Below are 72,089 nucleotides of genomic sequence, written 5' to 3' on the forward strand. Positions count from 1 at the left end.
TGTTTGATCGTTTCTGCAGCTAGCTGGTCAGCCTGCTACCATATTGTCTGTATGTATCCCACATTGTGACTGTGCTGTGACAACCGATGGTAGACTTATCTATTGTCACGCCATGCTTTGCAGAACAGGCACAGACTTATAAACTGAGGAAGAGAGCCTGAATGACTCATAATAAAGATAAAGAGACACAGAGAGGCTATTATGTGGCCCTCAGAAACTGCTTTAGATAATGACTTCCAAAAGTGCAAGGCATTTTTTTTTAATGTAAATATTAATAAGATTTTTCTAAATTATTATTATTGTTATTTTTTTTTGGTCCCAAAGAGATGGAAGAAAGTCTGTGCAATGACCCTTAGTCATTAATGTTTACTAAGTTTGATACATTAAAGTCTTTGAATTTTAATTTCTAATTATTTAGTTTAGTTTAGTGTAGTTATTCATTTGCACATTATAAAACAGATAAGAACATTTACAAGACAATTAAAGAAAGCATCGTGCAGGGGAGGTTAGAAGCCAAAAAAGGCTTGTCAAGAAACATCCCCCTGATATAACAAAAGTTAATCTAAGCAGCAATGCTAGTAAGCTAAAGAAAAAACAAACAATAACAAAGAAGTATACAATAACATGATATAATTTTTTGTTGTCTTTATAGGCCCATAACTTTCTTAAAACTCAAGTGACTTTCCTGCAGAACACATATTCTTAAAGCACACATTCTACTGACAAAAGGGATGTTCAGATCTTGACTGTCCACCTCAAGGTTGATGTTTTTTAAGACAAAACATCCAGGTGAGACACATCAGTTAACAAAATAGCTCAGGGCTCAAAGAGTGAAGAGTATTCTTGCAATGTATCTTCCATGTAACTCAATATTTAATAGGTCATTATTCAGTGTTTACTTATTTGGCTCATAGATCAGCTTCTTCTTAAGCATATAACCACTTCGTTGTCAATGGTATAACAAAAGATTTTGGCACAACTTGAAAATCATGAAATATCCAATTTTATTTGCTTTATTCAATCAAATCTAGGTAGAAAAGGACCCACAGACCACCCCACTATGCTCCCTTTTTTGCATCAAAAAGCACCCCAACCTTTTCTTGCAATTTGATTTAATTTAAAAGGGTCCATGTACAAAATCCAACAAACTGAACCGCGACTGCGCATTGCTTTTTACTTTTTTACAAACCTGCATGATGTTATTTCTGTAAGCCTAATTCTCAAACACGGACTAATGCAACACAAAAAAATCTTTTCTATGGCGTCATGCAGCTAAAGTAGACTCAAGACATGAAACAGAGGCTCTCTGAAACCATGAAGTTGTAGCATTTACTATAGTAGCATGAATACAGCGCACAAAAGGAGATTCTTCCTTGGAGTGGTTTAATGCCAACAACAAGCTTCACTGGAATTCATGGAGAACTCATCTTCCTTTCCCAGGAGTACTTCACATCCATCAGACGGTGATAGATGATGACTGCTAATGGATTTAAAGAGTGCAGTAGTAGCTGCTTGAATACTCATATCAGTCTTATTTATTTATATAGTTCCTTGCATAGAGAAATCACAAAATGTGTGAATTTATGCCTATTTTTCTTGCGCTTATATTCTGCTTAAGAGTAACTACAATGCCCAGCTGTCCTCCTGGATATGCAGACAGCAGGTGCAGAGTATTTATTATGCACTACTTTGCTGTGGTGAAATGTTAGCAGGCTTTTTTTGTCATGTCCTTCATGTAAAGTAACACCAGACACATATAACTCTTCACTGCATCACCTCTGTCACCCATCAGATCAATGATCAGGTTTTTCCTGACTGGAGTTCTATTGAAGCACGTCCTCCTACCAGCCTATTGACAGACTGAAGAACCGCAGGGGCTCAGAGTGAAAATAATGATTATCCTTTAGAGCTCTTGTACCGTAAAGTCACGTTTCAAGAGGTCCTAAAAAATGGTTGTCATAAGCTTGGCAAGTGAAATTAATTTGTGTAGCAAAATTGAATTCAGATTCAGTTTTCATGAGGCAGAGGATGGGCGAAATATCAAAAAACTATTAGAACGTTGAAAAAATTAAAATCCAATGAAACACAATTGAATAATTCAAAGAGGCAAATGGATATTAGTTAAAGAATAAAACTCAGTGTAGTGTCAGGGAAATGATTAACAGATGAATAGCCTCCGATTTAAAACAAAAAAAAAGGGAAAAAAGAGTTCAGCAGAGAAAATTAATCAGCACAGAAACAAGAACAAACTTTTTAATCACTGTTTGAAAAAAATCAAATTAAACGCCGATAAAATGATGAGAAAATAAATTTTGTCATACATCAGCCTTACAGCAGAAACAGCAAAAAGTCAAAAGAGCACATGTTTCCAATAAAGCAGCTCTTTTTCCTCCTTTTTCCTTTACGTCGCCCCCAGTCAGGAGCGAATGCTACAGTGCAGCCACCTCCAAACTACTTCAATGACTCTATTTCGATGCGGGTCACTGCCGCTGTTTCCTACTTGTGTACCTAACAGCCGTCCCTGAATCATTGATTACTCGTTTGCTGTATAAATTGGTTTCGTTCTCTGAGCCTTTGATGATGTTGTCGCGGGTGAAATGTCCATGCCCGGCAGCTTTCATATTCTCTCACAAATATTTGCTCATTTTCAATTTGCCAAGGGATTTTCTGCGAGCCGTGGCCCAGAGCAAACCTTTTGACATTTGCCAGGTTTGCCAGATGGCCTTGGCGTGTGTGTGTGGGTATGTGGTATTAGTGCTTGGGCGAGTGTGACACCTTGCATGCACACAAAATTAATGGAATTTTATTAAAGGACATTAATTAAAAACTCTTGGAAGGTGTAAAATGTCATTAGTGGAAATGACATTTAACATGTGATGTGATGATCCTTTACAAAGAGACGTTAATCCATGTGAGGGAAGAGATATTTTGTCATGGTAAAACAGCTAATTATATGCACAAGTGTTGATCCAAGGGAGGGGAAGGAGGTGTGGAGTTCTTCATCTTTTGCCTGCTTCAGTCAACCCAGGAGAGCAGACAATTAAAACATAGCTGAATGCATTTTATCTGAACTTTCAGAGCACTTTCTAAAGATGAAAACTTCTCTATGTGGTGAGTTAGGATTGAACTCTTGACATTTGAGCACTAAGTGTCTAAATTCTACAATTTGTGTTAAAAATAAGCATTGTGACTGGCCTTCAAAGGTTAAAACCACACACAGTACGGACAAAAGTATTTGACTACACCTTTTAATTGTTGAATTCAGGTGTTTTAATCAGACCTGTTGCCACAGGTGTATAAAATCAAAGACCTAGCCATGCAGTCTATATTTACTAAATGGGTCGTTCTGAAGAGCTCAGTGACTTTGAGCTTGGTGCTGTGATGGATGCCACCGCTTGTGAAACCCTATCCCTGCTGGATATCCTACAGTCAGCTGTAAGTGACATCATTAGAAAGTGGAAGCATTTAGGAACAGCAGAAACAAAGCCATGAAGCCCATTACCACATAAAATCACACAGCAAGGTCAACAAGGGACTGCAGATGTAAATTATCTTTAAGCTAACTCAGGTATGATGCATAAAATGGCAACATTTATGTTTATTATTGTACATGGTTCCTTTACAAATAAATCAAATGAGATAAATAACTACTAAGACACAAAGTGTGTACAAGTTGCCAACACTCTAATGATTCCATAGCTGAAGGATTCTGAGTTTCCACTGGCATTAATGTAAACACAAAAACTGTCCAGCAGGAGCTTAATGGAACGAGTTTCCATGGCCGAGCAGCAGCATGCAAGTCTTACATCACCAAGTCCAATGCCGAGGGTGGGATGGGGTGGTGTAAAGTGCCCTGACACTGGACTATGGAGCAGTGGAAACATGCTTTCTGGACTAGCGAGTCATGCTTCTCTGTTTGGCAGTCAGGTGGTCAAATCTGGGTTTGTCAGATGCCAGGAGAATGTAACCTTCCTGAGTGCACTGTGTCAACCGTGAAGTTTGGTGGAGGAGGATTAATGGCATGGGGCTGTTTTTCAGGGTTTGGGCTAGGCCCATCATCTCCAGTGAAGGCCAGTCTTAATGCTTCAGCATACCAAGACATTTTGGACAGTGCTATGTTTCCAACTTTCTGGCAACAGTTTGTTAAAAGCCTTTTGCTATTCCACCATGACTGAGCCTCAGTGCACAAAGAAAGAACTAACAGAGAAATGATTGACATCCCCTTTAAACTTTAGTTTTCTTTTTACAAAATTAGAAAAAAAGCTTTTTAAATTTACATTACCGCGGGTCGCCCTCACGGAGGCTGACATAACGAACCGCTATGTTGTCTACGGCAACGTTTTGGGGACAGAAAGAGCGAAATGCGATTTTTAAATAAGAACCTGCCCGCCGGTCCTGAAAGCTACCTGGAATGCAGGTGGAGAAGAAGACTGACCTATAATCTATAAAAATAATGGTTACAAAAATGAATGACTTACACCCTCACCTCGTCACTGCTGTAAATGATGTCCAGCTCACGATCCTTTTTGGTCTTCACAGGCTCTCGTCGCTTAGTGATGTGATGTTTTGGTAACAGATCGGCTCATTCTAAAATCTGAACGCTAGATGACGTTAAAATGCCAAATTCTACACACTGTACCTTTAAAAAACTCCTTAATCCAGACGGTGATCCAGTTCTAACCATTTCTGATATTTCCTGAAAATTTCATCAAAATTCGTCCATGACTTTTTTGAGTTATGTTGCTAACAAACAAACGAACCGATCACATAACCTCCTTGGCGGAGGTAATGAAGATTGTAAGTGAGGCCTTCTCGTCCAACATCAGTGCCTGACCTCAAAAAAACGTCTACTGGGAATGAATGGGCACAAATTCCCACAAAAACACCCCAAAATATTGTGGACAGCCTTCCAAGAAGTGTGGAGGCTGTTACAGCTGCAAAAAGGGGAACCAACTCTGTAATAAAGTGCATGTGTTTGAATACAATGTTATCACTTTCCCTGTTAGTGTAGCTTAATACTTTTGTCCAGATAGTTTACAAAAGGTCTGATATTAATCACAGGTTCCTGAATCAAATCAATTTGAAATCGTGTCCTGGCAGTTTTTGTGATACTATAAAATATTCTCTGTCCAAAGAATCAATATCATATTTCATTATGATGAAACTGGTGATTAACAGGCCCATAGTAAGTCCTGGCTTGATCTTATCTACATATTTGCATCTTCCTTAGGCATACTGCCCCTATTTTATTGACAGCTAGCACTACCTCATATTTAATTTATAATTTTCTCATAATTTCAGGCAATCTACAATTGCCCTGTGAGAATCAAAGTGGCCTCTCTGCCACAATGGTGCACACTTTACTGCTTAACCACAATGGTTGCTGCACTTCTGTGGTTTTGACACGCCATGGGACATGCATTAAGGTGCAAAAGCCCATGCATTGCCACTTTTAGCTCTGTTGATACTTTAATGTTTTTAAATCATGCAAAAATTAAAGCTCATCTAAATTTTTTTGTTACTGTTTGCACCTTTCTTACTTTTCCTGGTATTAGGTAGTGATTACCACTGAAAGATAAAACACATTTTTCTAAAGTTGGGCCTGACCTCAGTGAAATACTGCATTTCTTTAACCTGGCATCAGCCCTTGAACTGCTCTAAACTACAATATTTGTAGCCACTAAGATGAGATCTCAGCCAAGTCAAGGTGCATTTATTTATATGACACCTTTCTGAGGTAAATCACCCCATTGCGTGCCATACCTGCTGAGAAAGATGTAGCTGTTTGGCCCTGTTGTGAATTCTCTGTTAATAATTTAAAGGGAAAGGTCAACTCTCCAAACACTCAACTGATACAGTGCCTCAAACAAAACAGAGAAGATAACAATCAGCAGCTGTGTCACATTTGATTGCTCCTTCTGTATTCCTGGTATACAGCTGAGCAGCTTCCGCAGGATTGTTTTATTTTATCGCTGACTTTATTATATTGTCTACATTATGAGATTGATGAGAATATGCACTTTGCCTGACAGATTTCATTTGATTATATTTGATTCGTACAGGTTCTGCGCTCCTTTTTGCCCCTGCCACATCCTTTCAGGTGGCTGACAGATCCTGTCTGATAAAAGACTGCTGCTGGAGATTTTCCTCCTGACATGTGCCCATATCTCATGGGCGAGTCTTGGCTGTGCACTTTATCGAAAATTGCCATGAGCTGATCTTCAATGATGTGTTGAGGACCAGAAAGCTACACAAAGGTAAATGCTAGACCAGATATTTTCCTAAGGTGCACATTTTTCACAAAGGGATTCACACTTACATACTGTGATTCAGACTCAAAAACCACTGGAAACCCAAATCCACAGTAGCTTTCTATGTAATTGGATGTGCTATGAAAAAGCATTTGCCCTTTTCATTTTTCTTCTTTTTTTAGCATAGTTCTCTCCCTTAAATGTTTCATTTCATTAATCAAATTTGAGTTATAGACAAGGATAACCAGAGTAAGCAAACCAGGTTTTTCAAATGATGATTTAATTCATTAAGGGAGAAAAAGCCATCCAAACCTACCTGGCTCACTTAAATAGAACCTGTCTGACAAAGTCAAGTAGGCTAAAGAAATTCAAGAACAGGTGAGAGACAATGTAATTGAGATCTATCAGTCTGGAAAGGGTTACAAAGCCATTTCCAAGGCTTTGGGACTCCAGCCAGCCACAGTGAAAGCCATTATCCACAAATGGAGAAAATTTTAAACAGAGGTGAACCTTCCTAAGAGTGGCCGGCCTACCAAAATTCCTCAAAGAGTGCATCAATGACTCATCTAGGAGGTCACAAAAGAAGTAGAACAACATCTAAACACCTACAGGCCTCACTTGACTCAGTTATGGTTGGTGTTCATGATTCTACAGTAAGAAAGACACTGAGCAAAAACAGCATCATGGGAGAGTTCTAGGGCCAAAACCACTGCTAACCAAAAAGAACACAAAGACTTGTCTCACATTTGACTAAAAATATCTTGATGATGCACAAGACTTCTGGGAAAATATTCTGTGGACTGACGGAGACAAAGTTGAACTTTCCCATTACATCTGGCATAAAAATAACATAGCATTTCATAAAAAGAACTTCATGACAACAGTCAAACATGGTGGTGGCATTGTGATGGTCTGGGGCTGCTTTGCTGCTTCAGGACCTGGACTACAACATGAATTCTGCTCTCTACCAGAAAATCCTGAAGGAGAATGTCCAGCTGTTAGTTTGTGACCTCATGCTCAAGCACACTTGGGTTGTGCCGCAGGCAATTATCAAAAACACACCTGCAAGTCCTCCTCTGAATGGCTTAAAAAGAACAAAAATAAAGTTTTGGTGTGACGTTGTCAGAATCTGGACTGAGATGCTTTGATATGAATTAAAGGTCACATACTATGCAAACTGCTGTATACTTTTTCAGTCTTTTCTAACAAAAATATGCCCCCTTGGCCTCTCCACAATCACCCCAAGAACCAAAAAAATCCATCCCCATCCACCACCCTCCCCCCTCTCTTTCTCCACTTTTCAGTAAAAATGTGTGCTGTTCTCAATTTTCACCTCATGATGCCGTGAGGAGTTAGCACCACCTCCAGGTTTGGTTGGCCCTCCCCACTTGGAAAAAAGTTCTGCCCTCCTTTCCTGATCCTCGCAGCTAAGAGGAGGATCAGGTGAGCCACATCCATTAAGCCACGCCAATCTTCTGAGAGGGGCGGAGTCAGACAGCTACAGTAACATGTAAAGCTACAAGCACAGACATAGCTCGTCCTGCGCCGGGCTGAAACAGAGGGTTTTTTAGACATGCAAAAATCCAATACTGGGGTGATTTTCTTTAGCTACAAACTTCACAGGCATGTTTTGGGGACCTGTGAGACCGACATAAACTTGTCTTAAAGTAGAGTACATTATGTGACCTTTAAAACAATTTTACATAGAAGAGTGGCATGACATCATGACATCATGAGCCCACATATTGGCCCTGCCCACATGAAACCAAGCCAGAAAAGAGATTAAAAAACTTTCTAACAGTCTACAACCAGAATTCAGTCACATGTAGATCTCAGTGTTTTCACATGTTTACAGTAAACATATTCCAACATTTCTGGTGTGTTACAACAAAATCTTTGGATTTCACTTTACAGGATCTTTAATGACAATGCCTACTGAATACAATAAAATGACTTCAAAGGCAATTAATACAATAGTAGCCTGAATCTCAATATGAAGATGAAGCAAGCTGAGGCTGGGGTGGAGGAGGTTAAGCTTGGCCAATAACAGCAGCAGCAGCGCGGTACATCAGCATTAGGCAATCAAGGATCAGTAAGAAGTACATCATATTTGAATACGCCCCTGTGCTGAGAGAAAGAGCTGTGTTTGGCTGTGGAGGCTGGGAAGCGACAATTGGGATCAACTGATCACAGCTTTGAATATGACTACCATGTCCTGCATGGATTAGTGCTGTCAGCTCAATAAAAGCTCATTATTTTGCATTGATATACAAGAACACACAGTCAATTTCCTGATTTTCCCATCTTTCACTCATTTGTTATATTTTAATTGTCTTTGACCTTTATTTAACCAGTAAGACCTTGTTGAAATTGAAAATCTCTTTTTGAAAACCTCGAAAGGCAGCAGCATATTCTTTTTAACGAAGCGCTGAGACCTACATGTCAGCTCGGGGGAGGACACACAACAAAACGCTCACACACTTTTGGATGTTTGGCAACAATACTGGCTGCCGATACAAACCTTGCTTCAGATATACGCTGCCTTCAACGAGGAAGCAAATTGCAGGATGCCAATTGTTGTTTTTTTTCCCTCTGTGCTGCAGAAATAATTACACATTCATACAAAACTGATTTGGGATGGTTTTAAGGGGGAGAGACAGAGGGATTGGGAGCTCGTGGCTCAGCATGATTGCACATTATTTGGCGTAATTACGCTTTCACTTGAGGATCTGTGTGTTCGCCCCGCTGCAACATTGTGTTTTCAGTTGCATTTTTCTCTTTCAGGGAAATGGATTTGTCACCTCTTTGTGAAAATAAACACACACACATTCATTCTTGAATGAAAGCTGCACATTATCACACGTCACTCTTTAAAAAGCAGTGTCCTTTCATTGTTTCGCTCCCTGCTAACAAGGCTAATGGAATAATTTTTATTTTTAAAGTCAACAGCAGGGTTTGCTGATTGCTGATTAGGTTGTTGAGCTTTTACCAACACACATGGAAAAAATCAACCATGTTGGGAAATCAAAATAGCAATGTTTTCTTTTCTTCTTCCCTTCATCTCTCCACTGAAAGCAAACAATTTCACCACTAACAGGGTTCCCACACTTTTTTGGAAATCATTTTCCAGGACTTTTTCAATGACAAACAGCTGGCATGAAAGGAGAACACACACAAATATGTTCCTTTCTGTCTGACAAATGTGAAGCCCATGCCTTTAACCATGCCCGACATTTAGCCTTCCTTTATGTGGAAAACACTGAATTAATAATTTTACTAAAATAAAAGCAAAATGTCTGGTTAACTTCTCTCACATAAATGGTCTCACTATTCAGCGCCACTTACAGTGTACAAAGGCAATTGCAAAAACCACAGAGTAACGTTTTATTCTTCTTTCTCTGACACAATGGGGGATTCATCCCAATTTTTTATGCTTTTCAACAGAACTGTGAAAATGGGAAGATGTTATTTTAGCACAGTTGGAAATATTTCTTTGTCACTTGGTCCAGTGTAGAATTATGACAATTTATGCACTCAGTACTTGTTTGGAGCTCCTTTAGCACAAATTGCTACATCTATGCAACATGGAATAAAGGAAATCAGTCCGTGGCACTGCTGGGGTGTTTAGAAGCCCAGGTTGCTCTGATAGCAGCCTTCAGCTCATCTGTTTTGTTGAGTCTGGTGTCTCTCATCATCCTCTTGGCATTTCCCAGAGATTATCTACAGGGTTCAGGTCAGACCAGTTGGCTGGCCAGTCAAACACAGTAATACCATGGTCAGCAAACCAGTTTCTGGTTGTTTCGGCTTCACTGTGGGCAGGTGCCAAGTCCTGCTGGCAAAGGAAATCAGTATCTCCATGAAGCTGCTCAGCCAAAGTGTTCTGAAATCCCCTGGTAGATGGCTGTCAGTGTCCACTCTGGACTTGATAAAGACCAGTGGACCAACACCGGCAGATGACATGGCACCCCAAACCATCACTGGAAACTGAAAACACTGGACTTCAAGCACCATGGATTCTGTGCCTCTCTGATCTTCAGACACTGGAACTCTGATTTCCAAATGAAATTCTACATTTACCTTCATCTGAAAATAAGACTTTGGACCCCTTAGCAACTGTATAATTCTTTATCTCCTTAGCCCAGGTGAGATGCTGATGTTTCCTGTTCAGGAGTGGCTCAACACTAAGAACACCACACTTGTAGTTCATTTCCTGGACCTGTTTGACTTTCTAATCTCAAAATCATTTATCATCAGTGCTAAGGTTTTTTCCCCCCATAATTCATTGCTGGTGAAAATGAGGTTGACAGTTTATGGTTAAATTTGGACCCTGCTCGGCCCTCAGGTTGGACCCAAATTCAGAATTCAGCCCCTGCTGTGATTAAGTTTGACATCCCTGCCGTGGCACATTAAGGATAGCGTTATATATCAGGACATGCCAAAGGTTTAGCCTAGGACTGGTCAAAGAAGGCCACCCTAGGAGGATTGGGTATTGTTTGTTTTTTTTTTTTCTACCAGTGCTAAATCAATACTTTTTATATGGTGCCAGTGCCTAAATGGTGCCAGTATTGATACTTTGAGAGAAAACAGTGTGTTGGCAATCAGCGGGAGAACAAAACCTGCCTGGGTATCATAAATGATTTGTAGAGATAACTTTGTGAGGTACCAGTCAGACATGGGATAAGAAAAGAAACTTGGTGTAACTTAACACACTAATCACACAAATTCTCTTGCCTTTCATTGAGGTGGCAGAGTGTTGAAATGAGGTATTGATATCTGTGTTGTACTCCGGTATGGTAGGTACTGGATATATTGGTACCGGTACCATGTCGGTACCGGTTTTCGATACTCACCCATACGCCCTACTTAGTCATACAGTTTACAATGTTGACTTTAGGACTTAATGAACCATTGGTAAGTGCCCCATAGTAAATGATGTCCAAAGATTTAGACAATGAGAAGATGCATGCATATATAAAACACCATAATCAACATGGGGCATAAAAGTGGCAGAATCACATTTTTTCTTAGCAGTAAACAAAAAAAACTGCTTAATATGGCATTGAAATCAGAGAATCATCAATCAAGAATCCAAGGTATTTATAAGAAGACAGACTTAGTCATATCACCCTGAGACGCAGTAACAGAGGAAGGTTCAGAGGTTTCAGATTGAGCTTGAAACCGGCTATAGAAGTAAACGTTCCATGTTGATAGCAGCAAAGGGGCAGAACTTTATCCAGACTGATGATAAACCATCTCCCATCTATGGTATTCTTATTTATTTCACATTTTGCCTTTTCAGATGACAGTATCATCTGTTTTTGGGAACTCTGACATTAAAGTATGAAAAATTTAGATTGTGCAGATTGTTTTTACAGGACATTTTGCTTTCTCTTTCATTTTTGATGCCCCATGACCGTAAAATTGGTCAACTGTTTTCAGGTTTTGGCGTGGGAACCATTACAAAGCCGCACCTTTTTTTTCTCCCTGTGCCCGCTGCTGGAAGAGTAGTTCGCCTTTGTCACGACCGGGATGTCAAATCAAATGACCCCCTTTTTTGGCTCCGCAGAGAGCTTGTTAAGTCCCCACCTTTCAGCTGAGAAAATCACAGTGGGAGAGGTGTCCAGCAGAGAAGGGTCATGGGTAATGCACAGTGAAGGGGACATTGCTGTGAGAGAATGGATTGTTTCCTCAGCATTAAAAGCTTAATGGACACAGAAAAAGCACCTTTGATGCTACAGCTGTGAAATGAAGATGAAAAATAGGTCCGGGCAGGGAGAGTGGATTGGAAATTCAGCCGGCTGAGAGGCAAGCAAAGAAACTGCAGAGGACAAGCAGAGAATGTAAAGGACGGCAATTTATGCTTTCAGCAAACTATCTGTGACAATTTATCTTATTTCTGGAAGAGTGACCTTCGTGTTTGTGCTAAAGGTACATCATCATCAGTCAGTGAAGAAAATCATCATCTAATAGCAGCGCGTCCATGTATTTATACTCTAAATGCATCGCTTTTTACTTCATTTGATGTTGCTTTTAAGAAAACTGTTAAAACACGGTGATTAAAATTCATGTGACTCAATCGCTCAGTCCAACATGGAACAGATTTAATTTTATGTTTATTTAGAGATGTGAATATAAAAAATGGTGATTTCAGAAGCAATTTTGTGTTTCAGCTGTCGGAGTAAACACTCAGCCTGCGGTGTTGTTTTCATGCATGTTTGGACCAGAGTGGGCAGAAAGAAGCAACAGAATGGCATTTCAGATTTTTTTTTCCTGCCCATTAGCTTTTAAAATAACCAGACAGGTGTTCAGACAAACTCTCTTACACGTACGCTGACATTTAAAAGGTAGAAAGTCAAGGACACTTAATAGATTCTTATCACAATAAAACTCTGACTGAATGTAAGGTTCACAGATGTAAGCTGAAGGTCTGTGATTTAACAAATATTGGAGGAATACTTTACAATAAGGTAAACAAACGCATAGCCACTTGGTTATGAATGGGTCACAGACTGCTTTTCTACTGTTATGTCAAAAAAATAAGAACAGTTAAAACCATTCCAAACTGGCATAGTTATGAGGTAACACATTATTAATTACCAGTGAACCAGGAACCAGTCAACTTTAAGGGGGGCTGTATCGGGCACATCTTCCCAGTCGAGAGCTCCAGGCTGAGATGCTCAAGTGGTGAAACCTCCCTTCTGTGGTTGCATGCTCTCATCTGCTCCATATGGAAAACAGGCATCATCCTACTGACTAGAAAAGGGGTTGTTCCTGTCTGGAAGGGAATCAAAAGGTTACTTCACACATCTATTTCTCAGGACAGGTGCGTCGGAGGGCAGGGTATCCAGCAAACAGTTAAAAGGTAACACCCGCACACTGTCCAACTTGCAAAAAAGGATGTATTTATTTACAACGCTTCGGTACTAGACCTTCATCAGGCAGGTTTGCCTGATTCGAGGCACAACAGTATCGACAGACATCTGTGTTTTTTTTTTTTTTTCTGAAGTCACGTGATCACACTAGGTTGTAGGCAGGTCGGCAGGTGTGTGGTCTTCAGTGATCTGACAGTCTGGCTGAGTCGCCTAGTGTGTGCGAAGATGAAAAATCTTTGGAAATTGTCCTGAAGTCTGTGGTCTCCCACAGTTTTAAAATTGTTTCAGATTAAAAATTGCCTGGAGTGGCCGGCCTAACAGAATAACACACTTCTGCTACGCCTTCTCGCGCTGCACTCTCACATGAGGAAAACCAGCAAGGGACGATGCTTCAGCCAATGAGGAGGCTAGTACTCACAGCAAATCAAGGCTCAGATCAGAGGGAGCGTTCCTGTTGGCCGCTGTAGTAGGTGGGCTCCCGCCTCTCAGCTCAGTGAGAAGTTGATACAATGGCGGACTTACGGTGGTGTTCGGTCCTATGTAGAATTTGTTCATGCTGAGATGAAGTGTTTCCTTGCCTGTGATTTGGCCATAGATTTCAGTGGAAAAGCACAGCAAAATAACTCCACAAGAGCTTTGCCATCATCAGTATTCGATTCAGCAGACATGCACATTTGCAAGGAGGTATGTGAGAAGAGGGGCGGAGCTACAGAGCTCAAACAGGGAGAAGAAAAAGAAGGGAGGGGGAGATACTTCACTTTATCTTAAATCAGAGAGAACACAGTGCATATCGACTTCATGTGAACATCGGGGATCCAGTTTGAAGAGCTTATGTGGGTTTTTCAAACAACAAACAAGACCAAAAAAAAGCGATTACATGTACAGTTTTATACATTTGGACTTTAACCTTGCTGCATTTCATTCATTTCCAGCATAATCATCATTGATATATTCAAATATTTCTCTTAATTAAAAATGAAACTATTGACATCTGGCTCTGGTGAAGGCTTCTGCTTGCCAAGTTCACATCTAGATATGTATTGGTAATGTCCGCATTTTTGCATCAAATTATCAATGTCTGTGGTCGAAACATTATTTAAAGCCTTTGGGATTTTAAGGAGAAAATATGCGAAGATTTTTAAAATATGTTTAAAGTGATAAGTGCCTGTAAAATATGCTGCAAAACCTCTGCATCACCCTTCATTCATTTATCCCTATGGTATAATTATGGACTTTTTTTCATCACGATATTTTAAAAACCGTGCATGTGCCTTTTTTCCTTGATACAATTCAGAATTCTGATTCTTTAGTTTTTCCTTTGGTCTTTAATACGCTGTGCACAAATGTATGTTGTTGACCAGGGGACTGAGCACTCAGAATGCTGGACTACATTGGTTTTGAAGTAAAATAAGGGCTGCCAGTGCTAAAAAGCTGGCTATGGACAAAGGCCCTAAGTCTTTGGGACCGTGACAAGAAGAGAAACAGGTAACTAAATACAACTTTTGAGCCATAGATCATAGCTGTTGTGCCGTTCTGATGCCTTTGTAGCCCTTACGGTCATTTCAGGCCAGCCTGGAACTCCAATATTGAACATCATTTTGACAATTTTTTGTTCCTTTCTGCCACTAGCTTAGCATTATCCACTGTATTGTTTTCCTACATTGGTTGTCACATGGGCTGTGTCAACCAATGGAAGGCTGTTCTGTTGTCACATCATGCTTCACCAAGCTGTGCATGCCTTAAGAGTGGCGACAGCCTGAATAGCTCATAATGGAGAGAAAGAGAGACAGAGAGTCTGTGATGTGGCCCTCTGTGTCTCTGCAGACAGGAGCTGCTTTAAGTCAATTTTTTAAAAAGTGAGATTATTTATTTATTTATTTTTGTCTGTGTAAAATGTCAATATTTTAAAGACGTTTTCATTTTTTTGGTTCCTAAGAGATGGAAGAAAATAAGAGCAAAAACACGTTATTGTTTCCGTTTGTGACACATAAAAATAATTATGTTTAAATTAGGGCTGTCAAAATTGACGCATTAATGCAGATAAATCCATCATCAAGATTAGTCTGATTAAAAATTTAAACGCAATAAACCCATTTACAGTGCAGAATGACTCAAAATCTGAAACGTCTCTGGCGACATATTTCGGGCAGTTTGTCCTAGTAGGGTTATCACGAGCATGCCACCGCGCATGCGCAAATGGGCCATTGATCCGGTAGTGACTAACCAACTCAATATGGAAGACATTAAACAGCACGTTGGCCCTCTCAATGGGAAATTTGAGTAAAAAAAAAAAGCACAAGACAGAACAATCGACTGACATAAAGTATTATGCACATTCTGCAGGAAGGAGTTTTCTTTCCAGCTTAAAATACCACATAAATGTGAAGCATACATTCGTCGGAGATTGAGTCTGTTTGCTCATGCAAAATGAAACCCGATTAATATAAATTAAAATGAATACTTAATCATGATTAATTGAAATTAATCCACAGCAACCCTGTGATTAATCTGATTAAATATTTTAATAGTTTAATTGGCAGCACTATTTTAAATATCTGTTTAATTTTTCTTTTGTCTTTATAGTCCAATAACTTTTTAAAGAAAATCAAATGACATCACTGCAACATACATGTTCTTCAAGCTCAGGCTGCCCTGAAGAAAAGGATGTTTAGAACTTGACTGTGCACCACAGGGTTGATGTTTTACTAGCTTTTTAAGAGAACACATCAAGGACAGACAAAATGATCAAAAAAAAAAAAAATAGCTTAGAGCTCGGGGGGTTAGGGAGCAGTGGTGGAGTTATTTAGCATCGCTGTGGCTGCAGGGATGGTTAAAGTGACTTAACGAAGGTGTGCTGAAAGTGATGATAAAGGATGCAATTAATGCAATTGAAAACAATCTGCTAATTATAAATGTTAATTGCATTGTGATTAATGTACTACAGCTGACAACACTATTTACTGATTGGCCTTGTCATAGAATATTTCTGTTTAGCTTAGATTTGACTTTAAACTCTAGAAGTATGTGTGATCTTTACTGGTGCTGGTGTCAAGTTCGTTGTTAAAGATTCAGTATAAAATATGTTTCCAGAATGTTTTAGGACATTTTAGGTCTTAATGGCTGAAACATTGAAGACTGAAGTGATAATGCCAGTTTCTCAGATAAACAAATGTCGGACTGATGATCACTGATGCCTCTCTGAAGCATCTTGAAGATTCATTTGCCGTACTTGTATTGGTTTTGTGTCATTCATTGTTTCACATGGCTTCACAAACATCGCAACTTGTTTCTCATGAGCGCAGGACTGTAAGTGGTGCAAAGAAGTCTAATTTATTGAGCAGACTTTCTTGCACACTGTGAAAAACAAAGAGTGCTGTGAAGGTGGAATCGTAACTTACTCATTTTAGTGAAACAGCGTGCATTACTCTTTCCCAACACCTCCTCTGATTCCAGGCCTCTGTGTTTATAATCAGCGAGGCAGATGCAGCGCTCATGACCACCTGCATTCATTAAAAGTTTTTGAAACTGTAAACTCCTGATGCAGAGGGGAGAAAACTGGACTGACCCTCGATCTGAGAATAAATCACTTGTGCTGATGCAAAACACAGAAAACCCCAGAGGAGCAAGCTCAATGACGCTTAGTCTCAACAATGTGCTTATTTGTGCTGACAAAGGCCTGCTGCAGTTTTCATCTCAAGGATTTTATGGAAAATATGTTTTCAAATTAAGAAACAATGAAGGCATTATTCATCCATATTTAAAGAGTTTGTATTTGCCTCTTGTCTCCGGAGATATAGTTCATATTTATGGATATTTGATTTTACAACAGAGTGATGGTTTTATAACACAAGGATGACACAACAGACAAAACATGATGGAAATTACCACCAGAGCAGAAGAAAAAAGGCATCACAGCGTCCATTCTCAAACATAATAACAATACAAATGCAAACTTTTCCTTTCAGAAATGATATCAAGAAGCACTTGAAAATCATACAATTTTCTCTTACCCTTCAGGGAAATTTAAAGAGCAGTCTGAAACATAATGACAACAGAATTTTCTCTTCCATCAAACTGTCTTCAACAGAGAATATTTACCTTGAGGCCATAAATTATATGTTTTTTCATGAATACAAAGCGTACCCATGTTTTCAAAATTTGATGCAAAAGGACCTTAAATGGCTCAAAGCGGGCCCCAAAGAAGGTAAAAGATAACACAGGATTACAGACGATGGGTGAAAATGGAGACAGGAACTGGTGCATTCATGGAAAGAGCCAGAACGCCTTTTCCACCCTTTTTACTTGGAGCAGGGATATCAGGGGTAAGTATGCTGTAGCCAACTAGCCGACAAGCAGACCACTGGTCCAAATGGGACTAAAGTAGGCCTGCCAACTGACAAGCAGAAATTTTCAGTTTGAAATTGCAATAATTCAATGCAACAATACACATAATCTTGCTGTGGTGCTTCCGGTGAGTCTTTCCCTTTCTCTCATATGTGTGTGGAGAAGGGGGACTTGCATTGTATTGCAAAAATGTATTGCAATCTTTTACTGAAAATATGTTTGGCTTGTAGCAAACAGTAACAGGATTTTCAAGGGCTGCAGCATTTTCCATCCACTGTTTTGAGAGACAATAAAAGGATCTAGACATAGCTAAATATATCACACTAGTTATAGTGGTACTTATAGTAGCAATAGTAAGGATAAAAATATAATGACAGAGGTGACAGGCAAAAAATGTAGAAGGAAGACTCAGAGGCATTCTTGAAGTCTTTGACTCTTTTGTCATCTTAGTCATTGACCTGGAAGATCCCCAGCCTTCTCTGAGTTGTTGACACATTGTCTTTAGATGTGAGAGGGTGCCAGACTTACTTTTTTTCTTTCTCTTTCTAAAAGTTTTTCAAAAGGTCTTGTGAAGTCCTCAGTGCTTTCCAAAGTGGGGTCTTGACCCATGTGGGGCTGTGAAACACCAAGTGATGCCTTCCAAGAAACAGTTAAATGTAGAATGATTTCACATGGTATACTTCACCCATTACTGTAAAAATATGAACATAAAAGTAGTTCAACTTGAAAAAAAACCCCACTAGTTTTTAAGTTAAATTTCTGCTGAAATTCAGACATTAGCTGCGTTTACACGGACACTCGGGTGAAACCCTCAACCTGATTAGAAATGCTGCATGTAAACACCTAAATCAACCTGATCAAGCCCCATCCGATTAAAAATCTAATCGGTGGCAGAGGGGTGGTCTACACCTTTTCACGACCCGATCAGAGGGAAAATTCCTCCATGTAAACACCTTCACCCGCCTGATCTGACACATTCTTTCTGCGCATGCTCTTCGTCTTGACATAACTGCGTGGTGACGTATTGTCGGGAGCCGTTCTCGCCAGCAGAAATGGGTCACTAGACTCAATCGCCGGTAGTGGAGAAGCCAAGACTCAGGGGATGTCGGCCTCAATGGGGGACGGAGAAATATCGGAGCAGCGGGACTACATACCACTGGAAACCACCAGCAACCATAAATCGTGACACACAGGTCACATGATTTATGGTTGCTAGTGGTGACCGTTGACGCGGTGGCCGCTATTCGGATTAAACACCTGATTGCATAGATCACACACAATGTAAACGCTTGACCCAAAACTTTTAATTGGGTTGGTTTCAATCAGATTGGAATAAAAGTGCCCATGTAAACGTGACTAATGTCTCAAAGAAAATTCCTGAAATGTAAGTTTTTCCATTACAGTAATAATGCAGTGGTCTCCTGCTCTTTAAAGATGCACACAGAAATCATTTTATATAATAATACAAAATAAATAATAATAATGATAAAATGATAAAAAATAATAATATATATTACTTATAAGCACCTTTCTGGGGACTCAAGGACACTTTACAGAGATGAAACAATTACAATAAAACAACAGATAAAAGCTTAACACAGGATAAAATGGGACAAAGTAAATACAATGAGTATGCCATCCTGAACAGGTGAGTTTTGAGTCTGGATTTGAAAAGAGGAAGAGAGTCAATTTCTTTTTCTCTCACTATGCCCACTCAGTGCTGCTGTCTATATACAGAGAGTAAAGGGACAGTGTATTCTTCTTCTGGGTTTTCTTCCAATAAACACCAGCCAATGTAAGATAATCCTGTGGTTCTTAGACTGCTGTGTTCATTTCTGTTGTGTTGTCGTCTGTGTTTGAAATGACCTGTAGGTTCTCTGCAGAGAACGACATGCCACAGCAGAGAACCCCACATGGGGGGCATAGATGGCATCAAAATACCAAAGTTTTGTGATGTTTACAACTGTGCCAACCATTCAAAGAGAGAAAATCAATTTATTTTCCTAAAAGCAGGAGTTTTCAAAGCTCAAAGAGGAATGGCAGCAGGCATGGATGAAAACCTGTGTCTAAAGTCAAGCTGAGTAATGTCAAACACCATGTGTGTGTGGTGCATTTCCACAAAGCGATGGGTTTTTTTTTCAGCAAAGTTTGTGACATTTGAAGACATTAAACTGTGATCTTGCTTGTGTGTCTTTCCAGCTTCGCTCGTTGTGAAGGGAACTACATCTCATTTTCAAGATGTGGATCATTTGCCTCAGCTCTGCAAAGCTGGTGGCTCCCAAATGGTTCTTTTTCCAGTTGGCTTTTTAAATGTGGATTAAATATAAACAATAAATGGAGGAAAGAAAACCGGCACTCAAATGGGAGCTAGCTACCATGGTTCCCATCAAAGAGCCACTAAGCAGAACTGCCTCATCCGTGACCAACACAGCTGTAACATCTATGTATTTCTTTTGCTGTTTTATTTTGAAATTTAAAATCCTCTGTCATTTCAGTGCCTGCCCTCAGGTGTGTGTGCTGCTCTCAGTACTCTCCTGCCTTTAATCATCTTGTTAGCAAGTCACCACAAATACTCTTTAGTTGGCCCTCCTCAGCTAAATTTCCTCTTTAACCCTAGCATGTATGTCTAGTTTTTGGATTCTCTTAGATTTACCTTTGCCTCTGTCTTTAGGATTTAGATTTATGCCTGTTCACCCTTGGACTTCTTTGCCAGTTAAAACAGCTTTTCTGTTTGGCCAGATATTATTGCTAAAGACCAAGAGTATTTTTGAACCTCAAACGGTTTCAATTCAATTCTGCATTTGGGCCTTTGGTACCTAGGGCCTCTTCAGCAGCATTACTCTGTTGCTTACGGTTTATGTAGGTTTATGTAGTTAATAATATACCACAATTAAAACAATGTTTATGACACAACAATGGTGAAAAACAGTTAAAGATGCATAGCCAGCCTCAGCTCAGTACAGGACTCGTCAAGACTCATGTCTTCTTTCATCCAGCTAGATATGTAGTAGGAGGTCTGCAGCACAGAGTAATCTGAGATATTGATCACCTCTAGACAGGTAAATCAGTAAACTCATAGAGAAAATCACTTCTTGTAAAGTGTGAGGATCATACTCGATGTATGTAGACTTCTTCTGTTGATAATTGCAGCATGAAGGTCTATTTAGTACTACTAAATTCCCTCTGTTCTAATTTTTTTCTGACTGAAATTCTTCACTTCCTGCCCCGTCTGGCACTGATAATTTTGGAGGTTGTGAAAGGATCAAGCATCTTATTTAGATACTATCAAGATCATTAACTAATATGTAGACTTTACATTTAGGCTGCAGCTTGTAGAGCCATAACATGAAGGGGAAGGTGCACGCAGTAAACTTAAATTTTGCATCATGATTTATTCAAAACAAAGCAACTATCAAACCAAACAGCAGAAGGTAGATGGTTGACCGTCCAGGGAAAGAAGAAAAGGAACAACCTGAGGAAACTTGATTTATGAGCTTCCACCAGGTGCAATCCCAAGTTGGCAAAGCCTCCAAGCCACCAACAGTCACACTGGCAAAAGATGCGGCCAAACCTGGACAACGGAAAGACAAAATGACCAGTACCAACCGAGGAACAACACAATATGGCAATGTGGCCAGGGCCATCACACTGATCACACCTGGTATCTTAAGATGCCAAAAAACTGGAAGGCAAAGTGTTCAGTTTACTGGTCTATTGTCATTCCAACCCTCAGCTGCACTCATGAGCTGCGTGAAGTGGTGGAAAGACTAACATGGGTGCAAGCAGTCATGTTGGGATTCCTCATGAGGGTGTCAGGGCTCAGCCGTACAGACGAGTGATTCGGGCATCTGATCAAGGTGGAGGTCTTCTGGGCATATCCACTGGGAAGTAACCTTAAGGTAGACCCATGACTTGCTGGAGGGATTATATATCCCACCTGACCTGGGAATGCCCCAGTATCCCCCAGAGGGAGCTTGAAAACATTGCTGGAAAGAGGAATGTCTGGGATATTAGCAAAAGAATGGATAGATGAAGGTGTCAGAAAGTTGACTTTTTAAACAGCTTATCTTTATGGGTCTGAGTGTTACTTTTATATTTTGCAGTTTCAAGTTCTTGTCTTTCTTACTATAAAAGTAAGACAACAGAGGAGGCATCTTCTGAATTATTAAAATGAAAAAAGTTTGTAACATCACAAATTCAAGTCACTAATATTAATTAGCCATACTGAAATATAAAGAAATCCTGTTTCAACACAGCCCAAATTATTCATTTTTACACAAGTACCTCCTCTAATGAGACATCTGGCCAACCGTAGTTTGTGATTTTGCCAAGGCTGGCCCAGACCAGCCCACAGACCAACCCACAGTTTGGGTTCACTAGTCTAAAATTTTTTATTCACATTATTAATTATCAGACTTAAAAGCAGTCATCCTTACACGACCACACACCAGTTCATTTGATGTCTGTAGATTAAAGCTGGTCAGAACCACTTTGAAAGTGTTCTGAAGTCCTATCTTAGATATTTAAAGTCTTTCCAAACCACTTCTATATCAGCCTCCTCGCTGAAATCATTTAGGAGATCTAACAAGCATACACATCAAATACGAGCCGTTTAATTGCAATACAACTGGAGGAAGCTGGTCCTCAGAGACACACAGAAAAGCTGGAAGGGAGAGAATTTTCCTTTAGTCTGAGAGATTAAAAAGAGGAAACATACACTGGGAATTACAATAAAGCTTTGAAATTACAGCCAATAAGTGAGGCCAGCGTTATCATCAAGTCAGTTCAAGTGTATACTTACATCTCTCACAGCAAGAATACTATACAAGTAGGTAATTATGAATGTGTGTGAAAGACAGCTTCCCCACTTGAAAAAACACTTATACATTAATACTGATCACAGTTGCAATTAAATGCATAGCATTTATTAAGAGTGACCTCAGATACATCATATCAGAAAAACTCCACAAGATAAATCAGGCATTAAATATCTATAAATACAACAGCAGGGGTGATCATATTTCAAGATGTATGCAACCTTTAGAGCTGAACCTGAAAGAGACTTCAGGAAACATCACTGATCAATAAAAATGATGACCTATGTTTCTTATCTCAAAGGGAGAGTATAAAATACAGATGACATGATGCAGTATGGTACAGAATTACCCCCATACAGTGAAGTACAATGATTGTATAATATAGTGAAAGATAACATTAATACCGTGTGTTATTGCTTCTTTTAATCAGGGCTGTGGACATTAACACATTAATAATGCAGTTACGTCCAGAGAACAAATTGCGTTGATTGCATGAGATTTTGTCTTTGAGGTGCAATGAAGCCATGATAGTGCAGTTTCTGTGCAGCTGTGTAGCTCTTTTAGTACCATAGTTCTTTCCATGTGGAGTGAATAATTCAACTACCTAACGTTACAGTAGCCAGGCTCTCAGCCAATGGTGATAGTTGTGAAGTACAGGCCTACAGCCTGCTATTCATGCTGCCAACCAAGACTAGTTTCTCTTTGGCTTCAACAAAAGAGTCTTTCAGTGAAACTAGTGCTCCACAAGTCCAACTTTTATATGGGCATAGTTCACTTTATCAATTAAAAAAAGGTCTTAAAAGGGCATCTTAGATACCAGATATTATGATAATTCTTCCAAATTTATGGCAAATGTCAGCTAAGACAGGGGTTCCAAACCTTTTTTCCTAGCGCCCCCGCCCCCCAACTCGTTTCTTAAAAATGCTAAAACATGACAAAAATGATTGGTATCAACACAAAGGTCAAAAGCCAGCACCTGTGATGTGTGTGGGTATAATAGTGCTCATGGCATGGGTCACTTGTACATCTGTGAAGATATTAATACTGAGAGGTATGTGCAGGTATTGGAGCAACACATGTTTCTATCCAATAACTTATTTTCAGGTACACTGCTGCTCATTTCTTTAAGATAGTGCCAAGCCACAGTCTACACAGTTACAACAGCATGCATGCAGGTCAGACCTGTTTCCCATCGACAATGCATGCTTGTTATGAAGCGCAAAATATGGCAGTGGCACTTCTATGTAACTTAAAATGTACATATAACAAAAACGTGAAAGAATTCCTCTGTCAAAACTATATCATTCAGTGCATTCAGTTCACTTACGCAGTATCTCCAAATTAAACCCCATCCTCTCCCAGTCAGACATGGACAAAGTCATCCTCGCCCTCATCTTCTCTTTCCTGCCTCCAACTTGTCTGAAATGCGGCAGCTAGGCTTCTAACTGGTTTTAACAGACAACATCACATCATCCCAATTTTAGTGTCTACACATTGGCTTCCAGTTAGTTTTAGAATTCATTTTAAGATTTTATTCGTTACTTTTAAAGCACTGAAGGGGCTGGCTCCAATATATGTAGCAGAACTTTTACCCTCCTTTGAGCCAGCCCACACCCTAAGACCCTCGGGTGGGTGGTCATTCCAAAGTCCAGACTTGTAACTAAAGGTGACAAGACCTTTTCCATCAGGGCCCCTCGACTTTGGAACGACCTTCCTGAGGAGATGAGGCTCGCAGAAACAGTCACTGCTTTTAAATCACCTCTTAAAGCTCATTTTTATAGACTTGCTTTTATGTAACATCGTCTTCTACTTCTTTTTATTCCTTTATTCATCACTCTACTTTTTTATCTTCACTTTGATTTTTTTTTACCATTACCGCTACTTTTGCTATTTTACTGTTATTATTATTGTTATTATTATGTCATTACCACCTCTGATCTTTTGCTTGTTTTTGTATCCTTTATATTTCTTATTTATGTCTTAATATCCCTTACTCCTCTTATTGTTTTGATTTCCTATATCCATGATGTTGAGTTTTTACTTAGGCAGTTCATACTGGTTTTTTCTTTCACCCTCTTGGTGCTTGTATCATTTTAGCATTTTCCATCCTCAGACTTATTCTTTTACATTTATTTTTCATTTACAATGTGCCCTCTCTTAATGTTTTTAGTTCATATTGCTTCTCTTTTACTTGCCCTTTAAAACTTCAGTCCCCTTGGTCTCAGGTTTTTGTGGTTGGGTTCCTGTGTTGGCTGGGTACGAGTGGGATTTCCTAGTTCTAGTGATATCTCACGATGTGTTGTTCTAATGACATCTTAGGTCTCTCAGTTCTGTCATTGGAAATCAATACTCGTATGATTTCTTTGGATTTGTAGTTCTAAAAATGTCTCATGTTGTCTCAGTAATAATGTTGTTTGGGTTGAACATGTAGCCTGGGGTTTGATCTTATTTAGTTTCTCTTATCTTGAGTGTTCTCTTGTGTTCATGTCTCGTTGTGTTTATCTCTTGTTGGGTTCTGCTGCTTTGTTTTTTTCTGCATGTCAAAGCACTTTGTAAACCTTTGTTTTTAAAAGTGTTATATAAATAAAGTTGTTGTTATTATTATTATTATTATTATTATTATTATTATTACTATCTGTCCCAAGATGCTAACAAGGTGTTTTTAGAACAAAAGGTGTTCTATCACTGTGGTGAACATGCTCCTGTCCTAACATTTTTGGAATGTGTTGCAGGCAACAAATACAGAATATTTGTACATTTAGCATTCTGTTTTATTCACATTGTATAATGACCCAACTATTTTTAGACTTGGAAAGAAAATAAACCACATTATTTGTTTTATATTTGCTTGAAAATACTTACAAAAATATATTAAGAATGACATATAGAATAGATGCTTTATTAAAAAATCTAAAGTAAATGTATTGTATTATAGTCGCTGTCTTTATTGTATCAGGGCACCCAGGAAGTTTTCAGCTCAGGTGGAAAAAAGATGCTCAAAACAATGAAAGAAACATGAGATGCAGACTTATTTACCAAATGAAGGAGAAAAGCTTGAAAAGCATGTTGCCCTTCTTCCAGACTGTGTCTGGATTTAAGAGCTGTGCACATCATGTTTCCCATATGGAGAAGTGTTGTTGTGTGCCCTTATGAAATCTGTATACAAAGGAAACATCTGCTGAGCATAATGTTCTTGAAATGACTCGCCTAAAACAAAGATTTTAAGAGCAATGAATGAAGCGATTGTTGGAGGGTTACAATGTTCACTGCCTGATGTTCACTCCTGGTCGCCCACACCTTCTTCAGACTTCTCAGTCTAATCAACATGATGTTAATCTAAAGCAAACAAGTCTAAAGAAAATGATTGGGCCAGTTATTTCACACATAACACGGTCTCATTAGTCATTCACACAACAGATTCATGATGCTGTAGGTGTAGCGCTATACGTTCCTGTTTTTTTTTTTTTTTTTTAAACTCTAACATCTTTTATTTTTACTTACTTTTAAAAACCTCTTACTTTTCTGAACAGACTGCATCCACAACCTTCTTGGATGGCTCTGTTTTTTTGAGTCAGGATTCTTAAGACTCGCATTTTTTAGGACTTGTCATCTTTAAAAGTGTGGACACCACAAAGTTATGTGGCTCAGAGCTAGTTGTGGTCACAGGCATTTAACCAACCTTCACCTTGGCCCAAGGTGTTTCAGCATAAAATCAAGTGACAACAAGCAAACCAAAATTCTCTCTATAACCACTTGTAGGAGACTTGACTTGAAGTTTCCAGTCCCAAACTCAAATTTTGGTCATTGGGTCATCATGTAAATTTCAGAAAAAAATATCAGACCTTTTTATTATTATTTTAAAAGGCTTTTGTCAGTTCTCTCTACCAGTCTAGACTCTGCTTTTCTCTAAACATTACAAGACTCAGTGTGACTCTTAAAACATATTTTATAGTGTAAGGAACAATGAATAAAATAAACACTTCAGCTTATGTAGGTCTGTTGGTCCAGCCTCAAACTCCACTTTCTTATTTGTCCATACAGCCAAAACAGAAATTTCCACATCTGCCGAGACTGATACCATACAGATAATATCATGGCCTAAATAAAACTACAAAGAGAAAATGACTGTGGACTTGTTCCTTGGTAAATAATGAAAAAACAACTGAATGCAAATGCTCTCTCATTGGTCAGCATCAGGATACACATCACTGGCATCAGTTCAGGGTGTCATTAAGGTGGAAGATGCAATAAAACCTGACATGCCAGTCTCGTTGAATCAGAGTTGTGGGGTGTCCTAGACACATCATGGTTATGTTGCTCTACAAGAGTGTTTATCTTTCCTGAGGTTCATATTCAGGCCTGATGTTTGGTTATGGGGGTGTGACAATACAAATGAACCAAACTCCAGCCTCAAGACATCTCTCTCTAGGTCAGTGGTTCCCAAAGTGGGGGTCGGGACCCCCCGTGATTGGTTTCCCTAATCTCTGACATCGTTTTTTCAGGGTCACGGGCTGAAAAGTTTGGGAACTCCTGCTCTAGGTTACCAGAGAAGAGAGAAATGAAGAAAGCAGGCACATATTGTCCACTGGCTTACCATAATTAAGAGGCAATCATAGAGATAATACAAGTAAAATGCTTATTTGATAACTATTATTATGAAATGGTATCACAACCCCACCTCAGTTGGCAGAGTTATTGTAAGTTAACAAATTTCTGAGCTAATTTGTTGTGCATGGATGCCGTGTCTCCCCCCAGTGTCTCCACCTAGCTGTGTGTGACACATGAAGCAGAAAGTTTATGCAGAAAGACTTTTCATTTTTCATTCATATTTCTCACCCTCTACCTCTGTTTGTCCTCCTCTGGTGATCAGCTGATTATGGATGTTTACTCTTCAAGTACCAAAACAACCAGATGTGGACACCACTGTTAAGAACCAATCACTTTGCTGCTGCAAAACTTAAATTAGTTCTCTCTGCTGTATCCAGGTCCCCATCTTCAGTCTAGACCCCTCTTTTCCCAGGTGTGTTTCAAGGGGGAAAAGACAACCCTCTTATATGTAGGGCTAGCAGGGCAACTCTCAGATTTTTCCAACATTTGGAAGGTTTTTTGTTTGAATTACGAGTGAAAACACCACAGTCTGATATTTTTTGCATCATGATTCACATGTGTTCTTTGGTGTAGTACTGTATATACAAAATTTTATGTATTTTCCCCTCTCATGGTGGTTTGTTAAATCCCGAGCGTCTCCTCTCCACTCTTTAGAGCGCTGACCTGATGAAGCTTCATGCTCCGTTAGCTGTGTGCTGCTTTGATCCTGACAGCTGTCAGCTCCACAGGTGAACTTATATCAAAGCTATGGCGGCCTTGACTGACTCCTCATCTGATCCACTCTGACCTTGGATTCTGTTGTCTCTCTCATTAAGACCACAGCGGTCACAGCGCTTTGCTTCTAATCTTTCCATGTCCTTAGAAAGGGTTTTAGATTCTCTATCGACTTCAGACCGACTCAGACCTTCTCTGGAGTGAATCCATTTCTACCGAGGATGAGAGAAAGATTGGCGAATTAAATTGGACGGTCCAGATGTGGAAAACTGATACAACTTGACTCACAGACTCACAGATGTACATACTGTCCAAAGCAACTCTTTAAAACACTTTAGGTTGGTTCTTTATATAGAAAATAAAGCAAATATTCAGAAAGGGAAACTAATGGCCACTTGCTCATACTGTTCTTTAAAGTTGTCTAATCACCTTCTGTAGCTTGGAAAGCCTAATTATAATGGAAAAACTTGAAAGGAACGTTAATAAACATGTTTTTGGTCAAACTTTGTTTTTTGAGTGAAGTTTCTGGCAGATTGACAACCAAAAGATCATGTTCAGAAAGATTTTACTGGGAAAATAAAAGCTTTAGAAGTGAGTTTGAGACAAGAAATAGGACATTGGAAAGGAAGTGTATCACATGGATTGTATTTGTTTCAGAATGAGGGTATCATCCCCCTTAATCTCAAAGGAAATGGTGCACTGCTTCACATTTTCAAACAACAAACTATTTGCAATTGCCCCCCCTCTGATTGCATCTTTCTGGCTACTCCTTGACTTTGAGCTTTAAGATGCATGACATTCTTGGACTGAAGATAACTTTGCATACATTATGGTTGCCACTCTTCCCTCCACATTAATTCAATGCTTTAACAGTGCACATCCTCAAAAACTAAAATGGCACAGATGTGAACTGCAGTATGCCTGTGAGTGGTGGGGCATTGTAGAGACAGATGGAATATGGCTGTTGAAACAGCACAACAATGACAGAAAGTTTGACTACGCAAACTGATTGGCCAAGTTCACAACTATCCACATCTGTTCAGCGTGGCACTTCAGCGTCACAAGTATGATTGTCAAAATAGATCAGATTTCTGAGTTTAATTAGATTAGGCTATATTTGAGGCCTAGCCATTCATCGAGATCATCCTTGTGTCTTATTTAAATGCCATTATTTTGCTGCTCCAAAAGAAACTGGAACCTTTCTGAGCTTGATTCTTCTTGTCTAGTCTAATATAGGCTGCATCCAAATACCTGAAACAGCCAAGAGAACAAGCAGACTGGGAAGTGTCACCAGTGGGCTGTTGCACACTTTTACAACTCACAAACATGACAGTGCTTTTTTCCACTGTAAAACAGACTGCAAACAACAATTCCCAGCTAATGATGTTGATCATCCTCCACATGTGTTTTTCCTTGTAAGTTCCATTTGATAAAGCAAGTTTCTATGAGGGTTCATGTCTGTGGAATCACCACAATGAAACGGTTAAAATAAAGGGCATGTTTGTGGTCTCACAGTCTGACCATATCTACTATGGTACTGGTTCCCAACCTGGGGTCTGGGATGCCTGACTGCACTACTCCCAGGATGTTAAAAAAAAAAAATAATCAGATTTGCATGTATTAACTACAACCCCAATTCCAAAACAGTTGGGACACTATGTAAAACATGGATAGATACTTTCTTAATCCAATTCATCACCTGAACTCTTTGACTGTGAAGCCATGCTGTTGTGATGGATGTGGTTTAACATTGTCTTGCCGAAATATGAAAGACCTCCCCTGAAAGAGATGTTATCTGGTGGAAGCACGTGTTGTTCTCAATACTCTACTTTTCAGCATTAATAGGGCCTTTCATAGACGTAGGCACTAATGCAACCCCATACCATAAAAGATGCAGGGTTTTTTTTTGTGCCCTCATAACAAGCTGGGCAGTCCTCTAACATTCACGGTTTTAATTTTTGTGACCACAGAACAGTTATCCATTTTGCCTCAGTCCACTTCCATGAGCTTTGGCCCAGAGCAGACAGTGATGTTTCTAGATCATGTTCACATTTGGCTTGTTCTTTGTTTAAGGGCCAGAAGATCACGAGCACCCAGTGTTAACCTTCAGTCTTGTCCCTTACTCACACAGATTTCTCCAGATTCTCTGAATCTTTTGATGATATCATGTATTATAAATGGCAGGTATATTCAAAGCCTTCACAGTTTTACATTGCAAAACATTTTTCTGAAATTTTTCCACAATTTGAAGATAAAGATTTTCGCAAATTGGTGAACCTCTGCCCATCTTTACTTCTGGGGGACCCTGCCTCTCTAAAATGCTCCTATTGTACCATTAGTTGCAGCCATTTTTCATCAGTACCACGTATTTTCAAGTTTTTTATTGCCCTGTCCCTACTTTTTTTTGTTGATTTATTGCTACCATTAAATTCAAAATGAGCTATTACTTTTCATGAAATTTTAAAAGTCTTGACTTCAACATGTGATGTTGTTCATGTTCAGTTGTGAATAAAATATTGCTTTATGAGACTTGAAAAATCATTGCATTCTTTTTTTTTATCATTTCACACAGAGCCTCATTTTTTGGAATTACAGCTGTAGTCTTTCTGCTCCATTTAAAAGCTAAAAACATAAATATTCACCTTTTTTTTAAATGAGGGTTTAGTTCTTCATGCTTAATAGATTTTGGGTCTTAATTAAACTAAATCGCTTTCTTTTGAGTAATTTCTGACCCTCATAACAAGGAAAGTATAAAGACTATTAAGACAACATAGTGGTTAAAACCTGACACTATCCAGTGAGTAGTCAGTCTCTGGTATTAACAGGAAAAAATAATTGCAAAAGTCATGAAATTACGATAAAACGTTCACAAACACCAGCTAGCTTGTCAGCTCATGTTACAAAGTGTTTCTCTCTTCTGCTGGGCATCACTCAGCATACTGTAGCTCTGTGTATTTTTGTTTTTCTGTAGGGATAAACATGTAGGGATAAACATGTTGAAGATGAATTTTCCATCCACCTTCCTTTTGCTTTTCTTGCCAGATTCCCTAACAGCGTTTGCTCCATTTGTGCTGAATAAATAGTGCTTGTTTTTTTATAGCAGGGAGTGTGCATCAGGCAAGGCAGAAGATTTTCTGCCAGTGCTGACCCGGTGGCACACAAAACAAATCAGAGGCGAGAGAGGCTGCTAATCCTCTTGGCAGCAGACTCATTTGTTTATGACGATTAGAATTAGAGTGTCTCAAAATTAATGAGGTAATGACTTATTGATTGGCGGCCTGGTGGTTCAGTGGATAGCGGCCTCGCATTAAGAGGGTCATGACTCTCTGTCCTGATGGTGAGTTTTTTGCGTAGAGGGTGTCTTTGTGAGTGTTTCATCACACATTCAGGTGAACTGGCTTTAACCTCCTTCCAGCCCATGGGGATGGATGTGATGAATATGTTAACCCATGTAAGTGAGTTAGTCCAGGTGTTTTTACTGCCATTAGCACAGTGCACACTGGGGTAGGCACAAGTACCTTCATCTACATGATGCCGTAATGGAATTTCAGATGGATAATTTATAATAATAAAAAGTGTGAGGCAGGCTGACACATGACAGTACAAAAATATGATTTTAAGAACATTTCTTTCATTTTTGAGGCATCATAAGGACATTTATTAGAAATATCAAGGATGGGACAGGGTTTTTGAATGCTTGAATATAGCCAATATTTCTACAAATTCCAAGATTGCTCTCAACTTAGTCTCATCCTAGAAATATATTGTCACTATTACCCGGTTATGATATGGTACTTCCACCAGTGATTGACTGTAGTGCATCTAAATGTTGTTTTCCAAGCAACAAAGAAGACGGTGTTTGTGTCAGACAGCACAACGGGCTGCTGAGATGCTAAGAAACTAATTTAGCATTTCTTAACTAGAGTAAATATCAATTGTTCTGGACACTGAGAAACTCAGTAATTCAACAATCAATTTTGCTTGAAATTGTTGGATCAAAAAATGTAATCCATGTAAAAACTAGCATGATCTGATGATAAATTTGTTCATTATTTAACATCAATTTTCATTCTGTTAGCACCTGTCTAAGAAAGTAAAAGAACATACGTTATTGTGGTTTTTATTTTGTAGTTTTTATTCTTTTTTTACAAGATACATTGTTCTCTACAGGATGAATGTTAAAAGGGAAGCCAATCCAATATCGCCCTTAATACTGGCCCTACAAGTCAACCATTCACCATAAAGAAAATGGTTATAAAACCCTGAAAAGTCACAGAAATAATAGCAAACATATTAGTGAAGCTTTTCAACTCAAGTTAACTCTTTGGCCCGAGAGTTTTTTCAATAAATTATTCAATTTTGATATTAAGATTTGAAAAGGCTGTAGCTTGAAAGTGGTTAGAGATAAAGGTGTACTGTAAATGAGAAAAATCTTCAGTATGACCCAAAGTTTGTGATGGGAGTAAATTCACTCATCTAATTTGTCTATTCTGACATCACCAGGCGGCCTCCACCGCCATTAGCTGTGCGTTTTCTCCCATGGCTTCTAACATGGCTGCCCCTACCTCCGCTGTGTTTTGCATTCCCTACCTCCGTCACTATTCGCAGTGTTTTGACCACCCCGATACCCCCACCTCGTCCCCTCCCTCCCCGGCCACAGTGAGGCAAAGTAGAGCATCGGCCTCAGTATGTGCTGCTTGTGGACTATCATGGCGCACGGACGCGCTATCGGTGCTTACAGACGCACCGTCAGTTTCACCCATGGTTTCATCGGACAACTGAACGTCATGTCAGAGGGTAATTATTCCTCTGTTCCTCCCGGCATTGTGAGTATTCTTGTTACAGTTCGCTCTCTTTTCTCTCCGTTACACTCTGACTACAACCACGGCTTCCTTGTCTGCTGCTCCTCTGTCGTCATGTCCTGTTTGTCTGTGACGTAACACTTAGATCATGCAGGAGACGGCCTTAATAGCTCATACTGGAGAGAGAGAGAGAGACAGAGAGCCTGTGACATGTCCCTCTGTTTCACTGCAGACAGGAACTGCTTTGAGTAATGGCACAAATACCATTCAAAAAAGCACAAGGACTTTTTTTTGTAAATATGTGAATATTTTGAGGAATTTTTATAAAAAAAAAAAAAATTTCACCTCTGGTCCCCAAGAGATGGGAGGAAAAGTTCCTGCAAAAAAACAAACAAAAAAGTCTTATCTATTTTAATGTATTGTGTGTCACATATGAATCGTTGAGTTTCAATTTCAATTTAGTTTTTTTCATTTGTCTTGACAGTCCCATAACTTTTTAAAAAAGCACACATTTTCTGTAGAGTCCATGGCTTTTTTTTTCTTTTTTTTTTAAGTTTTATAAGACAGTAAGTCCAGGTGAGACAAAATGGTTAATAAATAGCTTAGGGCTTGAAGACTTTATGTTGTTAGTCATTGTTAAAGACCCTATAAAGTGAAAATAGATCTGTATTTAGGTTTGTTGTATGACAGGTCACTGTGTTATGAACCCCAAAATCAAATTTCAGTCAAATACAACTTCACTAAGTTTATAAAATTAAACTTTGAAATCATGAAAAATGAGGCATTAAAGTCTGCTCCAGGATGGCGTGGGTGTGTTGAGGAAAGCACTCAGGCTATTAGCCTGCCCCTTGACCTTTTGTTGACCTTAGAAGAAGAGACAAAGTTTGTTTTCTGTTATGATTCTTTAAATGATCCATAGACCACTGTGGCTGATAGATTTGGCAAATTTACCTCACAATGAACAGAAAAACAGCATTTAACTGACTGTTAACTTTCAATAAAGGCAGTGACATCAGCTAACAACAGACTGCACTGAGAACTGCTCTGTGATTTAACATTGTAGTGTTAGAGGGGCGGGGTCATTCCCTACTGTGGGCTCATGATATCACCAGCCAACATATTGGCTCCGCCCACATTAAACAAATCCAGAAAAGAGGTGAAAAACGTTCTTACAGTCTAAATCCAGAATTCAGTCACATGCAGATCTCAGTGTTTTCACATGTTTACAGCAACCATATTCCAACATTAAGTTAACACTTAATTTAACCAGTGTTGTTGTCCAAACCAAAACACATCTTAGACTCATCTTAAGTCTTTCCATTTGTATTGAAGAAAGAAATTCTTTGTTTTGTGAAAAACTTGTACACACATTTGTGAAACTTTGGTAAAAGTGGATTTGTAACTTCGTTTAACCCACAGGAACATTTCAGAAATCAGTACCTCTTCCACTGGCAAGGAAGCTTCACCTTTGCACCAGACTGGGTTAATTGTGTTATATGGATTTTTTGAGGGTCAAACAGACAACATTACCAAACCTTCAAAACCATTGTTTTTTTTTTTTTTTACTTGAAAAGTTTAATCACCTGAGGTAACTGAGATACTTGGACTGCTTTTCTTAAAAAAAAAAAAAAAAAAAAAAAAAAAAAAGTTAGTGTTGATAAGCTTGTACCAACCTTTTCTGTTAAAACTACTCTGGCTGCTAGAGGTAACTGACCATCTATGCCATGGATTAACAGGATATCTTTGATAGGATACATCTTAGTTTGTGGATATATTTCATTGCAAATTAGCAAATGTATTTTACAATATATTTTACTCCATGTCACTTTAGTTAATTTAGTACTATGAAACGAACTTACCTCAATTGTATTCTGTATTCTCAACAAGTAGCTTAAGTTTTCCAGTCTTGTGAAGGATTTGTGTCAGTCTTTTATGAGCAACATGCTCCACCCAACCTTGTGCACCTGTTTACATCGACGTCAGTGATAAGCGTCCAGCATTCCCTGAACAGCCCTCATGCAAAGATGCCTGAAATCTTGGTGGTGTTTGTACATAAGGAAATCCACACAAGTATTGTGATGAAAAATTCACATCAGCCACAGTGTGATACAGCCAGAGCGTGACAAAGAAGCAGCCTGAGAGGAGAAAAAGCACAAAAAGGACAGAGACAGACTGAGAATAGACAGAAGAGCAAACATCTTTTGTAGAGAAGAAAACATACTCTTTGTACAACACACTGAGACTCCTGGCACCAAATACGCATTTGTATGACACATTGTAGGGTTCATTTTTAGCTATGTTGTTTCAGGTCTTTCCAGGTGAGCTCACCATAAATATGAACGCTGCTTCTTATGAGCATGACTTCAGTCTTTGTGTCTTTTAATCATTGCAATGCCAGTCACAGAATTCACAACAGACATTTTCATTACAGCTAAAAGTGGCTTTACTGCACGCATGGTGGCAGAAGTATTATGGCAAACAGTGGATAGTTATCACTGCTGAGCAGTAAGAACGAGAAGCGAACATGCAGACCAGTCTGACTGCTGGAAAGAAGCTTTCCAAATATAATCAGCATTCACCAGCATGTAAGAAAGTCCCATCGCCCTGCCCTCTCAGTGTGTGACATTACCAGAGGAACAGTTAGCACGGATGCTTTCCTGAGCTACTGTCCATTTTTCCAGCATCAGTAAGCACTATCTCTAACCAGTTAACTCTGGTCAGGATATGGAAGCGAAGGCTCTGACTCCAGTGAGTGCATATAAACCAAATGGCTGCTAAGAGTACACAGCATCCCCCATCTCTGGATGGGGTCCTGGAAACTTGTTTGCCTTGGGAATCCAAGATTCCAGCGAGGGACTTCCAATGCCAGTGTGGGCAATGATAGAGACACCTGGAGGAGGTGGATTAGAGGGATTGGCCTGCCTAATCTGAACCCATGTGGTACTTTAGGGGCTACTAAGAAGGACTCAGAGGGTGACTAAAGTGAAGCTTTAGATTTCATGCATGTGGCAAATAAAGTAGTTGGTTTTTAGGTTTAGCATCGTTTATCACAGAATAGGATTCCTATTCCATTAATCAGAGAACTAACTATTTCCACAAGTTTCACATTTTAGGAAATATATATATCTTAATGCAGTTATAGTCAAAGCCAGAGTTACTATTAATTATTAATTAATCAATTGCAATGCATCAGTGGCATTTTTATTGTCATTGACTAAAACTATGGCTAAAAATGCTAATCAACAAAGCAGGGATCCCAGGTTGTGCAGAGTTTGAACGCACACGTATGATTTGACCCTAGATTTAGGAAAAGTGAATGAATGTTTTGGCTAAAATTGAGTCATTTTTTATGGACTAAAACTGCAAAAGCTAGTCATGGCTAAAACTGGACTTCCAGTAGAGCAGAGGCTCTCTAACTTCTAAGCCCGTGAACCCCAAAATAAAGGTACCAGAGACCGGGGACCCCCACTGTACCTGAAGGTGGTCAAACGTGCACATTCAAGAGAAGAGTCATGTGCAGACAGTGCTGCCTTTAAGGGGGGAAAAATGGGAGAGCTTTCTGGGACCCAGCCAGACTGGGTGCCCACGGAGGTCAGGAAAATCAAGGTCCATTGCAAAGTTATCTAGATATCCATATCCATATTTTATATTTAACCTGAATAATAACCGCTCTTAACATGATAACAGATATCTTTTCAAAGTTATTTGTGCCGTAGTATATAGTCATCTAAAAAAATTAAATCCCTTTTCTCAAAAACAGAATTAAAATAGTAAAAAATGTCCAAAAAAGGTGGTGGGAAAGATGGTTAAATAGAATTTTATAAGTAGCAGAAATGGGTTAGAAGTGGCATAAATTTGATAACAGTGGCAAAAAGAGCAAAAAATGGCAAAAATGGGTTGAAGTGGCAAAAACAGGCACAAAATGTGGTAAAGGGGATTAAAAAATGGCAGAAATAGGCAAAAATGTGAAAAAAAGTGAATTGGGATTTGAAAGTGGGAAAATGTGGTTTAAATGGGCAACAATGGGTTAACTGGGACAGATAAATGGGCAGAAATGGGTTGAACTGGTCAAAATGGGCACATCAAACAGTGAAATGTGGTTGAAATGGGCAAAATGGGCGTAAAATGCGATTCAAAAAAAGGGTTGATAGTGGCAATAATGGGTCAACAGAGGCAACAATATACGGAAAGTGGCAAGATTTGGTTTAGAAGTGGCAAAACAGGCAGTAAAAAGTGGTGTAAGGGGTTTAAAATTGATTTAAAAATGGTTTAGAGCGGCAAAAATTGAGTAAAGTGGCAAAAATGGGTCCAAATTGTGTAAAATTGATGAAAAGTGGCAAATAATAGTGAAACTGGGTGAGAAAAAATCATTTCAAAAGTAGTCTCCATTTTTTTAAGGCATCTGGCGACCCCCTCTCAGTGTTTCGCAACCCCAAATTGAGTCCCAAACCCCAGGTTGAGAACCACTGCACTAGAGAACTTTGCTTAAACTTTTAAAATACTGTAAAGGCTATCATCACAGATCTTCTCACATCTGAAGAGAAATTGTCAGCAAGTCGCTGAGTTTTTAATCTCATACTCATATTTTGCAAAGACTGGGGGTACTAACAAGTCAAGAATAAGATTCCTTTTGAGAAAGAAAAGAGGCAACTTTGCAACTTACTGCAACTACCGAAGAACTATCCTGGACACACTTCAGAAATAAAATCACTGTATGAAAACTTTGGTTGTCTCATGAAAGAACAAACTGATGGGGCTTTTATTTTGAAAAACCCAATGGAGGTTTACCAAATCTGTCAAGCCAGTCTGGACTGCAGATCTGAGCAGAAAAGTTTTCCATCTCTTGAGTTTTGAGCGGACATTCAGCAGCTTCAGACTGAACTAGGCTTATGTTTTATAAAGTTAACTGTTTCAATGTGCTTAGGCACAACACTGGCTCTCATTGGTTGTGGATGTCATTCAAAACTCAATTGGCATAATACCAGACTAAAGACTTGGGACAATATCAAACACTTTGATATTGTTGTAATGCCAAGACTGAAGAAACATGGCCTTAAAACTGTTCAGATAAAGTTGTATGGTCCCCTTACACCTAACAACTGATATCACAGGTGCCCACTGCAACTTTAACTAGAAAAGCACTCAGAGAGCGCAGACCTCCGCCATTAGCCCTATCTCCCAATAGTGAAGAATCCTTTAAAAACATTCCTGGATCCGTCCCCATGTGCCCCCAACCACGGCATTCGCCGAGTCCTCCCTCCCTGGTGAGGTGGATGCAGTGAGGCAAAACACTGGCTTCGCCACGGGTGGACTGTCATGGTGGAAGCATTGCCTGCTGGTGCCAGTCAGTGCCTGACAGTCTCACTCATGGTCTCACTGGATGACCTGAAGTCATGGCAGAGGGTGAATATTCCTCTATTCCTCCCAGCATTGTGAGTATTCTCGCTACAATTTGCTGTCTTTCTCTCTGCTTCAACTTGTCTCCTCGACCGGGCGTGCGTCTTTCAAACTCTATAAACTCCAAAACCTTGAATGGAAACACAGCCAAAATGCTGCTGGATTGAAGTTACTCATGTCCGCCATCTCCTGGTGTAAAGTGTTAACAGCGCAGACCTTCGCCATTAGCCCTATCTCCCAATAGGGCAGAATCCTAAAAAAAATTCCTGGATCAAGATGGTGATGCGGATCCCTCCCAAAATCTAATCAGTTCTTCCTTATGCCATTGGTGACATTTCCTGAAAATTTCATTAAAATCTGTCCTCAACTTTTTGAGTTATGTTGCTAACAAACGAACAAACAAACTAACAAACTAACAAACCAAGCCACCTGATCACATAACCTCCTTGGCGGAGGTAACAAGACTCTCAGCCTCAACGGAATACGTTCAGTTTACATCACCATAGTTTCCTGTACACAAACATGCAGAAAATGGGTTGCTTGGACCATCATAAAAGTTACATTGGTCAGTATCCGGGCAGACTATTGCAGATTGACATGCACACACCAGCACTCAGGTACAAAGTAGTCATGACAGAGTGGGCCACTACAGTGTAGTTACACCATGAATTTGATGCAGAAGGATAAACCTGGCTTTATTGTTTTCTCTCTCACTTAAAAAAGGTCCCAAAAGTAGCCCCCTAAAATGTGACTGTGTAGGTAGATTTCTTTCTTACAGCTTGTTCGATAAAATTGCACACACAGGGACACAAAAGCCGACTGATTCCCCAGACCGTAGAAAAAATGTGAAAAGTACCCAACAGCCTGCAGCCATGGCTGCAGTCACAGAGACACAGCACAGTGTCAAACATAAAACATCCTTTCTTATAATAAAGTTACTTACAGAGCAGAGCCATGAAATTTAATCAGTCAAGAAATATGCCGAATATGACCCAATCCTGACGTCTGTATTAGAAAAAGAAACCAAATCAAACTGAATTTTATGACAGCAGTGGGTCTTGACAAGATCAGTTCAGGTTCCAAGAGAAAAAAAAAACTGACTCCTATGAGACGGTTCTGCTCGAGCAACAGCAAATGTAAATGTGTGAGAGAGCATGAATGTGAAGATGGGTGCCACGGAATAAAGGCAGGCATGTTCCCTCGGTACATTTATTAAAAGTTGACATCTTTTGCAGTTCAGTTAATGTTTGAAGGGCTCTGCCGATAAAGCATCTTCTACTTGGGTTTGGAATTACAAGTTACACAAAGAAAGAGAAACAAGCTGACGAAGAGAGAATACAGTACGAGTGAGTGGGAAGACAGCGAGAGCGCAGCAGCCTGTAGACAAACCCTGTGGATGAAATAGTGTCTGCTGTTAGAGTGATAAGTCAGACAGGCCCCCAAACTCTGCTGATCCACTGCCAGTCTTGGCCATTTGTCAGAGCTGACTCCAAACTCCCGGTGGCCATCGCGCTCCGCTGTGTGTAGCTTCATGCGGCAGGATCACACTTGACAGGTGAAATCATTACGGACAGTCCGGACTACTGTTAATGGCCAGCTGGTCCCGGAGTGTGTGTGGGTGTGAGTACATCTGCGAGGGAAGATGTCAAATGCATGTAAAAATGTGAAAAGATATGCACAGAAGAAAACTCACAGGATTTCAGTTTGAGAAGTAAAGAAGTTGGAAAGTAAAGAAGTAGTTTTTGAATGATTTAATCCTCTTTCATATGCACAAAAACACCATGGGCAGATGTGTTGTGAAGGGTTTACACAGGTATACCATATCCTTTTTTTTTTAGTCTCCATAGAGTAAACCATCCAGTAGTTGCTGCTTTATTTTCATTTCCTAGGATGGCCTGCCATGATCAACATAGCCCACCTTACTCTGCTTCACACTGGTGAGGGCCTTTGTTCAACAATAGCTTGGTTGGATAGGAATGTAAGGATGATCAATCAGCGGCAGAGTAGGGTGGTTCATACTTGGTGGTTCTCTGGGATATATGGCATGCAAAAAGAGCTGGTGACACTTCTTTTTATCCACTCACTTTCCCCATGATTGTGTCACACTGATCCTTATGGCAACTATATTATCATCACCTGCTCAACATGATCCTATCAGCAGACCCTCCTACAGAAGTGCCTGGGCCCCTGGAAAACCTGGTGAATAGACCCTCCCCAGTTGTGATTTATTGCTATATTAATGTGTCTTAGATCAGTAGTTAGTGCTAGCATCCTGGCTAACAGTTTCTTCATTTTGCAGCTGAAGTGTGTCAACCTGTTACAGGTTCTGATGTCAAAATTATTTATTCGAGCCACTCCTTAACGTCCCTTCATCACCGTTTTGCCTATTTTTTTTACAAGTTTTTTCCACATACTTCCTCTTTTACCCCATTGTAGCCCAACCTGACACGCCAGATGAATTTGTTTCACACATCCATCTGGGAAAGCTTCAATATGAAACATTTGAGAAAAGGCAGAGGCTTTGAAAAAAACTTGGAGTGCGACTGGATGAACGTTTTGTCTGTCACATCTCTACGGGCCAATCAGAGCAACAAAACACGTGACGTAGCTGCTATCGAGCTGCAAGTGACCAGCTAATGGGGAATAAGGCGAAACGTGGCGATTATAGACATGTAGGTACTCGACTTTTGTCGTTTTTGAAAAGAAAACAACTCACTGCTGTTCTTTGTTCTTCTTTTAACAAAGAAATGTTGTCAAGTTCTGATAAAACTGGCACTTTAGCAGCATCCACGCTAATCTCCTCCTCCATAATTGCACCAGCTCTTGCTGCTGCTTGTTTACGTCACGACTCTGCTGCACCTGAAAGTACTGCCCCTCGTTGCTGATTGGTCCTGTCACTTTCTAACTGGGCCCAAACGGTTCAGATGGGAGCTTTGCAAGATGGATTCGCCAGTGAGAAACAAGGGAACGGGCGTGTCCATCTGCTTTGCAAGGTTAATTGTAGCCGCTTTTTAACCACTTTCCGCCATTTTCCCGACCATTATTTCCCCCCTTTTGCCATTCTTGACCCATTTTTGCCACTTTTAACTATTTTTGCCACTTTTAACTGCTTTTCACCATTCCCCACTCATTGTCTTGCTCCTTGTTGCCTTTCTTGACCAATTTTTCAACCTGAATCCCATTTTTGCCACTTTTTAAGCACTTTCCACCATTTTCTCCACACATTTTTGCTCGTTTTATCCTTTCTTGACCGATTTTGCATCTTTTAATGGTTTTTGTCACTGTACCCCATTTACTTCCCATTGTTTTGACCACTTTGCCATTTCTGACCCCTTTTTGCCCCTTTAAACCTTTTTTTGACCACTTTCCCCCACTTTCCCCACATTTTTGCCTTTCTTGACCCATTTTGCATCTTTTAAATAATTTTTGCCACTGTACACCATTTTCCTTTCCATTTTTGGCCAGTTTTTCCCATCATTTTTTACCTTTCTTGACACATTCTTGCCTCTTTCAACACATTTTTGCAGTTTTTTTTTTTGCCATTTTTTTTTCATCATTTACTTTAAAACTATTTCAATCCCCTCTTCTTTTTTCTCAGGCATCCTGACATTTGTGCACATCAAGCTTAGCTTTGAAGTCTGACATACTTTCCAAATATTTTTGTCAGTTTGCCCATGCACATTGTTAACATTAGCAATAAAAGGGAATGTGTGGATGAAAGTGGTTATTATTCTGGTTAAAAATGAAATACGGTTATCACAGCTTAACTTTACATAGACCATGATTTTCCTGTCTTCCATGGGCCCCCCTTTTGGCTTGGCCCCAGAAAGCTCTCCCCTTTATCCCAACTTATGGGCAGCCTTGCCCATCAGTGAAGCATGGTGGTGGCAGCATCATGCTGTGGGGGTATTTATCAGCAGCAGGGGCTGGGAAACTTGTCAAAGTCAGGGGAAAGCTTAATGGAACATAGTACAGAGACATCCTCAATGAAAGTCTGTTCTGCAGTGTTCAGGACCTCAGACTAGGCCAAAGGTTCACCTTCTAACATGACAATGAGCCTAAACATAGAGACAAGACAACACAGGACTGGCTTAGGGATGACTGTGAATATCCTAGGGTCACTTAGCCAGAGCTCTGAAAATGGCTGTCCATTGAAATTCCCAATCTGACCTGACTGAGTCATATTCATATTAAAAATGAAGGTGCTTCAACCTGTACTAACCTTGAATGCATTGTACATACTCTGAAACACCAAATGAAGGATTGAGCAGGCCCTAAGTGTTGCTCTGCTAAAGCTGGAAAGCCTTGACAGATGCATGCTATTTTCAATAATTACATCACAGTAAGTCTCCACTTATTGAGTTTATGAAAGGCCTTTATTATGAAAGAGCAATATCAGGAAATGGGATGGCTCAGCGACAGCTTAAAACAACTAAAAACTTTTGATATACAGAAGCAGGAGAACTTTGCTCATGATCACTTCTGATTTTATGACAAACAGTCTTCCTTTTCTAACAAAGATACATATTTTTAAGTGCTTTACAGGAACTCTAACAAATAAGAAGTTCAACTTCTTATTTCTTCAGTTGTCTACATATGGATGCATACCTATGTCTATATTTTACGTGTGGAGGTGGATGAGCTATAAAAACAGAGCGGAACAGCACAGTGGAGACAGAACAACCTGTAAAAATGTCAGAGAAAAGGGAATACTTGAAACCTATTTTAAGACAACCTTGTGTCTTGTTATGGCACGGATTGAAGTGGAATCGTTAAAAAGAAAAGAAGAAATCTTAACATGGAGGAACACTTTGTAGTCCACCCACAATCAGACAGGATGTATTGGAGCTGCGGGTAAAATATGTGAGCCGAGGAGTCACTCAGCTACCGCTTTATCCTTTATAATGACCTGGTAATAACCTTAGTTCCTCTTTTAATCACGCCGCTAAAGAAGACGCGATTAAGAGCAGTTAGAATGTCAAGCTGCATCCCAGAGATCTCATTCCTTTAATTAAGCTGTCTGCTGGTTAATGATGGACTGTCCGGCACACTGTCTTAAACACAAGAAGTTCACTTTGTCTGTCTGGCAGGTCTTGAAGTTAGTTTCACAGGCTTTAAGTTAAAGCCCTTTTTCTTTCTTAGTAACGTCGAGCTTTGAGGGCCTTGAAAAAAATATGACATCTGACTCAAATTGAAACTGCATGGAAAAAGAAAGGCTTCTCTAAATCTCACTTTTTTTTTTTTTTTAACCAGTCCTCAAATAACAATCTGTACAACTTTCGCACTGAAATCTCTTAATTAGTGTTGGCAACTATTTAAATTCATTTTACTTCAGTGCAGATACAAATAGCGTAATTTAAAAATATGTGCATTTCAATCTCTTGTCACAACACAACTGTCCAGCAGTTTTATAAAAATACATGCAAAAAAAATTCTGTGCTTTTGCAGAGTTTTGCAGAGTTTTGCAGAGAGTAACCACCACCATCAATGAAATCAGAGATTAATTAATAAGACATTTGCCCTCAGTCTCTACTCCTCCTGCACCTGTTTGCCTCCAGCTAGATACACACTAACACATTCACAGGCATACTGAGAGGTGCTGAGATATGTTCAGATGTTAAATTAATCTGCATCCACGTTAACATAATCTCTAATTATACATTAACCCTTAGAGGCACAAATCAGAAAACTAGGCTTTTCTTTGCACAGACTTGTTCTCCCATCATGTGGGGACAAAATATTGAAAAAAACATTTTGTGACTAACAGTTTTCAAAATATCTACATATATACAAAAAAGCCAATGCACTTTTTTGCAGTTAGATTTATTTGTGCCATTCCTTTAAGCAGTAGAGATGCAACAGCCTGCCATTGGTCTTTAAAGAACCCAAAAGTCACCGAAGTTCTGGGCACACTAGAACAGCATCTGCAAGGGTTATGGAGACATTGAGGGTAGCAAATGTACAACAAAAAAGTCTGCTTTCAGAGGAAAAAAAGAGTAAGTGTCTATGACTTTTGGTTAAGAAGTTATTTTAGTTTTATAAACTGTGCCACTTCTTGTTGTATATGCCAACTAGGGCTGTCAATATTTATCTACGGTCCCATTAAAATTTCATTTTTTATTTTTTATGGATTTCAAATTATTTTCAAATATCTATACACATTTTTTATTAATATGTATGTAAAACGTTCAGTTGCTTTAATCACCATGTAGTTACAACTTTGTCCACCAGAGGACCCTCCAATATTACATTGCAGATTGCAATAAAGAAATAATGAAGTAAAAGCAAAAGTAGTTAATGTTAATTTTTATGTACTTTTTTAGTGCAAACACAGCCATTTGCACCATTTTAAGGCCTTTAACAGGTATTTTGGTACTGATGGTCCACTTTAAAACAAACAAACAAACAGGTTAGAAATTAAATGTCAAAACTTTCTCCGCCCTGACAGAGGTGCCCAGGACCCACAGGCAAGAGTGTGCCAGCTGGGAGAAGAGAGGATACCTGGACCGAATCGTTCTCCACCACCACAGAGGGTTACTGTCGGTGGGCATCGCGGTTTTACTCTCGTGCATCAGCATCTCTTGATGTAGCGAAGCCTCACTTGGCAAATCATCACCAGCGTGTGGAATATCCCCAAACATCCGCACTGGAGGCCATTGTGGCTCCTGTGTTTTTTGGTTTGAAAACTTTATTGTTGATCATGTCACGTGTCAGGTGACGAAACATTTGGTTCCTACACCTACATATGGGTGAAGTAGAGGCCAAGGAGAGAGGGGAGAGACTCCAGAACAATTATAAACAGCAAAAATATTAAAAGACAAAACAAAAACATTAGAATAATTTAGCTTCAGGTTTCGAATATTGATGAGTTTTTAAACATTCAAATTTCATTCAAACCTCGAAATTCATTCCAACCGCCTTAATGACAACACCGTCCTCTGAGACCCTAGAAAGTCAGTCAAGTTCTGGGCACTCTTGAAAATGATCTGTAAGAGCTACAAATGCATGGGGAATATAATTAGAAAGGCACAATGGAAAGCCTTCATAGGAAAAAATAAGTTGGTGCCAACAACTTGCGGTCAAAAAGTTACCAAGCAATTTACAAAGGTGTGTGCCTGCAGTACGGATCTGTGCTACATGAGCTTTAAGGGTTAAGCTTGCCATTGGTCCACAGCACCTCCCACAATGCATTGCATGTCAACAAATTTGGTGCTACTCACCAAAGAAAGCCACAGTTCATGATCAAAAATGGATGAAAAAGGGATAAAAAAGACACTTGTTATCAGATCTAACACTGTGAATTTAATCTTTAAAAAACCCCAAAAGTTCAGGGCTCTCTAGAACGGCGTCCTTTAGGGCTATGAAGACATCAAGGGTAGAAAACCAGTGTTAATTCTGGCAACTGATTTTAGTTTTAGTTTTAGTTTTAGTCTTTAAATGAAATGCATTATAGTTTTAGTCCCATTTTAGTCATTTCTACCCTTTATAGTTTTAGTCTAGTTTTAGTCGACGAAAAACTGAAAACATTTTAGTCTAGCTTTAGTCCATAAATGTCCTCACCTTTTAGTCCTTACTTTTAGTCCAAGCATTTATTTTCTTGCCTAAATCTGGTACCAAGTCATGGTACTGTGCTCTCTGCACCGTGCCAAACCTGAGGTCCCGCTTTCTACAGCTGAGAGGCAGAATAGATACAGCTGCATTGCATTTTGACAGATTTACCCTCGGTGGAGAAATATCACAGATTTTGAATGTCAAACAAAAACTACATTACATTTTAGTCTAGTTTTAATCATTCTGACAAAAACTAGACTTAGTTTTTTTCAGTTTTAGTCATCACAGATCTATTTTTGTTAGTTTTAGTCTAGTTTTTGTCATGGGAAAAAAGGCCGTCAACGAATAGTTTTAGTCATAGTTTTAAAATTAACACGAAATTAACACTGTTGAAAATGAACGGCAAGACAGTCGGCTTTCAGAAGAAAAAGAGTAGCGTCTGTTGAGTAAGTGTCTATGACCTATGGTTCAAAATTAAGTAACGTTTTAATAAACTGTGTCACTTCTTGATGTGTATGACAACACCATCCTCCAGGCTCACTAGAAAATGTTCTGTAAGAACCACGGATGCATGGGGAACATAATTAGACAGGCACAATGGAGAGCTTTAATTGAAAAAAAAAAAATGTGCTTACAACTTACAGTTCAAAAGTTACCACGTGGGATCTAAGTTGAAGCAAAATTAATAAAGATGAATTGTATTTGTAGTGGAAGAGTCTTACAGAACTTACAACTGAGGTGGAGGAAAAATATTCAGGAGTAAACTACTATCAAACTCTTGTTTTGCCTCACTAGACTCTCAGTTTCTGTTTAAAATGTCTAATATGCTTTGTTTTAACTGGGATCTTTGCTCTTAAATGGCCTTTGGTCACACACTTCCTTTTTGAGAAAAAATGCTGTGGCTATTACTTTATAATAATGAGATAAATGAGAAATCTACGCTATGAAAACACAAACTTCCTGCCCCATAAATCTCCTTTACCACCCAAAATCATCTCCCTAATTAGTTCTGAAACCAAATTAGCTTGACTAATATCGAAACACAGGCTTTTACCTGGTAACAGGAGTGACCCTGTAATTGCACTGACAGCAGCTGTGAGCAGTCGACAGCCACAGAGCACAAAGCTAATTGGTTTTTGCCTCACTATTATCTTTTAAATACCAATCCAGATTGCTCTCCAGTTAAGCTGGCATTCAATACGGCTCTCCTTCAGTGTTGTTAACCTCTGGAGAATAAAGTGTCAAACCTACCAGGCACTGGACAACGTGAAGTCTCCATCTTCTGCAGAGAAGTGAAATACTGCACCGTTCCGGGGTTTGTAAACAAGTCAATCTGTCATTCCAGGCTGCATGTTTCTCTTCTACCATGTGCATGATAACAACCTCAAGTGTTGTTTCAGAAAGGAACGTACAGATTGGTATGAATATGCAGAAATGGATCTACATTTTTTTTTTCAGTTGCTATCCCTGATCAACATCCTAAGCAGGATAAAGTCTGTTGTATAAGATGCACTTTTAATTCCTTTTTTCAATCTAAAAGGCTGCCTGTGTTTTATACACTGATGCAATCAATATAACAGTATAAATGAGAGGAGTCTGCAGACCTTACATTTCTGACAGCTGCTCTTACAGGCCGCTCATAAGAGACACCACATCTCTCAGAAAGGAAATGCCATAATTTGCTAAAGACAAAATCCTTAGAGATGAAGTGCACAAACACTTGATGTCACTTTGTATTGCGGTCAAGCATTCAAGAATAGAACATAATTCACATTGCAGCTTTTATATTCATTTATATTGAAAGTAGTAAATCAATAAAGCAATCTTTTTTCTCTTAATTTACTGTCAGTGCATGGCTGGGTTTAAAAAATCATTATAGTTCAAAACCAAAGAGGGAAGAAGATTTTGAGTCATATCAAACAATGCACTCTGCTTTGTTCCCTCAAGCTTATTTAGTGGCAAAAGTGGTCAAAGTGCCTTCTATTTTCTCTTTCCATATGTGTACTGGGTTTTCAGCCTCTTAACTGCAGCCGAGATGACTTGAGCTTTTTCAGTCCTCTCAAAATAGCAGGCCCTTTTTTTCCCCTGGACCCATATGCTGATATATTTTCTTAGACAATATTAAAAATATTCTCCACTGAGCAAAGCATCCATCACTGCAGACAGTGGGCTTATTGTTGGTTTTTGTCAGAGTTTTTGTGTTATCAGTGTTTCCTGGCACTAGAAGAAAAGAAGCAGCAACTACAGTGATTCAATGGAAAAATTCATTGTTCTGTCACCTAACAGAGAGGATACTGGTCAGTCACAGATCCTTAAAAAGATATTGTTCCCGTATGATTTCTGTGACATAGAAAAACGGATTCATATGTCACAGAGATTGAAGATCTATGGAAGCCCAAAGTGGATGAACACTCAATCACGTGTTTTTTCACTTTCTTTCTCCCAGAAAAAAATATGATCAAGGCAAGATCAGCCAACATTTGACATCACAAGAAAATGGAGTAAAGTAAATGTGCAACCTCTTTGGCTCTTTTTACCCATCTGATGAGAAGTGTCAGCTGACTTGGCATATCCTTAAACCTAAACTGATGTAGAATTTAATCTGGATTAAATAAAAAGTTCAGTCAAAAAGTACTAAACAATGGGGAGACAATGAAGAGGTGAAAGTAGATCTTTGATGATAAAAACTCTGATGAAATTTGCAGTATGTTTTAGCTGAGAAGTAAAGACTACATCGTCTGTGGTTGAAGTTTTTGTATGGCGTACATTTCTTCATAATTTGAAATTATGATGTTGTTTATCATAGGTATTATAAAGCTTACTCTAGGACAGGGGTGTCAAACTCAATCACAGCAAGGGCTGAAATCTGAATTTAAATTCTAACACAAGGGCCCAACAGGGTAAACATTTAACCATAAACTGTGAACTTTATTTTCTCAGGTAATTAATTAAGGAGATGAGAAACAGATGATTGAGGGTTTTGAGGTTGTTTTAAAGGCAAAATATTAGTTGAAAAGGTCAGAACACAAAATCCAAAGTCAAAATAATGTTTTCAAAAGGCAAATTTATGAGATGGAAAGTAAAAATCATGAGTTTAAAAGTCAAAATATGGGATTGAAAATCAAAGTTAGGAGTGCAAAATATGAGATTATATCTGAAATCATGGTCTTGAAATTTCAAAATATGACTTTAAATTTAAAATTGGACTCTAAAATTTCACAATATGGGTTAGAAAAAAAGTAAGTCAAAATCCTAAGTTTAAGTCAGAATTTTGAGATGCAAATTGAAAAATATTAAATGAACACAAATTCATTTCTCTTCCTCAATCCTTACTTTCTATCTTATTATTTTTACTCTTTTCTTTTTCAGATTTTTATGACTTAACAAGGGATATTTTAAATCTTCAAGCTTAAATTTACATTTCTATAATGGAGGAAATCTGCAGACCTCAGACCTGCAGGCCAGTTCTAACTAAAATGTAATATGATTTTGCAGGCCGGGTAAAACTGCATCGCGGGCCCCTGCTCTAGGAGCAATACGCACAAATTTAGTGTCCTTGTACTGTCCTGCACTTTAGCAAATGGCAATAAACATCTACTCTATTATATTTGGGATTTTTAGAGTCAAATCTTTTTGCCATGCAGGGACGGCTCAGGATACAATCCTGCAAAAATTGAGCCTATTTTTGAGCCTATTTTGTTGTGTTTTGCTGCTCTGGCTCGAACTGTTGGCTACATGGCTCAACAATATTCAAATCTTTATCAAGAGAGCCAGCTGGACTTGACTGAGGTTTTTGAAGACATTTTGCCCCCCCTTTCAAAAGGCCTACAGTTCTAAATAGAGAAGCCTTTTGGAAGAAGACGCCTCATGAAGAAGCCTTTTCCAAGAACCTCATAGAGTCCAGTTGCCCCCTAACCATGATCTGGATGAATTAGAACCTATGCAGACATTGCTCAACACTGTTCCCACAATTGGCGGCAGTATCATTTGGTCTGTATTTAAGTTTGAGGAGAATGGAGAACTACATTGAGTATGGACAGAAAGCTTCAAACACAGAGTGTAAATTCATTTATTTATGCAACATCCAGCATTTCTGAGCCAGTGATAAATAAGTTATGATGGTGGCTCTATCATGGCAGCCATCATAGCAACACACGTCCTATCACAACTTTAAAAATCAAACTAAAAATCTGTCTATTTTACCAAACCAATCAGAGCTGGATTCATTCACAGCATCAGCATGTTTTGGAACAAAGTGGGCTCCATCCTCACCAGCAAGCTCTTACTTTCTCTCCCTTCAGAGGGATAATGTCAGCTTCTTCAGTATGCTGAACTCTTCAGGGAAAGTGTTCGCTGAGTACTTCCTATTGCTACCTGACCCTCTGGCTTAAAAATGGATGGGAAATCAAAGCTTAGTTGGACTTCAGCTCAATACTCAAAGTTTGTTGAATAATGTGATGTGTGCTCCCTGTAAAGTGGTTCAGCCTCTCTCACAGCCAACTGACTTCTGATGCACTAAGGCATAAAACATTGTCCCTGGGTATAATTTAATTCTCATCAATAACACAAAGAAGTGCAGGCACATTGCCTAAAAGCCAATAAGTGGTGCCAGCACACCATAGCCCTGCACACTGAATGAATGAATGGTGGTGGATGCTGCGAGGCCCCTCGCTGCTTTCCCCTCAGGTTTCTGGGTCAGGTCCTGGGAGCAATGAGGTGCGAGGCTAATAGATGGACTCTTCACAGCAGAATGGAGATGGAGAAGCTCGAAGAGTTTAGTGCAATTCTATTGCCTATTAGGGGGAACAAAGCTGTGGAGATGGAAATTGTTTGCCACACATATGAAGAGGAATTGAAGGTGTCGGTGTGTTTTACAGTGATGATGAAAGTCGTGCTTAAGTGTAAAAAAGACCGTGGGCTGAAGGAGAAGGGAGGAGAAGTGGAATATGTGGAGGTGTAGCAGCGAGATTAAATGAAATAATCAATCAACCTCTTCTTCCATTTCTAGTCAATGTGCAGCACTATTCACTGACTTGGAAAATTCTGCTCTTTTTAAAAGGGTTTAGTTTTTACACATCGCTACACCCTCTCAATAACAGAGAGCATGTAATCTGCATTCTTTGTCGAGATACTGCACACAGGAACAAATTGTCAATGGCAAAGTGCTGGACTGCATTAGTAGGAGACTTTTTAATAGTAAAGTTTAAGATGATTGTAATTGAAAATGTGAAATGGTTCAGAATACTTTAATGGGTCATTTGCATAAGTAATTTTTCAGCACCGAAACAAATCAAGAGAAAAGTGCAAATCCTCTAAAATAAGTAGTTTCGGACTTAACAGGGCTAATTCTGACTTTAACATCTGGTCTTATTTTCTACTTAGAATCCTTTTCTCATCTTTCAACCTATTAAAAAGGCACCTGATACTTTAACCCTTTATGTACTGAGCCAGCGCCAGCGCTGTGTTGTATATGTCCAGAGTATTATTACCGTAACTCTGTCAAAGTTTGTCCAATCAGAAAAATTCCAACAGTGTTGGAAAGCTGAGAATTGTGGGCATGTGCACGTATATGGCTCATTAGGGTACTCGCAACCATATGATGTGGGCATTCATAGCAAAACACCAGAAGTATTGCGAGACCGCTACACAGATTCTCAACACTGTAACTCCTTCAAAATTTCCTCAATCTAAAAAATTCCAATGCTGACAGAGAGCTGAGAATCTGTGCTTTCCGGCAACATATGATGTGTGGTATATATATTACGGTAATGTCGAACAGTCCTGTAGAGAGCCAATTAAACTCATATATCCTAGGGACTTTTTTAACCTTAAAAAGGTGGAAAAGAAAAACCAAAAGTCATTAGTATAAATAATCCAGTTCCAAGATTAATAAATATCAAAGGCCTTGAATTCACACATCTAGAAATATTAAAAATACCCTAATGCAGGTGTGCACCTTCCTCAGGGTGAAAACAATTGTCTAACAATTAAAGGCCTTTTATATCTTTAAAACAATCCTAAGTGCATGGAACTCGATCGTTGATACCAGTGTTTTCTGGTTGTATGTTTTCGACCTCTTTTTTCCATCTTGTTTTCCCTTCCATGAGCACTGATGTTCTTAGTTCTCCCACTTTTGTCTCTCTTTTCATATTTTTTACCCTTATGCTCTTGTGAAGCAAAACATGATTGAGGACTACAAGTGTCACCCAATAAAAGGGACTTTTTACCTAAATGATCATCCCCAGTATAGGAATCAGGTCAGGTCAGGTATGGAAGCATATGCTGGTTCAGCACCTCGCTACATCAACCCTGGTCCTCTGGCATCTTCCCAGCATCTTCCCGCATTATTGATAAAGTCCAGATTAGCGATATGACCAGCGCAAAATGACATTCATTATCCAGTCCAAACAGGTACTGACGAGCGTAGGAACCCTGAGTCACCCCAGAGTCAACTGGGAAGAAGTCAGACATGGTTCCACCACACTTCACAGCACTCTCTGTACCAGAATAGAGAGCAGACATCTGCTGGATGGGCGTACATGAGATCCCGTGGAGCTCCAGAATCCTCCAGAGGGTATCTCTTATGTGAATGTCCGTACAGAAATTTGAATCTAAGCTCCATTCAAAATAACCTGAACAAAATATTTAGTTAAATAAAATTATGGATTGTTTGGGGAGGTTGTTCCAGGGCAAGCTGGTGTTTCCCTCTTTGGTGGTTGGGGGTCACTTGGACCAGGCAGTATCCTCCCTGGTTGAAAAATTAAGCTAATGTGGAAGCAGATTGGAGTTGCAGTACCTTAAATGTCCACTTGAGGTTTTTACAAAAACACCAAAACTCACATACACACCCCATGTTAAATGCCAACTGTTGCTTTAGAAGTTAGTATGTTTCCAGCCTGGTTTATTTAACTGTTTTGGCTGGAATTGTTCAACTTTTTATGGACTCACACTTTACAGAGGGTGATATTTTTTAACAGGCGTGTCTGTTTGGGTTTTTAGAAGGATCAAAGCTAGGCAGGAGTGGGTGCATGACTATCCCACGATGACAGCATCCCCAAATTCTGGGAAGAAGTATATGAGAAAAGGTCCAACTTAGAGCTTGTTTTTTTTTTTTTTTTTTTTTTTTTTTTTTTTTTGTTTGATATGCCACAGGTTGATAGATCTCTGGAAGCAAACAAACCAGTAAGTATTCAAGGATTAGCTCTCCAGGAGCCCTGACATTACAAGGCTCCTGGCAAAGCAGGGTTAAATCTGGGGTTTCAAATGAAGCCAGCTCACTACTGTCCATACATTTCACCCCACACTGTGTCATTTAGCTGTCAAAAACTCAAAAATTATACATGCATTATACATAATGGGAAGGCATCCAAAAAGCCAATAAAAGAACATTTCTGAGTGTCATTGTCAATGCATTTTATTCTCGTTGAATGTCATTAAACCCTCTTGGATTTTATGAGTTTTGGGAATGCATAAAAGGAGTGAATTTGACTGACCTTGAGGAGAGTTTTAGGCATGACAAGGGAAACCAAAAGGGATTGGAGGAGTAGAGGCAGAACTCACACAATGGACCTGCTCTCAGAAGCCTTGCTGAGAACACGGCCTGCGACAGAGAAAAGAATGATGGGAAAACAGCTCTGAGGAAATTAACAGGACCCAGACCGGGACTCTGACAGCGGGAATAAGCGACTCTGCAGGTTCAGGCAGGGACAAGAGAGGCGTGAGAGTGGTGTGAGGCTGGTGGGGAGGGAGCCTGAGCAGAGGTTAGCGTGGGGTCAGCACTGCCGTGTTATGAGCCAAACCCGGAAAGAAATTCATCACTGTTTGGTAAAAATCCACAGACTAGTTTGTGGAAAATCCTATTCTTAATGCCAACTTATCCAACCTCCCTTTTACTTCCTCTTTTTTTAATAGATGACATTTATCCAATCAACCTCCCTTTTTTCAGTCATATTTTGTTGTTGTGGTGGTGGGGTTGATATTGAATTTTCAGTCATTCCCATCAATTATTTTGAATTGATCTAAGAAAGTGAAATGGGTTCACAAGCACATCCTATATAGTATTAGCTTCTGCTAGGGGACCAAACTGTTGCAAAATGTCACAAGGGAAAATTTCAGGCAAACTGTGTTGCTGACTTACTAGGAGGACAACATCACTAGAGCTGCCATTATTCATCCTAGAAGTCATTATGAGTGATGCTCTCATCATGGATGAAGTACCTGAGCTTCTGATAGGTTCATGTGACTATTTTGCTCATGTATGAAAAAATAGCAGCCCCTGGGTGCCAAGTTTAGTTAAGTTTCGGATCAAAGTTAATTTTCTGCAAACTGCATCATGTGGGAAATAGGAAAGACACCTGTGCTGCATGCCAAGGTGCTTTATGCTGGGTGTGATATAACAGTGGTTCTCAAATGGTGTGGCAACATTAGTGTGCCTTGAGGCAAGTCTAGGTGGGGCTTGGAAATTTGTGCAACCTTATGTTCTTACTACAGTTTTATGAAAAGGACTGTAACCATAACCTGACACACCAGATGGATTGTTTCCCACATCCATCTGGAAAACCACTCATAGACAGTGTCTGGGAAAGGGCAGAGCCTTTAAAAAAACTTGGAGGGTGACTGGATGAACGTTCTGTCTGTCACATCTTTACAGGCCAATCAGAGCAACAAAACACATGACGTAGCCACTATTGAGCTGAGCCCCTACCAAGGACTAAACTCCATAGGGAAATGTGTAACACGAACCATGGCAACTGTAGACATGTCAGAACACGACTTTTGTTTTTCTGAAAAGAAAACAACTCAATTCTGTTCTTTGTTCTTCCGTTAACGAAGAAATTTCTTCAAGTTCTGATAAAACTGGTGCTTTCGCACTATCCACGCTTAATGTCTTCATAATTGCACCAACTTCTTGTTGCGGCTTGCTTACGTCACAACTCCGCCGCTCCAGAAAGTACTGCCCCTCGATGCTGATTGGTCCTGTCACTTTCTAACCAGGCCCAAATGGTTCAGACGGGAGCTTTGCAAGATGGATTTGCTAGTGAGAAACACAGAAACGGACGTATCGGTCTGCTATGCAAGGTCACTGTAACCAGGTCTGCCCACAGAATTAGCTGAGCCCCAGAAAAACCCAATGAATGGGCCCTAACCAGCTGTGATTTACTGATGATATCAGTGCATGTGTGCTGGATCAGTAGCATTGTTGCTAGCATCCTGGCTAACAGTTCCTTCATTTTGGAGCTGCGGTAAGCTATTGTTGGGTTTGGATGTTAAATTATTAATTACTGCTACTTTTAACCATTCTAACCACTCTGTTTAAAGGTTTAAAGGTGTCAATAAAATTGACACCTTTAAACCTTGATGCTAATTTGCCCTTTTTCCCCACTTTTTTTGCCAATTATGTCCCATTTCAGCCTCTTCTCTACACCACTTTTAACCTATTTTTGCCATTGTTTGGCCACTTTTTGACCCATTTTTGCCCATTTCCACCCATTTGTTGTCCCTTCTCACAATTATTCAGTTCTTAATTAAAGTTTTCTCAATCTCTTCTGCTTTATTTTCCGACATCCTGATATTTGTGCAAATTATGCCCTAGCTGTGAAGTCAACATTACTTTCCTTGAAGATCAGTGTGCCATCCACATTTTAACATTACCAATAAAAGCTAATTATGTTTTAAGTGGATAACGGTTTTAAGAAAGCTATACCGTACCAAAGCACAAGTAAATAATACTTATTTTTTATTGTTTCTTTTACAAGAATGTTTAGTATTCGGGTTAAAGATATTGATTATCACAGCTTAACTTAATAATGGACCATGGTTTTACTGACCTCAATGATCCCCTGAGTGGCTAGGACTCAGATAGCTCTTCCCTTTATCCAGCCTTTTGGGCAACCTGAACTGTAACATTATTCAAAGAGTCTATTTGGTATTGATATGAATATGGTGAGTTTTTGGCTTAACCTTAGGTGTGCCTTGGACAAAAAGGTTGAAAACCACTACTATATAAGACGTGCATTCCAATATCTAAAGACGGATTACATCTTAAAATGTGTATTTTAATACATTTGTCAAGATAATGAAAGTGTTTGGTTTATTTTGTTCCAACACTCAGATCTGACCCCCTTTGTGCCCCCAGGTGACCATTATAAGGGTCAAGACCTCCACTTTAAAAACAAAACTGATGTAAAATGAGTTAATTCAGTGTTGGACCATTCTTACTTTTTTCCTTCCCAAACTCATTTAAACTGTCAGTTACTTTTTAGATTATTTATAACAAAGTCTTGAATTAAAGTCATCATTCTCAGAATGATCCCTCCTCTCTCTTTCTCTCTCGCTTTCTTACACACATAAAAACACACTCGCACTTCCTCTGAGAACATTTCTTCTGAGAACACTTTAAATGTATGCAGTGTTAAAGTGCTGTTAAAAGCACATTTACATACCCCACAGCAAAGCCGCGCACCACATGAATATCTGTGAGTTACTTTAACAAGGCCTCTGTGATCGTTGGAGCTAACTCAATCATTTGGTTCACACAACTACGGCAGAAAAGCTCGTTTGAGTTCTCGGGTGAAAAAAGGGGAAATGCCAAGTATCAAAATGTATACCATTGTTTTTCTGGACAAGAAATAATGTGCAATGGGTAGACGGGAGATTGACATTCATAAAAATTTAATCTTAAACTTGTTTAAGAGGATAGTTTAATGATAAAATCATGCAGACTTTGTGCAGTGGTTATGGTCGACCTGGTCAAAGGTATTCATCAAAGTACAACACAAAGACCTGCTGCAACGTTGATGAACATATTTCTTATACAATACCAAGATGTGATTAATTTCTTTCTTTCAGAGTATGTAGGTTTGCCTTTGACATCAACACATACAAACAATGGATTCAAAGACTTTTTAAAGGCCGATGGTTTATGAACAGTCCATTGTTCAGTACACAAAAAGACAATCAGTTGGCAAACAAATCCAGAGTGGCAGGTAATATGCTGGGTTAGAAAATGACAGGAATTATGTAGCAATAATAATAATAATAATAAAGACAGAGACAAGGTCACATGGGAGAAAATACCACAAACTGGCAACATTAGTGAGGACATACTGGGATTAAATATACATACAATCAGTTTAACAGGAGACATAAGGACTGGAATGACACAACTGATTTAAAATTTCAAAATAGAACGGGAAATATTAGGAAAAAAATGGCAAAAAAATAAACCAATGTGACATGTGTCAGAATCGTCACAATGTTTCTAATATGAGAATAATGATGGGAAACCAAAGTGTCTGCATTCGTTTGCCTACCAAACCCATTTCCATAAAAATTAGAACACTGTGTAAAATGTGAATTAAATCAGAAAACTTGTGGTTTTCTAATCACTTTCCACTTGTACACAGTACAGCACAAAACTATGATATTTAATGTTCAAATGGATAAACTTAACTTTTTCTCTGGAAATATACAAGCATCTTTATTTGATAGCAACAACACATTCCAGAACTTTGGGACAGGAGCATCCTTACCGCTGTTTTTGAATTTTATTTTTTTAGGGCTACACCCTTCTTTAGTTTGGAGCACTAAAGTCACTTTATCATGCTTTTTAAGGGACTGGGATGTTGATTATGTTTGAAGGAGACAGAATCCCTTACTGTAAACCAAATCTACCTATGGGTATAAATGGAGTTACCTTACCTAAACTCACCTTACTGTGTTACCTTCATAAAATACTCTGTAATCATCTGGGAACTGAAGACTGTAATTGTCGAAGTATCAATGGCAGAATTCTTTCCCGTTCTTGCTTGATGTGCAACTTAAGTTGATCAAAAAGGCAGGTTTATCAATTTTCTTTTTTAAATCCAGACAGATCTGGATAGCATGCAGGCCAGTCTAGTACCTGCATTCTTTTACTGTAAAGCCGTGCTGTTGTAACTCATGCAAATTGTGACTTGACATTGTCTGCTGAAATGAGCAGGGATGTCCCTGAAAAAGGCATCAGCAAGATGGAGGCATGTGTTGCTCCAAAACCTGTCAGTTCAATTTTAAAGAGGTTGTAAACACTTTAACATTTTTTTTTTCATCTGTACACTGAGGTAATTTACTGAACTATAATAAAACACATCAGAGTTGGTGTTATAGCTGAAATTTGCACCAAACTGATAAAAATCTGGATTTTATGGCTTTTATGGCTTCTATGGCTTCTACGGCTTATGTGATGTAGAAACTGACCATCGGTTTCTATGTCACATAAGCCCCACCCTTTATATAAAAAGGTAGAACGTTACCGCCTCTAACTGACTTTCCCATTCAGAGACCACTCCCATCCTCTCCTGCACTGCTTCGGCTCTGAGAGCTCTAGTAACGCTGCTGCTGGAGCAAACGACCCGAACAGGTAGTGCTCAGGACCACCACAGTCCGCCACCACACTATAGCCTGAGTCAGGGGACTCTAGAGGGGAAAACTCCTCCAATTTAAAAGATTGCTATGAGGCAGCAGTGTTGTGGGACTCTGTCTGTGTCTCTCACTGACAAGAGACATCACTGTCACTCCCGCCTCAACTGGAAAACCCTGTCCTTTTCCCCTCCCTCCTCTCAGTACCAAACTGCTCACTTTCTGGGCATTTTTTGAATTACAGAGGTGGGCGGAGTTAGCTCTGTGGCGGGGGTTCACTTACACTTTAATGGTGCCTTTACAGATTTGCAAGTGACCCATGCCATGGGCACTAATACACCCACAACATCCCACTGAAAACAATCTGAAATGTGAACTCATTAGACCAGAGCACACTTTTGAACTTTACGTCCATCCATCCTAGAAGCTGACACCTCTGGAAGTTGTTGATATGACTTTTTCTTTGCATGGTATTTGTAACTGAGACTTGTAGATGCAACATTTTACTGTGTTGACTGAGAGAGGTTTTCTGAAGTATTTCCAAGCCTACATCATAATATCCACCATGTGGTGATGCCTGAGGAGTAAAAGATTTCGTTTGCCGTTTTTCAGTTTGATCCCTTATTTGCAGAGATTAGTCCAGATTCTCTAAATCGTCTGATATTTCTGACAGTAGATGGTGAAATCTCTAATAGCCTTGCACTTGCTCTTTGAGGAAGGTTGCTCATAAGCTGTTGGCCATTTTGCCCACAGAGGCTTAAACAAAGTGGATTTCCTTGGACTATTGATGACTGTGAATGACGGAGCCTTTTAGAAGTGCAAATTAGCCTACTTATATGTTGAATGTTCCAGGTATTTTTCCCAGTGTTTTATTGCCCCTGTCTGTACTTTTTTGGAATATGTTACAGACATCAAATTCAGAGTGTGTATATGTTGCCTAAAGACAATACATTTTACTGGTTTGAACCTAATATGTCTTCTCTTTGTGTTATACTCAGTTGAATATATATTGAAATGGAATTGGATATCCCTGTATTTTGCTTAAATTCACATTTTACACAATTTCCCAACTTTTTGGAATTAAGAACAGAAAGAGGTAATCTAGGACAAAAGTTTGCAGTGGGAATGACTTGTATCAGGAGGTTTTTTAGTGTGCCAGGGGAGAGAAAGATTCAGCATTGTACCACATAGTGTCAAGTCTAGAACTCGGAATTTTTGAGCAGACGCTTTTAGTGCCAAGTTAAAAATCTCTGAACTTTTAAAGAAAGGCACCGGCTGTCAATTCAGCTTTTTACAGGCAACAAATCATATCTGTTGAGAGAGACTTGTCACTCACGTAACAATGAAAATGTGGGTGCTTGTTCTGGATGTAACTGTCAATTCTGAACAGTAGCCGAAGAGAAGCCAGACAGAAATTACTATAATGCAGGGAGAATGGTGCATTTGTTGGAACAGGTTGGCTTGAACTGGACTCCATCTACCAGCGGCTCTCACATATGGTGATATTCCAAGTGTGGTTGGCTCTGACTAAAGCTTCATTCACACTGCAGCCACAGTGACCTGAGTTTGTCCTTCACAAATCAGATTTTGGCCATTTTTGTGAGTTAATCCAATAAAGTGAATAAATGATAAATCCACATTTAAGAAAAAAAAAAGTTTTTGAGGTTTACAGTGTGAATGCAGTTCTGCTCAGTCCAATGGCGTGCCATACTCAAAGAACTGGACAAAGTCTGATCAACGTCAGCCGTTTTGAAGTGAATCCTCAGCTGATGACATCTTGAAAACTTTTGGTCAATTTTAGACAAAATAGACTGCGTTGCATCAGCAGTTTTATCAGCCATGCCCCTAATCGTTCATGACTCACTTCTTAGAATGAAAATGGGAGCTACCATAAAATTGGAACAATTCTGACCAAAAAGTTTCTTTGAACCAAACTGTAAACATGAATATTTTTGCAATTAAAGTCAGCAGTTTAACATGGAGAATGAATGTCACTTCTGGTGCTACTAAAGGAATGGCATGCTTCATTTTTCAACCACAGAGGTTTCCTGCTTAACCTTGCAAAGAGGGATTGACCAGATTCCATGTCCACCATCAGGCAGATCCATCTGGCAAAACTCCAGTCTGAAACCTTTGTGTCCAGTCTGAAAACAGATGGACCAATCAGCACCATTTTTGGAGAACGAGTTGGTAACTACAGGTGTGGGTTTGTTGTGCTGCAAGCTGGTAAACAATGGCAACTTCTGTAGCAATTTGCTCAGATGTAGCTGTAGTATAGCTGCAGCTTTATCAGAACTGGACAATATTTCTTCAGTACAAGAAGAGCATAGGAGCGCTCCGGAGGCTTCTCTTGGCAGAAAAGATGTTTTTGGTGTTTTCACAGTTGGATTCAGCATGAGTTTGCTTTAGTAACTGGCTCCAGTAATAGTTCACAGCGTAACGGCTACCGTGACGAGTTCACTCTCCAGAGCTGCACATGCCCACTATGTCATATTCTTTGTCACTGAGTGGCCAGTAATGGATGTTATGTTGACAAAGTGATAGGTTTTACAATCCTGTATGATGTTTTATTTTAGATTGTTTAGATGCAATTTCTATGAATCACTTCTTGTTTTGGTTAATTTCACTTTAGGCTTGACACAGTCTAAGTCCCTGATGTTCGAAATGGACTCAACACACATTTCAAAACACAAAAGGAAACACAAAAGGGTGTACTCCTCTTATGTTTGTTATATATAGTACTGTGCATAAACTTAAGGCATATTTGGGCTAAAAGTTGAGGCTGCAGTAAGGCCCACCCTGAGGGCATCACCGGGAGAGAAGGGAGATTGGCACAACCCTAGTCATGGTCTAGATGTCTGTGCAAGTGTGCATATTACCTGGGGCACAGGGAAATAATCTGTTGAAAGTCCACAACTTAAGAGCAGAAAAAGGGGTTGATGTGTCGAGGAAGGACAGCCCAGGGTACTGTCTGGCAGGGCTGTTAGGGTTGCCACAAGCCCCTGGCTGTTCTGTAGATGTCCTTGGGGCCCTAAAACTGATGGTGCTCTCCGGGAACATTAACAGGTGAACGGGCAGGTGTGAAGGTGTGACCTCGGCCAATGAACATCACACGTGTGCCGACATTTCTTGAGCTTGACTCCAGCCCTTCTCTCCAGCTCCATGTTTTGGCACATGGGGCCTGTGATGAATCCTCAGCACCCTACATGTCCAAAACTTTTACACATGACTTAAAATCTGATCAATTTTTCGCATCTTTTTAAAAAAAAGCATGCATGCAAATTTCAAAGACAAGCATTCCCTGACAGAAAAGTCATAAAAACAGGCTGGATAATTGAAAATGAAGGAATAAAACTTAATCATGACACAAGTGAAGATTTTGTTTGCTTCATCTTGATACTCACATTGTAATGTCTGATGTCTTATTATGTTGCTGATGTGCTGAGGTGTTTTTTCCAAATTCCACATTGCCCCCCCCCCCAGGAGCCTAGTTTGGGAGTTGCTTTTTTTCCCTCTTCCTTCCTCTTGTTCTCTTTTTCAGCTAAGTAAAAGGGGCACTGCTTGTGTGGCAGCCCCGCAGTTCTCCTGCTCCTGTCCTCCCCCTGTTATGTGTCAACGTCTTTTTATGTTTCTTGGATGGGATGTAACTGAAAGGCAATTTCCCCCCCGGGGGATCAATAAAGGATTGATTGATTGATTGATTGGTTGATTGACACATATCCTAAACTGAGAAGTGTAATTTTTCACAAGAATAAAAGATACATACAAACACAGACAACTGAAGCCAACCAATCCCAAATCCTGCTGTCCTCTTGTGCTTTCTCCTTAGTTAACATATGCGTCTTAATTTAGCTATGGCTCATAGTAGCTGCATCCCCTTAAAACATCTTTGAACATAAGAATGAATGACTCAAACCTTTATCAAATATTTAGAAACCTGCTGCACAGATAGTGTACCAGTCAATGAAACATCTATGACAACACATGGTATGGATGAAAAATTTAAGATAAACATCATGAATACATTATAGAAACATCAGTGGGAAAATCCATGAAGAATATCAGGTGCCAAGTTCCAGCAGTGTTATTGCAAACTGCAGCTTCCCTCCAGGAAATCATCTATTTTTTAGCTTGTTTCTTGACCTTGTTTTCATGCAATTTCAGATGTTTTATGGATTTCCCCTCCTTGCATTGTGACAGTCAATAAGCAGACTCTTGGAAATGCTGCATTATTGTTGATTGATTATAAAATCTCTGTTACCTCAGCATGCAGTGACTTTTACAGATAGGGATGTGAGGGAAATAATGATTTAAGTCAGAATGGCAATTATGAATTTCAAAGATTTTACATTGATTCAAAATGTCCAAAAATCAATCTTTAAAGGCTCATTTCCGTTCTGTCCTGGGTGAACCTTCCTCTGCAGCAGGTTTTCTGTCCTCAATGTGACTGCTGGGGAAATCTTCTGGAGACATTTTCTTTTGTGCATCTGTTTCATTTTCTTTGGAACACTGAGTTAAGCTGCTAACATTAGCTGGTATGGTAGTGTTATGAATAAATGAATGATTCCTTTTGGTATTACTTTCTGCCATTTGCATTGGTTGAATAAAGAGTTGTTAGTTGTTAGTTTTCTTTTTTTTTCCTCTAATGAGTTTCTACTGAGACTGTTTTTGTAACAGGAGTGCCATTGCTGTCTCTGAGGGCTGCCTGAAGACTTAATCAGTCTGCACAATAGTGTCCCTGTGATAATTTGACTTGTAAAGGCTCAGCTAAAATGCCTTTTAAAAGTTATATTTCTTGGTAAAAATACCACAACCCCAGAAAAATAAATGAGTGCTGTGTAAAGTGTAAATTAAAACAGAACATAAATAGGCCTGTCTAAATCAGTGTTTAAGCTCCTGGATATATAAAACATTTATAATAACTTAGACCAAGCCTTTGGTTCATACATAAGGATGATCCCCTGCATGGACACCGCCATCTTGGATTTTTCTATCTGGCATGTTTCTGCTGTTTCACAGAGGGGACCAAATAACAGATAATGTGAATGAACTTGACTGGCCTACACAGAGTCCTGACCTCAACCTGATGAAACACCTTTGGGATGAATTAGAGCAGAGACTGAAAGCCAGGCCTTCTCGTCCAACATCAGTGTGTGACCTCACAAATGCGCTTCTGGAAGAATGGTCAAAAATTCCCATAAACTCACTCCTAAACCTTGTGGAAAACTTCGCCCTGTCCCTACTTTTTTGAGATGTGTCACTTCCATCAAATATCAAATGAGCTAACATTCTTAATAAAAATAAAATCTTGGTTTATGAAATGTGAGAGGCATGGCAATCTATTTATTTATCTTTTACACAGTGCCCAAACTTTTTTGGAATTTGGGTTGTTTTCTCTGTGTGTTTACATGTTGATGCTGCATTGCAACATACACTTTTCCAAGGATAGACATTGCAGTGTATTTTAGGCTATGACTGGTGGAAGCACCCACTGTTTGATGACATTTTCTTGTACTTTTTAAGTTGGCTTGTTTTGTGCTGAAACAACATCAAGCTTCAATAAATTTCCTCCTATCATCCTAATCTCCTAAAATATCCTCCTATTTGTCTATGAAAGCAAAACCTTAATAAGTCATAATTGAATGTCTCAGACAGAAGACTTTTAACATTAATTGATCCTCGACTGCCCCAAAATGTGTTAATAGCGTCAGTAGCTGCCCTGACAGCTGACAAGGTCTTGAATAATTGATTTCTGGAAGTCACTTACACAGACAATGCTCTGGAGACATGTCTCCTGCACTTAATCTACTCTAAAAGGAACTAAATTGAGTTTTTTTTCTATTTTCTCACTATCTAATACATTAGCTCAAGAGTTCAGATCAGTCGACTCTCTCTCTCCGCTCAGAAGATGACAAGATTCATCGGTCTTGCTCGACTGGGCCTTCGGATTAAATTGCAGGGCAACTCAGCAGGGAATAAGCTTTCTAAATACCTGGCAGGGCCCAGCTTGAGAAATTATGAAGGATGAGTGTTTCTCCCCGTCTGTGGGGCTGCTTGTGATGCCAAACGCATCACAAAAGGCCTGTTGTGCTGCATTTTGGCTGAGCTAGACACACTTGACCATCCACAAGTCAAACTCTATTTTGTGGATGTTTATATTAAAGCATGAAAAGAAGCGTATGCACGGAGTTATGGGCTGTATACCCACCCAGGCTTTAAATTCTCTTAGTGATGAAGAGGATGCACATCTTATAACTCTGCTTTATAGATCTCACAAGACTGGAACCCATATATATTTTTAACAGCTGTCTGCTCGGTTACATCTCTTCCCTCTCTCTGATTTTAAGTTGAAGCAGGATTTTAATGTTTGTTGTTCAAAAGCTCTTGAGATTGAATTTTGATACCCATGGCAGCGAGGAAAACTTATCTTGCTCACACGCTTGATTACAGAAACATCAATTAAACTTGCACCCTTTGCTTGAAGCGTTAATTCCCATTTGACCTGTCCTCCACGGCGGCGTTGATGAGTTTTGACTGATATCTTTTCTTAAAACTTTTTACCAGATGTTGGAGAAACTTTCCACAGATTCTTCCGCTATCTGCTTTTTTGTGTCACTAATTTGTTTGTGTGCGAACTGCAGACCAGCAGATGTTTTTGAAGCTCAGTCTGGAACAGACTTTGTCCTCTTTGCTTGCAGAAAAGGAAGGCATGTTTATGTTTGAATGGTTAGAGACCAAAAATCTGTGATAAAGCAACACTGTTAAATTAGACCTCATTATAAAGTGGCAGTTGAAGTTTTGTTAAAGCTAACTCCAGCACACATTGTGTCTGTGTTGAAAGGTAATCGGCTCTTAAACAAACGCAGAATTCTGTTGTTTTCATTTCCAGTCTTGGATTTTTGCAGAACATTAGTAAACACAATTATTTCTGCTACGAAGGAAAACAATAGCATCTCTGCAATTACTGAAGCAGTTTCCTGAGGCAGTGTAGGCGTGATAGCAGGGTTAGAATTTTAAGCAAGCAGAATTCACAGACATATACCACACTATCTGGCACTTTTACCCTTTGAACGCAGTTTATCTTAAATAAAATGTAAAGCTGGAGATGTTTCTTGTTCCTACTGAAAGCTTAGACTTCCATTTTTGCCTAATTACTTTGTCTGCTCATGAGTACAGTACGTTACATGTGCTGGAAAGCTTTTTAGATCTTTGGTGAGCAGTAGAGGGGCAAATCTGGCTGGACTTAACTCCACCTACTCATTATCTGCACCGAGTGTCCTGTTTGGACATGGAGCTAATCACTAGCCGAGGTACACCCTCAACTGGTCACAAGTCAATCACAGGGCTGACACATAAAAACAGCCAGGACTATAAACACCTATGGCCAATTTAGAGTCACCAGTTAACCTAATGAGCATTTTTTAGTCAGTGGGAGGAAGCCAGAGTACCTGGAGAGAAGCCACTCTCTCATTGGAAGAGCATGCAAACTCCGCAAAGAATGGTACTACCAGCCAGGGATTCAAACTAGGAACCATCTTACATCTACACCACTGTTTCCCAACCTTGGGTCCAGGAACCCCCAGGGGGGCACCAAAGATCCTAAAGCTTAGTCTGCTCTGAGGCTGCCAAAATTAGACTTGCAAATAATCATAAAAAACATGATAAAGCAGTTATTAAGTAGTTTTTACAAAGGTATTTAACAGTAGAACTAAACCCAGTCAGAAACTATAACAAACTTATGCCAAAGTTGTCATGGAGAAGAGCTAAACCAACTTTTCTGCCAAGGAAAGCTTTCAGCTCTTTTTTTCCTCTTTCTCTGAGACAGAATTCTGGTCTAGCTCTGATGAAATACTGCGGCTATACTGCAGCTACATCAAAGCTAGTTGCTATACCGATGGAAGCCATTGCTTCCAGCTTACAGTGTTACTAAACCCCACTTGTAGCTACTGCCTCATTCTCACTGATTGGTCTGGTCTATTCGCAGATCTGGAAAAGCAGTTTCAGATTGAAACTTTGCAAGATAGATCTGCCTGATGAAAGGTTTAGAATTTGGACAAACTATTTTCTGTAGTTTTAGGTGTGGTGATTTAGGCTACATTTTGAATAGTGTGACATCTCATCATGAAAATCACCCCCCTATTTTTATGATGTGAATGGATTACTTCTATTTATATTGATAACTGAGTAGGAAATAATACGGCTGGCTGAACTACAGCTGCAGACACAATTTGCTGTGCCATCCATTTTTGATTGTTTCTTGACAGAAAGCATCTCATTTTTATTTCATGACAATTTAGAGACAATCAGAGCAGGTAGAAATATTCAGTAATACCTTCTGTCTTCCTAACAATGAGTTTTATTTTTAAATCTAACTCATAAATGTTTTTACACTTGTGAAATTAGACTCAGCAATGTCCATTACTCTGGATGAAATCAGTAAAGGATGATGGATGAACATCTTGAAGAAGTTGTCAAACTTTTGCCTGAGTAAAAAGTTGAGACGCTTTCCTCAGCCCTTTCTGTCCCATCATCTCCACAAACATCCATCAGCAACAGAGTGAATTAAAATAATCTGATAGCAAGTTTGACAAGCAGGGTAGGATGCATTTTTTGAAGGAGGGTGAGCTAGACCCTATTTCTGGATACCCAAGCTTGGGAAGTGTAAAGTGGTCTGATTTGGTTGGTCAGGACTTCACACATTGGCACATTAGGTATTGAATGGTATCAAACTATCACAAGAGATAAATATTAGTCAAATTAAACAGCATTTGAAAGCTTTCTTTAAAATTCCAAGATGATTACTTACTCAGTCTTGCCCCTGACAACTATCCCAACACTAGAACTAGCTAAACTAGTTAACTAACTAAAAACTAAACCAGACTGAACAATCAGCATTAAAAGTGAATCAAAACTAAATTGAAATTCAAAAGAAAAAGAGAAATGAAATAAAAATTAAAATTTATTTAAAAAGTCTAAAACCTTTATTGCCTCACCTTTACATTTTAAAGGCTAGTTATCTGAAGATCTGGGGATAGATATGGGATCACAATATACAGGCAGAAATAACAATTTAGATTATGTATCTCTATAGTAGAATAAATGTTTATGGTGAGGTCTAATTTTACTATATCCATGTCTGCAATCAAAAATAGGCAAGCTCTATTCTCAAGGTTCTCGGCACATGTCAGCTACATGAGATGCAGTGCTCACAGTCTAAGAGACTTAACATGCATACTGAAAAAAAAAGCCACAATGCAGTCATTATGAAAATGCTGTAAAGATCCGATCAACAAAGAATGGATTGCTTGTCCTAATAGCACCAACATTTGCATATAATTAGCAGCAATGATTCAACCGTTTAACCACCTGAGTTACATAAGAATTTTCACCAATTTCATGCTGGACCAACTACACCCTAAAGGTCTGGCAGCTGAGCACTTTGTGCCTGTTTTTCAACTAGCCGTGTGGCAAATCAGTGGCACTGTGCCACAATCACATTTGACATGGAGACAAAAAGTCCATGCCAAGACAGACAGAGACATGCATCCAAACTCCAGTCAAGAAAACTCCCTCTAGACAGAAACTGTACACGAGTGAAAAGGACAAACCAAATCCACTATTTGTCACCACAGAGATTGGATATAATCCAAACTAGAGAATACACTGTCAGGCTGTTTGCGCTCATGAGTGTGGAGCTGTCCATGGTGCTGAAAGTCAGTGCTCCACACTGCACTGTACTGCAGCACCTGCTCCACTCGCTCATTTATCACAGCCTGGTATTAATTCTACTGTCAATAATCACTGACAAGCAGTCACGACTGTGTGAAATCTGGACCAATAAAATCAACCCATTTTACACTACCCAGGCTTGTAAAAATAGCCCAGAAGCACGCCATGTTACTTTGCTGAGCAGCAGAGTGACAGAGAGAGCTACATGTGAAGGGCACACCTTCAGCTTTCATTCAGGTAAATGTCAGTAAACTTCTCCCAGATTTATGATCAGCTTTCTGTCATCGTTCTCATCTACAGCGACAGACTCTGCTTTTACTGAGAGCAAAGAACCAACCAGTAAGAGGTCAAATGGCAGACAGCAGGAATGTATAATGAGCATATCTATGGCAACAGCCTTATTACCTGATCAACTGATGCTGACAGTTACCCATATACTTCAGTAAAATTCAGCATGTAAAGCACAGCATGCAGCTATTGAAACATACCACGTTTCAAAGAGTGTGTGGGTGTAGATGGTTTAATACATAGTCAGAGACAAGGGTAGGTTTCTACAAAATAAAATTATTTATTTATTATTAATTATTATTTAATTTTTTAATAAAATTATATTATTATTATTATTATTATTATTATTATTATTAAATACATAAAGGTATTTAAATAAATTGAAGGTGCAAGACCTTCTCACCAGAAAAATATTATAATACATGTGACTTTGATGACTGGCAAACCTAAAACATAAGATGTAGAAAGAAATTTTAGCTCTCAGCTTCATTACGGTAACTACATTTAGAAACCCAGAGGCTTGACTTAGATTCTGACATCAGTCACCATTGTTCATGCAGGTGAAGGCACTGTACCAGATAAATGTGAACAGAGCAAAGCAAAATAACACAAAGGCTGAGACAAAAAAGACAACAAACGTAGCTTTCAAGGTAAGCACATGAAATGCTTCCTACAGTTTTGCCTAGATTAAAGCCTTGTACTCGGCATCACTGTGTTTACAGTGGGGTGTCATCTCAATATGAACAGGGGTTAGTCCATTAAGATCTCTTACATGATTTGGGTACATCTCCAAAAAGTTAAATAGTCTTGTAGTGCCAAGAATCAAATCCAGGACAAGAGCAGAGATTGTATTATTCTTTAGGTGGTGGGAAAAGAGTTACATGTCCTTCCTCAGATACTGGTGACCTTTCTGCATCACTCCAGTTGGGATGACGTCAAAGAAAGAAAACTCTTCGTTCTCAACCAGCCAATTGCTGACTGCTAAAACTGAAGTTAAGCTGAGATAACAAGATAACAGTGGAAGGTAGCCAGTCTGCCTCTTGAATGGCAGTGGAATCGCCCCGATGGCACGTCACAGGACTTTTTATCACCTTGGACCCCCTGCAGAGTCACCACAGCTCTCCTAGTGCTGCAAAGGATCCTGGGATTATGAGTCTCTCGGTTTATGGCCCAGTGTCTAAAAGTTTCCCAACAACCAAAAAAGGTCTCTGCAATGTTTGCTTGGCCTGAGGCCACATGGCTGATTCTCAGCATTTATTTCAGAGTTCCTATTTCTTTACTGACAAAACAAACTATATTGACTTGTACAGAATTTTTAGTTAGGTTGCAAGGACCCCAGGAATATGAGGCTTTTAAAGATACCCCAGAAAATCCCATTGCAATAAGCAAATATATAAATGCATACACTGGTGGCCTCATTTCCATTACAGAGTTCAAGGAGGTTAATGCATCTTCTCTCTCTCTGCTGACATCTTTGGGATTTAGAGCCTAAAAGGACAATTTTGAAGGAAAGTCAGAATGTGAGAAGGGAGATAAGAGAGGAGCTTAGTATTTAACGCAGTACTCACACGGCGATTGTACATCAAATGGTCAAAGCCTTGGGTATTATTACAGGCCATGCTTAGAAGAGGACTACTAAGTGAATACATGCAGACCTGCTTTGTTTGACACTCTGAGTGATGCGGCTTTAAAACCCCTCAGACAGCCCACTCATAATGTGTCCATAAACCCCCTCCCATTCTCAGGACATCAATGCCTCATGCCATCAGTGATGGATGCTCATTCAAGGCCCTCTGTTAACCCTAGTGTGTCTATAAATCTGAATTTGCAGCACAGGCTAAAATCAATAAATGTTTTCACCTTTACTTATTTAACATCGTTCCAGATTTCTGCTCAATGAGCCGCCGCGTTTAATATGCAACATCTCGTATTACAAATAAACAACCTCGGATATTTTGAGGCAACATATTAATTGAATTACATCCGGATTATGCATGCTTGCCCTGCAGGTTCCAGTAAACATATCTTGAAGAAAAAAGAGGTGTTTTCTTTTTCTCTCTCCCCAGCAGGACTCTATTTATCTGCTCTGTGCAGATCATAATAGCTTAATTGGTTCATTTCTTTTGGGCAAGTATCTAAGGATGCACTCAGCAGCAGCAAATTGCATTCATAACACAGAAATATCCTTTTTTCTTCATTTTGGCTGCTCCAGTTGGATCAGAAACGTACCGAAGTAAAAAGTGAAGGCACCTCTGCATGAGACAAGAGAATATTTATAAAGTCAGGCCTCCATTACCTGAGTTTGAATTTCAAGCCCTTTAAACTCTTTATGAGGAGTGGGACGCTGATTTGAGTCTTGTGCAAAATGAAAACATTCATATTTCTTGGGATGCATATTACAACCTTTCCGGCTAGTTAAAATGTTTTGCTGACTTTACAGATTGTATGAGAGGAAACTCATATCCGTCCTCTTGAGTTTTTACATTATGAATCGCTGGTTTGCAACATAATCAATCTCTTGCCTTGTTCCTTTTACGTTCCAGTGCTGGACTAAAGACCCTGAGTCTGTTTTGGACATATATTTGGTTATATGATGAACTGGAACATTACAGTGATTTATAAACCTTGGCTTCATTACCAAGAATATTCCATCCCTGACTGTCTACTATGCTAGCAATATGATAAAACAGAAAAGAAGAGGACCTGGATGCAGACATAGAAGTGGGAGCTTGTTCAGTTTAAAATGAATGAAAAGGACTGCAGAGGAGGTCCAGAAAGCAGGCATACAAATCAAGAAAGACTACCAAAAGGGGGTCCAGAATTGACAGGGTCAAAGAGAAAAGTCCAAACAACACTAGGGAATGATTCTTGAGTTTGTTCAACACTAACCTGTAGGTACAAGGTTAAAATTTGGTTTTGGAAAGAACTAAAGTATGATGATTTGAGAACAGTCCCACCTTCAGCCTGGCACAAGCTTAAAGCTTTTAAAAGCTAAATGGATTTGGAAGTATGAGGGACTTCACAAATAATGAATAAAGACAGATTAAACCGTCTTTTCTTAAAGTAAGTGATGTTCAACAAGATGACCTAAACAGCACACCACTAACAGATTCACTGATCACCAACCAGAGCCTCAACTTCCAAAACTCAAAGTCTCGCACATTCATGAGGAAACAAGCTAATATGGCTAGCTGTTAGCTACCTGCTACATCCATTGTTTTAGGGATTTCAGTTTGATCAGGCTATGTTTTACAGGAGAGGTTGTTAAAACAACTGGAATTTAACAACAGAGATTACATTTTTTCCTCTGTTTATTTCTGACATTTTGCTTCACATTTGCTTTTGTTGCCATGGCTGTGTTTGTTGTGCTTCCTCCTTCCATCAGCTTGCTTCCATTTTGGATATTGCTCCATTCCAATCAACCCTCTTAGGTCGCATTCACAGAGCTGTTTCATCTGCTTTAAATAAACTCTGGTCCGTTTTCCTGACGGTCCGATTCATTTGTAATGGTGTGAAAGCTCATCCGAACTCTGGTGCTGACCAAACAAGCAGAAAATGGAGGTCTTGGTTTGCTTCCAAACAAACCCTGGTGCAGTTTATTTGATGTATGAAAGCTAAGTAGACCAAGCGAAGACTTTCAGTGTTGATTCATTGTTTATGTGGAAAAAAAGACTGGCGGAAGGAGATGGATTTCTGGTTTTGTATTCTTCTACATCTCTTTTTTTCTTCACCGCTCTTTGTTGGGGCGACAGCGCCACAAATCTATAACTGCTTCATGTTATCCAGATGGTTTGGTCCGTTTGACCAAGTGCAATGTGAATGTGAACCAAACCACAGGAAAGTGCAACACTGGTGCAGGCAGGAAGTCAGAAAAATGAAGAAGCTGGTCAATTTCATACTAAAACATCAGGTATAGACTACTTTACAGCCTGACCGATATGGGATTTTTGGGGCCGATGCCAATGCCGATGCCAATATTGGGGGCTAAAAAAAAGCCAATATCCGATATATTGGCCGATAACCAATATTTTGGCCTATATATGAAATTAGAATATTGATATACACAGGATATATACTATACATGAACACAAATGTGGGCATGTGAATAACCAGTTGCATTTATCTTTGTTTATTTCACAAAGATGCAAATTAGACGACATTAAAACACTGTATAATAGTCTTATACTGTGGCTGTGGACCATATTAGACAGGAAAATATTTACATATTTACATCGTTGTGGCAAATATGCACATAGAATATGTTTACAGTATGTTTCTTGATAACCCTGAGGAAGGCCACAAGCTTAAATGCACCTGTTT

The sequence above is a fragment of the Cheilinus undulatus genome, linkage group 7, assembly GCF_018320785.1.
Source record: "Cheilinus undulatus linkage group 7, ASM1832078v1, whole genome shotgun sequence".
Classification (NCBI taxonomy): domain Eukaryota; kingdom Metazoa; phylum Chordata; class Actinopteri; order Labriformes; family Labridae; genus Cheilinus; species Cheilinus undulatus.